Source organism: Euphorbia lathyris, chromosome 4 (genome assembly GCF_963576675.1).
Source record: "Euphorbia lathyris chromosome 4, ddEupLath1.1, whole genome shotgun sequence".
In the NCBI taxonomy this organism is placed as follows: Eukaryota; Viridiplantae; Streptophyta; class Magnoliopsida; order Malpighiales; family Euphorbiaceae; genus Euphorbia; species Euphorbia lathyris.
Window position 1 is genome coordinate 10103371 of NC_088913.1, and position 72089 is coordinate 10175459.

The 72089-nt window shown below is 35.2% G+C and overlaps 3 protein-coding genes, 1 long non-coding RNA gene, 5 other non-coding genes and 3 pseudogenes across 20 annotated transcripts; 1 reads left to right on the plus strand and 11 right to left on the minus strand.

Annotated features, from left to right (window-relative positions):
• Positions 1 to 2452: 2452 nt before the first annotated feature.
• Positions 2453 to 5948, minus strand: LOC136227313 (uncharacterized). Of its 11 annotated transcripts, XR_010687999.1 has the most exons (7): positions 5733 to 5948; positions 5288 to 5382; positions 5014 to 5098; positions 4146 to 4266; positions 3990 to 4057; positions 3437 to 3600; positions 2454 to 2766 (listed from the first exon to the last, which is right to left on the minus strand). XR_010687999.1 is itself a non-coding variant. In XM_066015957.1 (6 exons), exons 3-6 carry the CDS (start codon positions 5023 to 5025, stop codon positions 2716 to 2718), a joined length of 345 nt encoding a protein of 114 aa, XP_065872029.1. In that variant the 5' UTR covers positions 5026 to 5098; positions 5272 to 5382; positions 5733 to 5948; the 3' UTR covers positions 2453 to 2715. The 11 variants fall into 11 exon arrangements, 5 of the variants coding, with proteins under 5 accessions (XP_065872029.1, XP_065872027.1, XP_065872028.1 ...); XM_066015957.1 differs by lacking the exon at positions 3990 to 4057 and having other exon boundaries at positions 2453 to 2766; positions 3437 to 3597; positions 5272 to 5382; XR_010687998.1 differs by lacking the exon at positions 3990 to 4057 and having other exon boundaries at positions 2457 to 2766; positions 3437 to 3597.
• Positions 5949 to 13029: 7081 nt separating this feature from the next.
• Positions 13030 to 15753, minus strand: LOC136227815 (uncharacterized). 2 transcript variants are annotated; one of them, XR_010688252.1, is made up of 8 exons: positions 15543 to 15753; positions 15225 to 15325; positions 14737 to 14949; positions 14372 to 14473; positions 14127 to 14293; positions 13810 to 13866; positions 13533 to 13707; positions 13030 to 13239 (listed from the first exon to the last, which is right to left on the minus strand). It is a non-coding gene; the product is annotated as an uncharacterized lncRNA (long non-coding RNA). The 2 variants fall into 2 exon arrangements; XR_010688251.1 differs by lacking the exon at positions 14127 to 14293 and having other exon boundaries at positions 14343 to 14473.
• Positions 15754 to 22294: 6541 nt separating this feature from the next.
• Positions 22295 to 33868, minus strand: LOC136227841 (large ribosomal subunit protein eL38z/eL38y-like). The gene is made up of 2 exons (XM_066016608.1): positions 33840 to 33868; positions 22295 to 22501 (listed from the first exon to the last, which is right to left on the minus strand). The coding sequence occupies exons 1-2, from the start codon at positions 33840 to 33842 to the stop codon at positions 22295 to 22297; spliced, it is 210 nt and encodes a 69-aa protein (XP_065872680.1). The 5' UTR covers positions 33843 to 33868.
• On the minus strand, positions 22782 to 22852 carry LOC136228362 (small nucleolar RNA SNORD25; annotated as a pseudogene).
• Positions 23069 to 23210, minus strand: LOC136228373 (small nucleolar RNA snoR136). Its single transcript, XR_010688694.1, has one exon. It is a non-coding gene; the product is annotated as a small nucleolar RNA snoR136 (small nucleolar RNA).
• Positions 23290 to 23373, minus strand: LOC136228371 (small nucleolar RNA SNORD25). The gene has a single exon (XR_010688692.1). It is a non-coding gene; the product is annotated as a small nucleolar RNA SNORD25 (small nucleolar RNA).
• Positions 28503 to 28586, minus strand: LOC136228350 (small nucleolar RNA SNORD25). Its single transcript, XR_010688675.1, has one exon. It is a non-coding gene; the product is annotated as a small nucleolar RNA SNORD25 (small nucleolar RNA).
• On the minus strand, positions 28751 to 28890 carry LOC136228372 (small nucleolar RNA snoR136). The gene has a single exon (XR_010688693.1). It is a non-coding gene; the product is annotated as a small nucleolar RNA snoR136 (small nucleolar RNA).
• Positions 28958 to 29028, minus strand: LOC136228383 (small nucleolar RNA SNORD25; annotated as a pseudogene).
• Positions 29194 to 29332, minus strand: LOC136228374 (small nucleolar RNA snoR136). The gene has a single exon (XR_010688695.1). It is a non-coding gene; the product is annotated as a small nucleolar RNA snoR136 (small nucleolar RNA).
• Positions 29481 to 29550, minus strand: LOC136228385 (small nucleolar RNA SNORD25; annotated as a pseudogene).
• A 6382-nt stretch (positions 33869 to 40250) lies between the features above and the next one.
• On the plus strand, positions 40251 to 42409 carry LOC136226644 (large ribosomal subunit protein eL20y-like). The gene is made up of 4 exons (XM_066015252.1): positions 40251 to 40348; positions 40478 to 40593; positions 40695 to 40729; positions 41944 to 42409. The coding sequence occupies exons 2-4, from the start codon at positions 40566 to 40568 to the stop codon at positions 42283 to 42285; spliced, it is 405 nt and encodes a 134-aa protein (XP_065871324.1). The 5' UTR covers positions 40251 to 40348; positions 40478 to 40565; the 3' UTR covers positions 42286 to 42409.
• Positions 42410 to 72089: the final 29680 nt, after the last annotated feature.

A 72089-nucleotide genomic window follows, 5' to 3' on the forward strand; every position in this document is an offset into this window, starting at 1 on the left:
AACTTGAATAATTGGTTTTGGTGAGCTGAGGGTATTGATAAAAAAGTTTGAGACCGTCTGGCATTTTTGTAGGGTTTGTTTTGCGGAAGATTGACTCTCGTAACGTGGCTCTGATACCACTTTGTTAAAAATTGTAAAGAAACAAACAGTTTATAGAAATGAAATTTAGGTACTAATTAACACAAGTAAATCTATTTTCTCAATGGCACAACAAACACTATCAACTTCTTTTTATTTTTTGCACTCCAAATGACAATCTAAGTACAAACTCTATTTATAGAGTATCAAATTGAATTTTTGCCACAAAATATAATATAATTCTAGCCATAACGTGGCCTAAATGAGAACCCATTCTTCTTAGTCTACTTTGCTACACTTTTTCAATTACAATTAAATATGAATTTTGACTATCAACTTGTCTTCCATGTCAACAACATTATCTTCTTTTCTATCACAATCTAATCACTTCACCCACTAACTCTTGTCTCACCATTTATTCATACAACAACATAATCATTTAATAGCTATTTTTTTATTCAAAGAAACCATTGTTGATTCATATTGCCAAATTAATATTAAGGAAAATTAGTTTATTATTTCAACAGGTCTATCTCTCTGCATGTTTTTAAGGTATGAATGGTCCAGTCCATTCTACTGATCTATTGGTAATCATTTCAAGCATTTGAACATGTGATATTTTGTTTTGATGCAGAGGGGATGGTACCATAATGTAGTTTACTTGGGACAGGAATAAGATATTCCAATTCTGAGAATGACGTTCGCAACATTATATTTCCTCATCTTTTTTTTTTCTTGTGCTCTTCTTCTGCCTAACCTGTTTTCTTTTTTGTAATTATTTAGCTGCCCTCTTTCGAATGTTGAAGGCTTTAAAACAGGGAAGCTTCCTCTGTGTGCTCCATCTAAAGAATATGCTAATGTCTTGGTAAAAGGCCTGGTGGAAGGGGCAGCTCTCAGAAGATGAAGCCATTGCTTACATAAAAGAAGCTTCTACCAGACCGATATGATTGAATGGTATGAATGAATTGAATTGAATAAATGGACAGGTTCAAACAAAGTGCTTTTGCATTGTAAATGATTTCCTTGATCTAAGCCTACTCATTTTAGTTGATTTGTACTATATGGATCGGTATTTTGCTACAATATGATAGTGTTAGTTTTTTAGGTTCAAAGATGATGAGCGGGTGACAAAGGAGGATATAAAGAGAGCATTAGAGTAGTATGGTGGTGAGGAAGAGGTAATGTAATTCAAACCTTTGATGTCTTATTTTCTATTACAATTTGGCATTCTTATGCATTAGCTGATGTCTTATTTTCTATTAGTTGTTAACAGTGTCACTTGATCATAATGGTTCTTGCTTTCTACTTGTTATTACCTTTCTGAAATTTTACTTGATCATCATCTATTAATGTTTTTATGAGAACTATGAAAATATACTAACTTGTTTCTGTTATGAAAACTATGAACTAAAACAATTCATGATCCGTCCTGTTTTTAGCTGTTTTTAGATTGCATCACCATCCAAGAAGGGGATTTTTCAGTGAACAACATTGGTAATGAAACATCAAGTAATGAAGAACGCCCAGGAGCTCCAAAGCGCACACAATAAGAGCAACTACTACATTGGCAGAAGAACAGGAGGATGCTTGTAAGTAATAGGCAGTCATGCACCGAAGTTCTGTGTGCAGGGACAGTAGTGCTTTCTCAAGTGAACTTGCATCCATTAGTTCATGTGCATGTTAACTTCTAACTGAGTTTTATTTTTTGAGTTGCATCATCTTTTTGTTGATAATTTACAGGACATCTAACAATAATAAATTGCATCAAGGTGTTCAGTGAACAAAAATCACCATGCACTTTATATTGAAAATGGGAATAGTTTGCCCCAATTTGAATGTATTTTCGATAACTGATCACGGCTAATGGTTTTTTTTTCTCCCAGTTAAAACAGAGAAGCACTACAAGAAAACAGCGAGTTAGCAACCGAATTTTCGGTTGCTAATTCGGTCGCTAATATCGTTTAGCAACCGGAATGTACCATTTAGCAACCGGAATGTACCATTTAGCAACCGAATAATTTCGGTCGCTAAGTAGCCTGTTGGTAAAATCACCAACCTGTTATTTTCGTTATCGGTTGCTCATTTAGCAACCGAATAGTCGGTTGCAAACATCGGTTGTAAATTCTGCGACCTGTTTTAGCAACCGAATCTGGTTGCTAACTGGCAAAGAAGCACCATGCACCACCTTCGTTTACCAACGAATTCCAACAGAATTTTCGTCGGTAAAGTTTTGGATACTTTCTCCCATCAAATTTCCATACGGACTGCACTAATATATTTCGTCTGTAATTAATGAAAAATTATTTTATTTTATTTTATAATTACAATCATAATTGCAAGTAAACTTCTTAATAAATTCAATTAATAGCATTCATGAAACTAGAACTTCTATTTCAAAAAAAAAAAAAAGAAACTAGAACTTCATGTTCTCAAGTGTTGTTCTTAGCTCAATAATTACAATACTAACACCTAAATTAGATGCACCAACAGAACATGAAGATGACAATGATCTTGAATTTTTAGGAGATCGGTCATGATAATACTCGGAAGCAGCTGAACCAGTCCAAAAAAATCCCCGTCCTTATTAAGCCATATAGCCTGGTAGAACGCTCTTCACTAATCAATGGACTCAACAATTTACTCAATAGTCTGTTCAATTTTAACTTCGGTAAGATGTTTATAAGTTTCCTACAATATACAGAACCAATTGAAATCAGAAGCATGTTGCATCTCAAATAATACAATATACAGAACCAATTGAAATCAGAAGCATGTTGCATCTCAAATAAAACAAGTTGGTATCAAGCATTTAGTTTGAAAATTAAATAGCACAAAGGCAAGAGGCAGAACATGTGTTAATTTACCATTTGCTGCAAAACAAAACAAGCAGAATGTTGCTGAAAAAATGTAGTTGAGAAATAGTCAAATAGTTATGTATCTAATTTCTTGACTGTGCATAAATAAAACAGAAACGACAGAAACGATCAACTGATAGCATAAAGTAAAACACCACCAATAGCCAACTAATAAAAGAAAATAAATACCAACAGCCAACTAGCAAAACACCAGCAGCCAACTAGCAGAGAGCATTTAGTGTGAATGATTGTATGCCATTTTTTATGCCAACAAACACCAGCAGCCAAGTAGCATGATGCATTTTATTTATGCCAGCAGCCAAGAATCAGAATCACAGTCACCTAAATATCAGGACAAAGATCAATTAACCCAATTATACACCCTAAAACATCTAAATAAGGCACAACTACGAGTTTAATATGTAACATTGGTCAAAATTCAGAAAATATAACAAAAATAATAGGATATTACCAGGAAAAAAATCAAAGGATAGAAAGGTTACCACTTGAGAAATTTTAATTGAATCTTTAGCCTCTAAAGCAGAAAATTCAACAGTGCAGTGACACCGACCAAAAGCCTCTTCATAACACCTTAACCGATTTGAATAGACCAGCCAATTGCTTTTTACTGGACTTTGCTTTTCTTCTTCCTGGACTCCTAAACCTTCTAAAAAACATAGAAAAAAACTGCCATGAGTAGTTGCCGGATTAAAGGGAACCACCATGAAAGAACACTGCAAGATAACAATCATGCCAAAAGTTCAAGGACCAAAATTTAACAATCAAATGTACCAGAATTAAGTAGATAACAAGGAAGCATAGCATATGAAATTATTTATTGTTTAATCTCCGAAAACATATGTTACAAGTTGAAGAAAGCATTGACGATTCATTTGAACAATCTTGGATTTTTTCCTCTATTCTTTTAAAAATACACGGAAGCAATAAATCTGAAAAAATCTGTATTTTAAGAGGTTGGTGCTAATGAAATCGGATTTAGATTCTCTCTAATTTGCAATGGTATTAATAATCCCAAAAGACTATGTAGAACCATACATTATCAAAATCCTGGAAATCCTTGCTAGAATATTTGTAATTTCATTTCAAGACAAACCGAACAACCCCTGTGCCAAGAAATCATCTTGAGCCTAAACATTTCACCTTCTTCATTCGAAATAAAGATTGAGTTTGCATAAAGTTTTCTAGTTTTACTTTTTACAAACCGACAGTCTGCGCCACCATTATTCAGGCAGGATCCAGTTTTGGGCTGCGTGAATTTATTAACGAGGTGCGGGATATCTTGTTGGAGAATTCCACAACCAGATTCATTTACCTGTAAGAAACAAACATGAAAGGCAGCCTATTTAAGGATGCAATTCGCTTTATCAAGTTAACAACATATATTTTGCAGAAAAGAAAATTCAATAACCATACTGCATCCATATAATGTACTTAGCAACATTATCATGATTGATATCATATAGATTCTTCAAGAATAGCAGCATGTGAAAGTGCAATTGCAGCCTAAAGGAATATTCAAAAGGGTTTCAGAATATATCATTTTCAAATGTAATTAGTCAAGTTTTCACAATATAATGGCATACATGTCTTGTACGTAGGTGAAGATATCATATTTTAAACTCAAGTTCAAATGACAACTTTATAAAAGGTTTCCTGAACATCTCTTAAAAAACACATTCCTCGATTGATATCATATTCTCAACACACTAACTATGAATCCTTTTAATCTATTAGTACCATCAGCAAATGTTAGTACCTCGATTTATATACCTCGATTTGAACATGTTAGACAAATGTTATTAACTGAACTCTTGCAACAAATCAATTTATCTCAACATACCATCTCCAAATCCAAAACAAGGAATCATGTTATCCTCATCGAATGCAGCTAGAGTTTTCCCAATAATCGATATGGCTTGTTCATATGGATTCAAAACATCTTCAATATCATGCAAACTCGTCTATGAAATGACTAAGCACATGTACATAGAACCAGATTAAAAAGATATTCCAAAATGTCCCATAAAAAGAACTTGAAACAAAAAAAGTGAAGTTCAACCTGTCCACTCATTACTCTTTGTGAAATCAGTACCAACAAGAAGATTTGAAGACTCTAAGCCAGCACGTGCAAAAGCCTCTGTCGCCTACAAAGAAGCAAATGGTTAAGATTACACAAAATAATTCCAAACTAATCATCAATATAATATTAATGAATGTGCAAGACCAATAAGCAAAGATAAAGATCTCTTTTAATAAAACACAAATTTGAACATATACTTGGTCTAAAGATTTGTAATTATCAGCAATTCTTATGTACCTTCTATCAAGCTTACTTTTATCACTTCTACAATCGTGGTGTGACTCAAATGAAGTTGAATTGGAAGGAGCAGAGGAAGTCGACCTCCAACTTGCCAATTATGTTTCTTCCCTGAGAGAAATTCAAATGGTTTAGAGAATGAAAAAGTACCAATGCAAGAGGAGACAAACTAAACTTCCTTCCTACCGGTACAAATCAACCATAAAGCATAACCTTCTCAGTACCAAAATATTTCAAAATTCAAAGTGTGCATAAATCAATTCCCTAAAACGAGAATATAAATAACCAGAATGTCAAACGCTAACATAAACAATTTCTGGGTCTGTAATTTAACTTGGAGAGGGAGATAGCATACCCTAATTTCTTGCAATTTCCTCTTTTTTCTCTCCTTATTCACAGCCACGAATTGAAAAACTAGAGTTAATTGAAGCAATAAAACCAAATTGGAGAAGCATATTTACCAAGAAACTCCAGCAACATAAAAAACTTTCCGCCTACTCCAAGATGCTTGGTTAGCGTTAATTGGCCGCAAAGAAAAGAGAAGGATTCGATCGAAGGTGTGAGAGGAGAGGGATTAGTTCGTAGATGACGAGAACATGGAAGAGAGGAGAGGGGGACTAGGTCGGAGAACATGGAAGAGAGGAGAGGAGAGGCGGCTTAGGTCGAGGTCGAAGAGAAGAAATTAGGTTTTTCCTTTTTTTTATGTCGTTTTATATTTTTGTTTTCTTTTTTTATTTTCTTTTTAATTTCATCTTTCTTTTGCTTTTTAATTTTTTCCTTTGCAACAGGCAATACAATCGCTAATAAAAATGCAGGTCGGTAATGTGGGGGCCAATATTTCCGAATCTATTTTGCAACAGGGAAAAACAATTAGCGACCGAACCAGTCGCAATTTAGCAACCGATTCTAATCCGGTTGCTAAATTCAGTTGCTAACTGGCTTTTTTCTTGTAGTGAAGGCCTCTCTATGCTATGAAAAATTCTCAAGACAATGCTCCTCCTGTCAGAGATTTTATCGGAGCTCTTAAGGAAACATTTTGTATTGACAGATTTACTTTCTAGTGAACTAGTTTTGATAATTGTTGTAGCCGTTAAATCAATTTGACAATTTTGGATTATATTGTATGAGAAATGGATATAGACTCCATTACATTGTATGAAAGTATGTTCTTAATCTTATGGATAAAAAGTTTAGTTGATTTGATTCATTAAAAATATTTTGTAATTATATATTTTATTATAAAAAGTATTGAAATATTGATATAAAATAAAAATATTTAAAAAAATGGTCCAAATGAGGTTTAAAAGTCTCTACCTGTAAAACCGTCGGTAAAATGTCTCAAAACCGTCATAAAAAATTCGAAATTGTCGCAAAACCGCCACAACCAAACCGTTCCTATATAGAAACTTTACCCCGACGCCTCATAAAAACCGTCGCTAGAGTAGCAACGCCTGTTGTAGCAGCGGTTCTGCGACGGTGTTTGAAACCGTCACTAAAGTCTATAGCGACAGAAAAAACCGTCGCTATAGAAGCTAAATTCCGTCGGTAAAGACTATTTTTTTGTAGTGCCAGTGTAATGAAAGATGAAAACTGGAACACGAGTCCATTGATTCTGCCAACGTTTTGATAGAATTCCAGTCTGTAAGGAAAGGATATGGTGAATTAGACAATCTGGCAAATCACTGATTCGATCTTTGATTATCTTCCTCCACCTTCACACTTTTGGTTCCCATTTTGTGACTCCGAAGACTTAACTATACATATACTGCTTTGGAAGAAGATGGAAAGAGGCCATATAATATTAATACGATGTATGTGTCTCTTTGAGACCCCTTGAAATTTGAAAATTCTTTGAGTTTAGGCATTAATTGTGCCTCTTCGAGCTCTGTGTAGTTCCTAATAATTATGCATTAGGTATTAATTGTATTACTATTTCTATGTTGTTTTATTTATGGCAGCATGCTACGTTTCTTCTTTCAAAAGGCTAACCATTCTTTTTTTTAATTAATCAATCAGGGACAAATCCTTTGTGATTATATAGCAAGTTAAAACGGTAAAACATTTGACACAAACGGCCCCAGAAGAATATTTTTGCAGTTTTGGAATAAAACACTAAAATTCGATATGTGTAATTTACTTGAATTCAAGCTATTAGCAATGGACTTAGCATTTGTTTCAAACTCCACCTTTTGGACATTCAAACTCATCCAGAGGAGACTAGTGCGAAGAGCAAGAACTTCAACATACTTAGGTTTAAGAACTTCAAACTCGACCTTTTGCACATTTGAACTCATCAAGAGGAGACTAATGCAATATTGAAAATTTCCAAATTCGTCACGAACCACTTCCGTAATGCCACGGACATTCGCTTCAAGAAGATAGCGCCATCAATACAATTCAATTGAGAAATCTTTTCCTTATTTACCTTTCCTATAAATTTCAATATTTATAGTTTTTTTTGGTAGACAAAGGAAAGACAAAAAAACAAAAAAAATTAACCCGGAATTAGCCTGGGAAAGCTAACCCCAACGCGATCATCAGAAAGCAAGGAAAGAAGGAAGTCCGGGGGCGACGAGAAAGTAGAAATATTTATAGTATTTTATTGACATCAATAGTATTAATTTTGGTGTAATTAAGTGTATGATCAGGTGGTAGAAAATAAATTGTTTAAAGTGGTGAGGGCGAAATATGGTGAAAATCCGAATTTGGTCATATCAGAAAATACTAGTAAACAATATTTATTTATTAAAACATATTTTAACTTTTACATATATTTTAGGGTAAATAATTATAGGGTCCCTGTGTTTTTACCTAATACATTAGTTAGTCCCTTTGTTTTTACAAATAATTATATAGTCTCTCAGTTTTTATTTTCGTCAACTCCTTAGTCCGTATGTTTGAGTCAATGGTCAAACTATACTAAAAAAAATTAAAATGTCAAAATTACCCTTTAATCTATGTTTTAATAATAAACATATTATATTTTTCCTATTTTATGTTTTTTCTCTTTTTTCTACATAATCATAATCTCTCCTATATTAAGTAATTAATTTAGAGTAAATAATTATAAGGTCCCTCTGTTTTTACCTAATACACTAGTCATTTTCTATGTTATTACAAATAATTATATAGTCCTTCAGTTTTCATTTTCGTCAACTCCTTAGTCCTTATGTTTGAGTCAATGGTCAAACTGTACTAAAAAAATTTAAAATGCCAAAATTACCCTTTAATCTATGTTTTAATAATAAATATATTATATTTTTCCTATTTTATGTTTTTTCTCTTTTTTCTACATAATCATAATCTCTCCTATATTAAGTTCTATATAATTATAGAACTTTAATTTAGTAACGTAAACTTTATTGATTAAAAAAGTAAATGAAAAATATTTCAAAAATTATTAAAATAGAAGTAAAACTATACAAAATTATAAAAAGTAATCTTTATTTATCTCTAATAAATTTTATGAATCAAAAAATAGAATCTGATTTTTTTAAGTCATCAAAAAGTTCATAATAATATTAATGTTAGTATTAAAATAATATTAAAAAATAAAAATTTAAGAGAATAAATAATATATATATTTTTTTTGATTAGTATACACAAGTATATATCATATTTCAAAAACATCATTAAAACTATTTAGATTAAATTTGACACTAAAAGATAAGTTTTTTATGTATATAACTAGAGAGAATTTTGTACTTTCATCTAAAAAACAAATGGAATGACTAAAGAGTTGATTAAAACAAAACTTAAGGACCTTATAATAATATGGACTTACTGTTGAGAAAAAAGGGACTAAAATTATAATTTTGTCAATGATCAAATTATAAATTAAGCACAAAGAAAAAGAAGATCTTCAACTTATTATTACTCTCTCAAAAATTCACAAACACATTACAAAAATAGACTCAATTTATAGAGTCACCAATTATTAATACATAATAAATCACACTACCCATAATTTGACTATCCATACATTTTGACTACCCATACTTTCTACCCATACATTTTTATTATCCATACTTTGCATAATATCATAATATAGCCTACAATTATTTATTCAAAGTGATGCATTCACATGATGCTTTTTTTTTTATGAATTAAAATTTAAGTTTAATATTTGAACATGCCCCCTTAAACTTAATTTTTCGTGACTCCCAATTGAGCTCTCAGTTGACTGAACACTTCGTTCTTTAACGCTTTCGTGAAGATATCTGCAATCTGATCATGTGTTTTCACGTACTTCAGTACCACCTCCTCTTGTTCAATGCATTCCCGAATAAAATGGTACCTTGTGTCAATGTGTTTACTCCGATCATGAAACACTGGATTTTTTGCTAATGTTAGTGCAAACTTGTTACTGATAAAAATCTCTATTGGATAATTTTGACTCATTTGAAAATCTTTTAGCAATTTCCTGAGCCAAATTGCATGACAGACACAAGAGGTTGCAACAACATATTCAGCTTCACAGGTTGACAACGTCACAATTGCCTGCTTCTTCGAACTCCATGTAAATGCAGTATCACCCAGAAAAAATACAAAACTAGTTGTACTTTTTCGATCATCCTTGTCACCGGCCTAATCACTATCACAGTATCCAACTAATTTGAAATCGTCAGTTTTTAAATAAAGTAATCTCAAATTAGTTGTACCATTCACGTAACGGATAATTCTTTTTGTTGCGTTCTAATGTGACACTGTTGGGGCTTCCATGTATCGACTTACTAAGCTGACTGCATAGAGAATATTCGGTCTCGTACATGTCAAATATCTGAGACTTCCAACCAAGCTTCGGAATAATGTCGGGTTGACTTTATCTCCCACTACAAAAAAATGGCTTTTACTAATGGGAAAAAGCGTTATTAAAAGACCAAATACCCTTAATAAAAGCTTTTAATAAGTGGAAAAGCCCCTTATGAACCCCTTGTTAAACGTTGCCTTGCTATTTGTTTTTAATAACGGAATTGAATCCCCTCATATTAAACTTACAATAATGGAAAATATACCGTTATTAAAAAATACTTATAATAATTAAATCTCTGCTTATTAAAACTAATTATAATAATATAAAAACACTTATTAAAACTAGTTTAGATAATTAAAAACTCCCTTATTACAAACTAATTATAATGATTAAAAACTCATTAAAATATAGTATTAATAATAAACAAATTTCTTATCAAAACACACTTATAACAATTAAAAAAATATCATATTAAATGAGAATTACAATAACAAATATTGCTCTTATTAAAATATTTATAATAACTAAAATTAACCATAAAAACCTACATATATATAATAAAGATTGAAAGATTCAATATTCAATACAATATTCAATAGTTATAATATAGATCCAAAATTTGTTTGTAACTTTCATCCCTCTGTCTTGAACCAAAAACTTGATCTCTAATTTTAATTTGTCGAAGAAGTTGCTCAGTCAAGTTGTAAAATGTTGTCGCATCAAGTAGCCTACAAAAAAAATAACAGCAAAATTCCATTATTAGTTCATCACATCAATAAAACTTACATTAATTATCCAATTTGGAAACACAACTGGAACCGAGAACTGGATACAGAACTGGTACCTTTCTGAAAACAAAACTGGCAGTTCTGGAAACAAGAACTGGTATAGAGAAGTGCCAGTTCTGTTTCCAGAATTGGATAGTTCTTATTTCAGACAGTTCTGCTTCCAGTTCTGTAAAACTGCTCAGCAACAGAAGAATAAAGATATGTTTTCAGCAAAAAAAATAAAAAACTGAATGAAAACTATAACTTGTATCAACAAGGTGCACATATAAACAGTGTTTTTTGAGCTATGACTCTAAAGCCACAATTTTCATCAACTAAAAAATATTCGGTAAAGCTATTGTTTTAGACATTAAGAACTCTTAGTAGCAGGTTAAAATTTTGTTTTATTTAACTATGAGAGCCTTTGGATCTCAGTGGCATTAGATTTTTGGGGACTTTAGATATAGGATAAGAAATAATTATACATGTGATCACAAATATGTTGTGGATTGACAAGTTAATCCACTACTGCATACATGTCAAATATAAGGAATAGATAATTAATCACTACAGCCTGGACATGTTTTCCACCATTTTGACTTGGCTAAAATTTGTTATAGAATCAATATATTATAGCAACTAATATGAAATGAGTGTAAACACATTACATTTTAAAAACAATTATCACTATGAAGACCAAGTTAAAAAAAAATTCAGACTTATCATTTCAGGAAAATTTGGTTAGCAAATTACTCAAAAACAGAACATGAATATCTCAGATTATGCATAAGAATGAATATCGAGCCTGCACAAGCTTCGTTTTGTTTGCTCCGTAGCAAAAAAATGAGCTCCGTACATAAACCAAATAAAAAAATGACCTGCAACCAGAGAAAATAGAAGAGTCGGTCGACGCAGCATTAGCACAGAATATCTATTTCCAGCAAAGCTAATGAAGAATCCAGGCAGAACTTCCTAAACTTTGGAGCTTCTGCTAAACGCTTGACAACAGAATCAAACCATGGCCTAGAGGATGCCTCCGTATCCTGAATATGACTGGAGAAAACAAGGATGGGGTTACCCCTTTTCCATTCCTACACACCCCTAATTAGTAATGCAAAGATGAGGACAACGCAGAATTGAACACATGTTATCTAATCAATTCTAACAAATAATAAGGTAGTAATATATTTGTTCCGGAACATTAATGAAATGATCGTGAAACCTCAGATAAGCAGATGATGCTCATATTACAACTATCACATAATAGTATCAAATATCTTTATTCAGAATTCCACGTCAGAGAAGAAAATACTAGAAAATGACAGATTTAGAATACAACCATTTTAGTTGTATTTTAGGTTCTATTGAGACTATCTATTCATTCCAACATGTTATTATACAGTGGTAGTCCCAATTCCGATATTTATGTGAATGGGTGAATAATAATTAAAAATCATGTTAGCCTCAAGTGCAAGCTCAAGAGAGTATTTATGACTTGGAGGATGGAGAGGGATTCGAACCCACAATATTCCTATCAATACTTCGGTGTCAGACTATTTCAACTGGTCAGACATCCATATTCGCACAAGCAATCACAATTGATAGTACAATCACTACAAGAAAATCAGCAGTTAGGGACTGAAAATTCAGTCGCAATTCAGTCCCTAAATGCTGTTACTGACCGAATTTCATGAGTTACTGACTGAATACGTTCGGTCAGTAACTAGCTGGTTGGTAAGGTATTAATGACTATTTTTCCTATTTCATCGTTAACTTGGTGACCAATATTAAGCGGTCGTAAACGTGCGTCGCTAAGTTACTGACTACATATTCAGTCGTAAACCCATAAAATATGGTCGCTAACTGTGTTTCAGAACTATTTCCAATCCTTGGGTTACCGACGGAATTTATAACGAAATAATCCGTCAGTAAACTGAACATTTTTTTCTTAATTAAATTTAATACTTTTCACAAAAATATAAAAATTAAATTTGGATTGAAGAGAGTTCCTTAAGTAAACAAAATAACTAAAATATAAATGCATAATACTAACTACTAGAATATTTAAATCTACAAAACATGTTAGAGAATTCTAGAATGCATAGTAGTAAGCATAGATAAACAACTCAATTCAATTGATCCACTGCATAGAAAAAGACATGTAACAATTGAAACCTTTCGTTCAATAATCTGCCAAATCTAGGACATGGCACAAAACTAGTCCAAACTCATCTGTCAAATTGGTATTACCTCATAATAACATTAAAAAGGATCTGAAACAAGTAAAATAACATATAAGACCCAATCATACATTGATGATCCTTTCATCAGATATTCTCTTATACCTGAAACAGAACAACTAACAATGAACTAACCCACAAAGGGACCCTTTGAAGAAGCCCAGCAACCTGAACCATAATTTGCTGCCAAACCCACATGCCCATTGACCTGATATAAAAAAAAAATACTACTACATTTCAAAAAGAAAAAAAATATATCTTATAGTTTGTCTATGACTAGTACGAGACTATCACTATTACTATAACTGCGATTAGCAATAATGCAATCAGACTATAAATTCAGACTTTTTATATCAGAGGCTATTGCAAGTGCTGAAATGGACGCGTAATATCAACATAAATTTTAAAGTGAGAACAAAAAATATATACAAAGACAATCAAACTGATTAAAAAAAAACGGATGGCATTTTGTAGATATCAAACTAGAGAATTGCAACATACCTTTACAGCATGTTTAAAATTCAACCAAAAGACATTAGGGCCATATAGAAGTCATGCTCAGCAGCATCTGATAGAATATGTTGTGTTGATATATCAGTGTCTCCTTTTATTTCGATAGAAACAATCTGTTTCTCTTATTCTTCTATAAAGCAGGGTTTCCCAATAATCTGTGGACCTGCAAATTAATACGAATTTTAGGACCAAAGAGAAGAAAGTGCTGAGAATTGGTGAACATCTAAACAATTGAAGGGGGGAAATCTAGTAGAACAATTATTACCTAAACATGCAATTAGTCCAGGTCTCCATCATGTCCCCAATATTAACCATGAAGGACCTGCAAGTTTCAAGTTCCAGATATAAGAATGCCTTGAATCATATAGCAAGACTCTTACCCAATTGCAAACATTGACCTAACCAAACTGAGCTAGGGAAAACAAATGCCAAAAAGGAAAGGTATTTACCCTTAACCAAACCACCCACATTTTAAGCATGCACAATTAAAATTCATTTTACCACATGCCATATGTTTCAGTTTCAAGTTTTATAAATAGCAGAAGTCTAATTTATTGTATACATCAATGATATTCAGCTTACCTTGCAACTGCAACTCCAGATGCTCTTTATCCAAAATATGTTTACGCATTCGGTTCTAAACTAACTGGATTATTTTCAGGAATTGCAAGTTGAACACCTTCAATTACAAGCTAGTGAACTACAATTGACATACTAAGAGGAGATTTTGGTAAAGGTTCCTCAATCACCTACAAACATCAAATGCAAGAGCAAATCAAAAAAATTAATATCACTCACAATTTAACACAGCTCCCGCATTTTCTTACATCTTTAAACTCGATATTTTTATCGTCATTGTTATAAAGATCCTTATGCCTTGCCGCTCTCTTGAACCGCAGAGGATCTCCCAAGGCGAAACACTACACTGGCTGCAACAAGAAAGGAAAATAAATAAATAAATAATCCACAAAGCAGCCCCCCACCCCACCCAACCAAAATTCAAATAAATTCCAAGACCTCAATCTCAGTGGTGCAGTGGTGCAGATAGGGAAGATGTCATATTGTCATGGACACACATGATTTGCAAGAAGCATTAAATGTCTATCAGATGGGAGAAAGAAAAACAAGCTGAAATCACTCAGACATTCAAAATCACAGTCTAAAAGAGTTTAATAAGGTAAACAAAACTTACAGTGATGATATTAAGATGCCTTAACCCAAAAAGCAGAGCGGCCTGTGAAGTGACTGATTTTCAAGCATAGAAGCCAAGTCCTCATCTTCTTCGGGCTGGCTGAAGACCTTAACTACATCTCTTTGCTTATATACTCCACTAATGTAAATTTGTTACCAATAAACAATTGAGACATATTTGCACTCCATTCTCTATCTCCCTCTTCTTTCATTGCTGACATAAACAAATGAGACCAATAAACAAATGATACCAAATACTTTGACCAAGACAATGCTCTCCTACATTGTCCAAGAGAGAGCTTCTCCGTGGTTTGCCATTGATGGCGTATTGCTTAAACCAGTGAAGGTTCTTCATGGGTTTCAACCAACTCTAACAAAATCATCAAACATTTTGATGTCTCTCACCTCTAAAACCCAATAAAAGCTACACTTGAAAGTTATACAAGGAGGGAAAAAATGAAAAAATTGTACCGATTGAAACTTTTTTACCTCTAGTATAGAGCAGATCTGGAGATTGATTCCAGAAAGATGCTTCAAGTGCTACTTGAGAAGTCTTTCCGAATCATACTCTCTACTCTTCTATCGGGCCACTTGAATTCAATTCAAGATATGTAACAACCAATATCATAGAAAGGACTAAAAAATGACCAAAAATTAAAGAAGAAGAGAGAAAGCAAATATCAGAAACGAAAAAGGCCCAAATAATAAGAATATACTACTTAATCTGCAAACTGTGAACCCTAAATGTTAACCAAACACTAAATGTTAACCAGATCTAAAACTCAAAATAAGAAGAGAGAATAATACCTTGCTCGAAGTGACAGAGTCAAAGTATATTGGTGTAGATGCTTCGCGAATCGCGATCTGTCGAGGAAGTCGGTCATTTCTTCTTGCTGGCCACCGACCCCTTAAGCCTCACCCGTTCTTTGATCACCAAGATGCAACCTGAAAACCTAACTGATCTCTTGTCCTGCTCTCCGTCATTTCAGCAGGCAGTCTCCGGCGGCTGCAGCTGCAACCTCCACAAGCCATAAGCAAGCTTACTCTCTCTAGAGAAATAGGGTTAGATAGATGAAGAGTCAAAGGAGTAGGAATAAAAGAGGGGATCGGGGTTTTAATTTTTTAATGGTTAAAATTAATAGTAAATAGTTTGTAGTTTTCTTTTTTATTTTTAATTAAATATATTTAGGGACTCAATTTGTTGTCTTTAGTGATTGACTTTAGTAGGTAGAGTGGGTATTAAAATTGGGCCCGTGTGTTTTTAGGATTACTGACCAATAATATGGTTAACTACCAACTTTAGTCTTAAGTTAAAGACTAATTTTCATTTAGTCTTTAAAATCAGTCATTAACTACTGATTTTTTTGTAGTGAATGATTTTTTTAAATGATTTCAGCTCAAATAATATGTGAACTGTCTAGACTTATAACATAAACAAGAAGAGAAAAGAGTAGGTGAATTCTAAGAAACAATGTAGTTCTGTCCTAGAATGACATGTAATTCAAATGTACAGTTCTCCCTTTTCTTCACTCCAAAATCTTCTCTAATGAGCTCAAAGGCTGTATATGAACCAGTTAACATTCATGGTGGCAGAATCACAATTTGCCTTAAATAGTACTTAAACCGATTGATGCAGAGTTAAACAGTAAGTGAAATCATTTTAAGAGACAAAAACATTCAGCTTCGGATAAGAATATTATCAAGTTGAAGATAACAGAACTTACAATGAATTGGGCTTGATTATCTTAAACCAGTCATTATCGTAATTTAAATAGCAAGTTCCTTGTGTTTAAATGTAATAACTCATAGTAGTAGTTGCAAAGGCATTTGCCTCTTCAACTGGCAGGTAAAAACACTGATAAGAAACTCTTCTGGTGCCAACCCAAATAATTTCTGGAACGTTGAGTTCTCATGAGGTGAGTGTAGAAACTACAAAATAAAGAAACCCGCAAAATAAAGACCTCATCATTCCATTGGGGGATTGCTAGTTTGGAGCTTAACAGAGCTTGTTCTTGTTTTACCATTACAAGTGAACACTATATAGGGTTCTGAAAGCCCCGTTGAGCCCAAGGATGCTAAATCGGTCCCCTAAATTAATGCTACAGGGAGAGTCCATCCACTGCCTTGGGTATTCATGTCCAAGAAAATTAGATAATGCTGTAGCAATACAAAAATTTCAAGATCTACAGGATAGTAGCTTATTAAAAACCATATACAAGCAGATAATATGTTTACCACCTTCTAAACTAGCTTGTACAAAGGGTGACACCATGTTATACACACGCTATAATTGAACGACCAAAACTGCACAAGAAAGAAATTCTCCAAAACTGTATGGCAAGTCAAGTCCATTAAATTCCAAGCCTGACTTTGCTCGGTTGAGATAATAGGATATGGAGCAGGACATATGATACTATTAAAATAGTGGAAACAAATATGAAGTTGCAAAAACAATTAGACGTGTGTTCAGCTTTCAATGTTGTCACCACATCTTCCTTCGTTAGTGAATCTGTAGAATCCAGTACCTTAAAACTCTTAGGCAATAAGCTGGCAAACTGATCTAAACTCTCTTTTAGACCCTGCCTTACTCTTTATAACCAAGTAATTAGAACAACACAGCAAGTGTTTAATTGAAAATATTGCAAAGGGTATGGAAATGTAAAATTTTCCACTGATAATTAATAGATTATACAATGCTGCTAACTTTAGTTCTAGTCCATCACAAATCAAGATGAACAGTTCGAGACACATCTATGAAATTTAAAGAAAATTCATTTGCTGTCGCTTATGTTTAACTAACAAGGCTTATTTGGCTATGGTTCTTGAAGCCACACAAGGAGTAACTAATAATCGGATAAGGCAGGATAAAGCATAACTTGATGGAGTTGTTCTTAAGTTAGGTTTGATAAAACTGAACCATCAAGCAAAACATAAAGACATCTCTGGCTTTTACCATGAATTAGCACATGGATAAGGTCAATAACTAAAGAACCAGTAAAGGATACCAAGAGCTCTCGACAGTCCGCCTCCAACAGTGCTCCAAAAGAACCAGTAGGCTTCTTTCTAGCCTGGGCAGTTGCTCGGAAAACCTGTTCAGTAATGAAAAATGTTTCGGAATATGACACTCCAAGAAGAATAAAAAATCTACAAGGGAGCAATAACCAACCATGGCTGAAGGATAAAGTCATTTCTATTTTGTAGAGAGACATCCAGACTTACTTTGAAGAAATTTGAAACGTAACTATCAGAAGACACAATTTTCACCAAAACCCTAAGAGTGAAAGACAGCCCAGAACAGCCAAAAAATTATGAGAGATGAAATGAGATATTGCAGGACGTAGCCCTAACTCCATGTTCAGACGAGCAAGCGGAGGTTAATTAGGGATTGAGGGTGGCAGGGGCAGTTGAATTAGGGATTGAGAGCAGAGAGCGGCTTATTCAGGAAACCATTTCAATGCGTGTATTTCTAATTTTGGTCTGAAATTTCGGTCTGAAATTTTGGGGGAAAGCCAAATTTGAGGAGGGAACTCTTGGCTGTAAAAACAAAAATCTTTAATAAGAGATTTATTGGTTAATAGTTAAGTTTTATTTGTTATCAAATTTTTTTAATAATGGGTTTATTTGTTAATATTTATTTATAATTTAATTATTTGTTTATAATATAATTATTAAAAATTTATTTTTCTATCAAAACTCTTAATAAGTGATTTATTTCTTACTATTTTAATTATTAAGGGATTTAATGTTATTAAGGAAATAAAAATAAAAAATATTTTATTGTTGAGTGAATTAATAAGCGGAAATTTTAGTAAAATTTAATAAAAATTTATTTTGCTTATTAATAATATAATGATAGAATTTATCCTTATTATATAGATGGATAGTATATTTTTAATAAGTGTATTTCAGCCCCTTATTAAATTTTGCTTATTAATGGTCATTTTTCTTGTAGTGTCCACCTTCATCTTTTGTCAACTTGATTCCACATTCGACTGGCGTGCTGACGGAATTGCAATTTTCCATCTTGAACTTCTTTAAGATCTCCTTTGCAAAACCACTTTGAGAAATAAAAATTTTGTCGTCATTCTGCTTCACTTCAATGCCAAGATAATATGACATTAGACCAATGTCAGTCATCTCGAACTCACGAGTCATAGTCTGCTTGAACTCCTCAAACATCTTAGGATTGTTGCCTGAAAAAATGAGATCATCCACATACAAACAAACAAGTAACATATCTCCATTTTTCACTTTTGCATACAGTGCATATTCATGTGGGCATTTGACAAAACCATTTTCTTGAAAATATTTGTCAATACGACTGTCCCAGGCTCGTGGTGCTTGCTTGAGACCATAAAGTGTCTTTTTTAATTTTAGCACTTTATTTTCTTGACCTTTTACAACATACCCAGGTGGTTGCTGGATATAAATTTCCTCTTCCAAATATCCGTTGAGAAATGCAGATTTCACGTCCATTTGATGAATTCTCCACCCGTTTTGAGCAGCTAGAGAAATTACCAGTCTGATACTCTCCATTTTGGCAATAGGAGCAAAAACTTCATTATAGTCAATTCCGGGTTGTTGACTGAACCCTTTCGCCACCAATCTTGCTTTATGTCGGACAATTTCACCGTTTGCATCTTTCTTTGCTTTGAACACCCATTTAATTCCAATGGGTTTTTGACCTGCCGGAAGTGATGTCAGCTCCCATGGAGATCTGATAACAGGGTATCCTTGTCCCTTATAGTATTTCTTATGCCAATTCGGAACCCACATTAGTGGATGTTGATATGTGTTATCCAAGAATGATAATGTTATCAAAGACATGTGAAATAAGAATCAAGCTTGGATTTTTACTTGGGTGAATATAATATACAGTGATTTTAATTAGACGAATTACCATGTCAACCTTAATTAATATATATTACATGTGTTATAAGAGCAAGTGCACCCTAAAGAGTTGAGCTCTAACTAATAATAAAACTTAAAAAGCAATAGAGTTGAGCTCTAACTAATAATAAAACTTAAAAAGCAATTAAGAGACAAAGATAAAATGTCGAAAGATGCTTCTTATGAGATGAATATTAGGCTCAAAGGGGATAACTATAGGGGTAACACATTGTAGGTTAACCAAATTTTAAGTACAATGTTACTCCCGATAAGACTTTCATCATCTCATGTTTAAACTTATTGCATGCGGTTTTAATCCAGTATTTGATGCAAACTTATGTCTAGAAAGCAAGTAAAAACACTCAAATGTAAAAAAAAAAAAAAAAAAATTAAATGTTTGCTCTTAAGGATAAAATAAGCTCATAAGACATTGGGTTTCCATTGTGGTCCAAGTTCTCCAAAAGTTTAAATTTGGTTTAAATGATAACCTATGAACTAAAGAGTTAATAATAAGCTAAACGATCAAAATAGACTAGATGCAATCCTAGGACTTAAGTTTACAAATTACAAAACTTAGGTCTAGACTTAAACAAACTAAACAAGTTAAATACAAGTTCGAGCTAAGTCTTCCAAGAAACAAATAACAAAGCTTAGATTCGAGGGAAGGCACGATTTTAGACACAAAACACCTAAATTGGGTATACAACTACTCAACAAAAGCTGAAAACAAAAGCATGCAAAAAAAAAACTAACAATTGTGAGAAAAATAACTGGAGGAGTTTATCCCACTTCTCTGCACTTAAAACACGTAATAATTCCAACATTGCATATAAAAAGAGTAAAAACGAAGTATAGAAAAGATAAGATGGAGAAAACTCTATCATTGACCAATGGAGGTCAGTGGCGGAGCCAGGACCTATAGGTCGGGGGGCTAGACCGTTGACACAAAAAAAATTAAATGCTACTTCAACATATTTATAAAAATATAAAAGACAAATTATATCATAAAAATGAGAGTAAAAAGTATTTGTGTATCTATAGTAAGAAAATTAATACGTTTTTCCTAAATAAAATAAAAACAAATAAACGAAACTAATTCCCAACATAGTAAATAAATCATAATTTAAATTAAAGTAACATAGAAATATTAAATTATTACTCTAAATTTGAAATCCCTAAATTGATTAGAAATCCTTAAATTAGAAATTCTAAATTAAACCTTAAATTAGAAATCCCAAAATTAATTGTAATTACTAAAAAATTTCTAAACAAACAACATATTAATAGTCCTCTAAATTAGAAATCTCACAAAGAAACTCACAATTTAACAATCTCTAATTTAGAAATCATGAAACTAAACCTACAAATAAAATAAAGAATCAAAAATAAAAAACTTATTTGAAGTTGAAAGTTGAGTGAGGTAGAAATTAGTTGATCAATTTGGAAATTATCCCTAAATTAATTTATTAGTTGAGTGAGGTAGAAATTAATGGACCAATTTGGAAAATATCCATCCCTCTCAATATTTTGTTATTTGCTTTCTCCCTTTCCATCTTTTTTTTAACCCTAAACAGCCCAAAACGACCGTTTTAGGCTGTTTAGGGTTAAAAAAGATAGATGAGAATGGCGAAAATACCCTTCCCATCTAAAAAGAAGAAAACACATTTGTGTCTTCTTCTTCGGCGGTCATGATTAGAGGGGCTCCAGCCATAGCGGAACCAGGGTTTAAAACCCCTATGTACGGGGTTTCCGTTGGGGCGGGAGGATCCGTCCCTAATGGAGGTGGCAGTCGCGGCCAATAAAATATTGCTCTCGAAAACAAAGCTCTACGAAGTATTTTAAGTTGGAGAAATAATGATCCACATAGCACTGGAAATTATTCATGGATTAGACAATTTATTGAGAGTCAAGGGTTATTGCTGTCATCTCCCCTGTGGGCCATGTAATCTCTTTACCAGCATTGAATCATCACCTGCTTACATGTCGTTCCTAAGGGCCCTCAGTGGTCTTTTTTTATCGGCACTTGGTCATTGAAGCATACAAGGCTAGGAGACCAATCAATCTTTTGAATTAAGTTGATACACTCCTAATGTATTAAACCTTTTTGAAAAGAGGGTATAAATTTAGCACCAATAAGTTGGCGTCTGGAAACTAAAAGCTATTCCCAGAACTATTTGGAGAACACCCACCAAAATCTTTTCTTGTTCTCATCCCTCAAAATTTTTAATTATAAAAATAAATAAATATAATAGTTCAACATTTTAAACAAATAAAAATATAGATATTATTTTAATACTAAAATATGCTCTTCAATTACGAAGCATTGCTCTTACAATGGAGGAAACAAGGTAACTGATGAAATAAAAATATTTTGCCAATTTTCACTTCCAAACTCACATAGAATTAGATAGATGTAACCATTTTATATTTGCTATAAACGTCTAAAGACAAAATGAAAAGGAATAATAAACAATGTGGGTAAAGAATTCTCTTCAATCATTCAATCATTCAACATAACAAGCTTCATAATTTCCATTAATAAACTACAGACAACCAAGTATGAAATTCCAAGTGACAACCCAAGTATATAACTCAGAATCTTAATCGAGACAAAAATGAAATCGATGTTGATCTCTTACAAACTAACCAACCTCGCATCATTCGTGCACTCACAGATCATGAACAGTTAAACCTGGAGGGAGAGATTGTTTCAATTTATCTGCCTTCTCAGAGTCGAATACGCAAAGGGTGTATAGGTACTTGGAGCAGCGGACTTTGAATTTGACAACATCTTTGCTCCTCTTGATCTTCACAGAGCGTGCATCTTTCCTTCTTGCAGTGAGAAGGAAATCCTTGATCTCATGAATTTGCTTGGGCTGTAAAAAAGCCAATGCCAGAGTAAAAAGGTCAAACCAAACTCACTCAGTTCCTGATATGTTCTTAAAAGTTGCATTTAAATGTGTACATCAAAGTTCGCAAGGGGAAAATATTGTGCAAATGCAGCTCACAAAAGATATGTCCTATAGTTGAAAACTCATACAGACTAGCTCAGTTTCAGATATGTTCTTAAAAGTTGCGCTAAATTGGGTAAAGCAAAGTCTGGAAGCGGAAAATATTGCAAAACTGCAGCTAAAAAAAGATGTACTAAGAAGTTTTTAGAACTCAGTCCCTTAGATGTTCTAAAAAGTTGCGATCATTACAGGTCTGTAGGACTCATCACAGTTCTGTCAATATTTTACCTAAATTTGAAAAGAAAATGAAAAATAAATGCAATTTCCCTGATGGAGAAGGGGAAAAAAGGAGAAAATTTTAAAAACTTAAAAGTGATGACCTGTTCTGATCTAACATGTAATTCTTTGTTAAAGCATGACCTTAACTCCTGCAAATCACATTGCAGGATATGTAGAATTCTTAATTAAAAACATTTGTAGCCATGGGCAAGAGAATGTAGTTTCCCGACGTCCAAATGCAACAGAAAATTCAACCTTGGATAACGAGGGAAACAAAAAAAATTTAGGCTTCCATACAGCTGCATTAACTAATTGAACTTAGTGTAAAGCTGTAATCTCAAAATATAGACTGCAACGAAAGCCACAACACAACAGTTTGCCAAAACGACATCAAAGCATAAAGGCAAAAAAAAAAAAAATTGTGACTATGTAGAAAAAACTCAGTCCCTTAGATGTTTTTATACTTGCAATCATTTTTTGCAAATCATTACAAGTCTGTAGGACTCATCACAGTTCCATCAACAAATCATGCTAAGAGATTGTACTATTTCAAAGAAAAAAATAAGAAATATAGTTGCTTCAGCAATGATGCCCCCAACTCAACAATGAGATGAGGAAGATATAAGAAGAACAACACAACCACTATTGCTTCAAGGGAACGAGTCAAGAGGGAATCGAAGTCCACACAAACTAGATAGTGGAGCACTTTCCATACTATATATTGTTGTAGATTTTGGTAAAATGGCTCTTTAGCCTTTGTTTGTCTTTTGTGACTTTAAGTATCCCACATGAAAAACTTTTGAGATAGTTGAAGAGTTTATATTGGGTTGGGCTTGAGGAGTTATTAAATTGTGTTTAGTGGGTTTTACAAAATAAACAGCACGCGCGCGACGCCTGCCCGACCGGACTGGGCCCGATTTTTATTTGGCCATTAAATATTTTAAACCTTTTTGACTATTTCTTAACAAGTTAAAATCCTATCTCCACTATCCCTGATTTTACTCAACCCATTACGTTTTTCTCTCCTAAAAAGTTGTCCACTACAACGTGCTGGAAAAAGAAAATATGTTGTTGGTAAAGGAACAGTCTTACTCAAATTAACTTCTGGAAAAAGTTTATCATTGAATAATGTTCTGTATGTGCCTTCACTTCGTAGGAATCTTATTTCTGGTAGTTTATTAAATAAGGCTGGTTTAAAAATTACTTTTGAGACTGATAAGGTGATTCTTACTAAAAATGGGACCTTTGTAGGGAAAGGGTATCTAGGTGATGGGCTTTTTATCATGAACATTGTTGATGTTAACTCTGTTGGAATTAATGCAAGTTCTTCTGGTTCTGCTTATTTATGTGAGTCTTTGGACGTTTGGCATGGTAGATTAGGACATGTGAATTATGCTTCTATTAAAAGGTTGAAAAATATGCATGTTATTGATATCGTGAATTCTGAGCATGAAAGAAAATGTTCTATTTGTGTAGAAGCTAAATTTGCCAAAAATCCTTTTCCATCTGTTACTAAGAGAAGTATTGAATTGCTTGAATTAATTCATTCTGATCTAGCTGACTTTAAGAATTCCATAAGTAGGGGTGGTAAAAGATGGTATATGACCTTTGTTGATGACTTTTCGAGATACACCAAAGTATATCTTTTAAGATCAAAAGATGAGGCTGAAAGTATGTTTCTAAAATATAAAATGGAAGTAGAAAATCAGCTAGATAGAAAAATAAAAAGGCTTAGATCTGATAGAGGTGGAGAATACGGAACTAATTTCCTTAAAACATTTTGTGAGGAAAATGACATTATACATGAAACTAGTGCGCCATATACACCACAACAAAACGGTATAGCGGAAAGGAAAAATAGAACGCTTAAGGAAATAATGAATGTCATGTTAATTAGTTCTGGTATGCCTGATAATATGTGGGGGGAAGCTGTTTTGTCTGCATGCTACATTTTAAATAGAGTTCCTCATAAAAAATTAGACAAAACTCCCTATGAGCTTTGGAAGGGGTATTCGCCTAATTTAAATTTCTTGAGGGTTTGGGGTTGTCTTGCCAAAGTTGCTTTTCCATCTTTTAGAAAACCCAACATATGGCCAAAAACCTTTGATTGTGTTTTTATTGGATATGCTTCTAATAGTGCTGCCTTTAGATTCATGGCACTAAATGACTATAGCATATGTGAATCTAGAGATGCAGAATTCTTCGAAAATGATTTTCCTTTAAAGAAGAATATTGTGAGTGATGATGTTGGTCCCTCTAATACTGTATCTGCTAGTGATTCTCTTGCTTCTAGTTCTTTGGAAAAACATGATGAATGTGAACATGAACCTAGAAGAAGTAAAAGAAGGAAAATAGCTAATAGTTTTGGACCCGACTTTGTTTCCTCTTTTCTGCTAGAAAATTCAGATAGAATAGATGATGTTTTTATGTCTGCCTATCTAATAGAAGAAGATCCTACGACATATAAGGAGGCCATAACCTCTGTAGATGCTAATTTTTGGAAAGAGGCAATAAAAAATGAATTAGACTCTATTATGGTCAATCACACTTGGGATCTAGTCTCCTTGCCTAAAGGGTCCAAAACTATAAAACTTAAATGGATCTTCAAAAGGAAAAGAAGACCTGATGGATCAATTGAAAAGTTCAAAGCTAGATTAGTTGCCGTAGGCTATAGTCAAAAAGAAAGGAATTGACTATTTTGATACTTATTCTCCTGTTACTAAAATTTCTACTATTAGAATCTTAATTGCAATTGCAGCAATACATAATTTGGTGGTACATCAGATGGATGTAAAAACAGCTTTTCTAAATGGTGATTTAGAAGAAGAAATCTATGTTCAACAGCCTGAGGGAAATGTTGTACCCGGTCAGGAAGATAAGGTATGCAAACTGAGGAAGTCATTGTACGCCCTAAAACAGGCACCCAAACAATGGTATGAAAAGTTTAACTCCACTTTACTTTCTGATGGGTACGTAGTTAATGGATCAGATACATGCGTTTATTCTAAATCATTTGGATCAAATTATGTGATTGTATGTCTTTATGTGGATGATATGCTTATCTTAGGCACTAATTTAGAAGCAGTGAATAACACCAAAGCCTTCTTATCAAAGCCTTCTTATCATCAAAATTTGACATGAAAGACATGAGAAAAGCTGATGTAATTCTTGGTGTCAAAATTACAAAAACTGAAAATGGTTTTTCTTTAGGACAATCACATTATGTTGAGAAGTTATTGAAAAAGTTTGATAGCTTTGATGTAGTGCCAACTAGAACACCCTATGATCCTAGCATATGTCTTACTAAAAATAAAGGAAATAGTGTTTCACAAGAAGAATATGTTAAGATTATTGGGAGTGTTATGTTCTTAATGACTCATACTAGACCTGACATTGCATATGCTGTAAATAGATTGAGTAGATATACTCACAATCCAAATGATGAACATTGGAATGCACTTCGCCGTTTACTTAAATACTTGAGAGGTACCATGAACTTTAATTTGCATTTTAATAAATTTCCTGCTGTTTTAGAGGGATATAGTGATGCAAACTGGTCATCCAAAAATGATTTGGTGTGTTCCACTAATGGTTATGTTTTCGTTTTGGGTGGTGGTGCCGTCTCTTGGAGATCATGCAAACAAACCTGTATTGCACGCTCAACCATGGAATCAGAATTTATAGCACTAGAACTAGCTAGTCAAGAAGCAGATTGGTTGAGAAGTTTATTGGCAGATGTCCCATTGTGGGGGAGATCTAATGCACCTATCTCACTTCATTGTGATTCACAGGCAGCCATGGGTACTGCAAAAAACAGTGTCTACAACGAAAAGAAAAGACACATTCGCATTAGACATAGTGCATTAAGACAACTCTTGAAACATGGGGTAATTGCCTTAGATTTTGTGAGATCAGAGAAGAATCTAGCTGATCCGTTCACTAAAGGGTTACCTAGAAGAATGATTCTAGAAACGTCGAGGGGAATGGGCCTAAAGCCCACTGATTAAAGAAAATATGGTGGATACCATACGTGGTCAAACGAAACCATACTATCTTTTTATAAACTATATTTTACCCATTCCTATGACTTGTGATAGTGTGTGTATATTCCATAGCCCGTGGTGTGGTGGTTCATTTATATGAACTTGATGGATGCTCCTTTTGAGGTTGAGTTATGAGAAACTCTTAATGGTCTCTTATAGAGATCACCTACATGTGTGTGAAGGTGGGTCGCCTTCTATGAAAGACATTGGGCTGTCTTTCTAGAGCACTCATGAGATCCAAGGTGTGCGCATGACCATTAAAAGCGCTAGTGTTTTTATCGCGGAGCAGTAAAATTTCGTTTAAAGGTTTTCTTTACGTGTTGTGAGGGTCTCAGTTAGAGTTGTAGAAGTTCAAGAGCAATTCACTTCTAAAACTATAACACGTTGCCTCACATCACTATGTATCAATTCAATCGAAAGATATTGATGCTTAAGTTTTTAAAATCTGTAACTTATTGCCCAGAAAAGATTTATTATTGTTTTTAAAACTGTTTTGCTATAAAGCCATTTGTGGGGGATTGTTGGAGATTTTGATAAAATGGCTCTTTAGCCTTTGTTTGTCTTTTGTGACTTTAAGTATCCCACATGGGAAACTTTTGAGATAGTTGAAGAGTTTATATTGGGTTGGGCTTGAGGAGTTATTAAATTGTGTTTAGTGGGTTTTACAAAATAAACCACACGCGCGCGCGCGCTCGCTCGTTCGCGCGACGCCCGCCCGACTGGACTGGGCCCGATTTTTATTTGGCCATTAAATATTTTAAACCTTTTTTACTATTTCTTAACAAGTTAAAATCATATCTCCACTATCCCTGATTTTACTCAACCCATTACGTTTTTCTCTCCTAAAACGTTGTCCACTACAACGTTCATTACGCTTTCTTCTCTGGGCAATTAATTATTTTACTGTTCCAAAGCTTCGCCCTAGAGTGCACTAGTGCGTCGCTCGCTGTGTAAACCTTGGTTGACGATCGGACTTCCAGATTGCACCAGAGTCTGCCGTAATCGTTTTCAACGCAGTGGTTCTGTCCACGACACAGCTTTTTCATTCCGATAAGTTATTTGGATTCCCTCTTTTGTACTTACAATTACTATATATAACTAAAGGTCCATAGAATCAATATATGGTGTAAAACATTTTGCAGCCTCTATTATAGGTAAATTGAACAGATTTTGGGAATTCAAGGTTTCTAAACATGTAAATCGATAGACAAAGCTATGTACAACAGAATTACACTAAGATTCATACTAAGTATTCAACAATGCAATAAAAAAGTGCTTTATTTCCGGTATTCAAGATCAAATGGCATAAATTAAACACTACACTGAGGCATAATGAATATTATCTTTCAGATCTCACTCTCCTTCAAAACGGAATAAATCGAAGCAATGCCAGAACAATAAGCAGCATGTTGAGAAATATATCAATTTTTAGGTACTGCTTTACAAGTTAAACATAAAAAATTTAAATCAAACCAAAAGCTGATTATACATAAGGATAGAATTAGACTGACATGCAATATTTATAGTTGACTCAAATTGTTCAAAACCAAAAGTAAGAACAGCAAAATTGAAGCTCATAAAAGAATATGTACTCAAAAGGTGTTTAGAACTCAGTCCCTTAGATGTTCTTGAAAATTGCGATCATCACCGCCAATCATTACAGGTCTGTAGAACTCATCACTGTTCTGTCAATATTTTAAAATAGGAAGAATTTTTTAAAATAGCCTAAAAAGGGATCACCTCATCCAACATGTAATTCTTTATAAAAGCATAACCTTAACTCCTGCAAGTCACTTTTAGTGATATGTGGAAATTCTTCAATAAGAATTTTTTTTTGTAGCCATGAGCAAGAGAATGTAGTTTCCCGACGTCCAAATGCAATAGAAAATTCAACCTTGGATAGCGAGGGAAACAAATGTTTTTGGCTTCCATACAGCAGCATTAACTAAACAAACTTAGTGTAAAGCTGTAATCTCAGAATAAAGATTGCAATTTAAGCCTTTATAGTTCGCCAAAAGACATCAAATCATAAAGAAAACAAAAATCGAGACTATGTATAAGAAACTTAGTCCCTTAGATGTTCTTAGACTTGCAAATCATTACAGGTCTGTAGGACTCATCACTGTTCTGTCAATATTTTAAAATAGGAAGAATTTTTTAAAATAGCCTAAAAAGGGATCACCTCATCCAACATGTAATTCTTTATAAAAGCATAACCTTAACTCCTGCAAGTCACTTTTAGTGATATGTGGAAATTCTTCAATAAGAAATTTTTTTTTGTAGCCATGAGCAAGAGAATGTATTTTCCCGACGTCCAAATGCAACAGAAAATTCAACCTTGGATAGAGGGAAACAAATGTTTTTGGCTTCCATACAGCATCATTAACTAAATAAACTTAGTGTAAAGATGTAATCTCAGAATAAAGATTGCTGTCGGAGATTAATATAAGATATATGATTGGGCCTTAGCTATCAGCTCGAGCTTTTAGTTCAATCGGTTCCTTGACAATTGCAATGTAAGCCTTTACAGTTCGCCAAAAGACATCAAATCATAAAGAAAACAAAAATCGAGACTATGTATAAGAAACTTAGTCCCTTAGATGTTCTTAAACTTGCGGTCATTACAGGTCTGTAGGACCCATCACTGTTCCATCTAAAAAGTGATGACATTTACTTTTTTTTTTTAAAAGAAAAAAAAAAGTGAAAGAAATATAGTTGCTCTAGCAATGGTGATCCCAACTCAACAATGAGATGAGGAAGATACACTACAAAAAAAAGAGCTATCACAACGCACAAAATCCGTTGGTGATTGTCTAATTTGCGTCGGTAATCGTGATCACCGACGGAAGACCGGCGGATATTGATGTGTCGGCGTTGACCTCGTAGGTAACCAGCTGCGACAATTTTTCACCGACACAATTTTCAGTCGGTGTTTTGTGTCGGTCACTCCGATAACATCACCGACACAATATGTGTCGGTGATCTTATATTTTTTAATATTAATTTAAATAATCTACCGACAGATATTGGTCAGAAATTGGATCGGAAATTGTAAATTATATTCAAAATAATTTTTATATTTTCTTTTTAATCTATTTATTTGGATTGAATGGAACTCATATATATATTGCAAAATATATAAAAACTATAAGAATTTGATACTAATCAAAAGATGTTCTAAGCTTACTATATGGACTCAAACTAAGCAAGATTATCACACAGCCATGGACATGATACAAATTTCTATGCCAGAAACGGAAAATTATCTTATAAAAGACAACATGTTATTCTATAAACATTCTCCATAATAGCCATCACTTCAATAATTCTATCTTAGTCCTAAAATTGCATGAAACTTACGGTTACGAAATGAAGATCAATAAGCTGATGAGCAGCGGTACAAGTAATCTTATCACAGTATTTTCATAATTTCATATTCTCTATGAAAAAATACATATTCATATTGACAGAATGTATATTGAGAGTTACATATTAGAAAATCATAAAACAAACTAACACCCATCAAGCTAAAAGAGTTTTCAATTATATTAAAGTTAGAAACCCATTGCATTACAAGCATAGGATTTCTTACATCAATTATCACTATACAAAGAGAGAAAGGGAGTTCAATAACTTAAGGTAAATAAGTATATTTCAATAGATTCAAAATGTACCAATTATCACGAAAACGCAGCTCCTCACTGCAATGCCACATAGACAACTGCAATGAAAGGTCAAGATAGTGAATTAGCATAATGAAATAATGAGACATACATATAGCTGTGATAAGCAAGCTATATAAATGGTGAACCAATTAAAATGCATGATAGAAAATTTAGTACCTCGAACATCAGATCCTCAATTTGGGAATAGTACAGGTTAGCTGCCACCATTTTAGCCAATAAGCAAACATCCCTTGTCACCTCAGGAGTTACCCTTGGATTACCTGCATTTCATATTGAGAATTTGTATGAGAGAGAACTTTAAGGTGACATATAAATGTGCAGGTGACATATACCTCCCACTATAAAGCCTCATGAATCTCCTGCTTATTAATGTCTTTGGCATACAACTGTGCCAAACAATTCCGAATCCTGAACAATAAAAAGGAAAGAAAGGAGTAAGAAAGTTAGAATGTTTTAAGATCTTTTCAATGAAAAGTTCTATGAAAATGATTAGCCCTTTGCTCAGACTTGCAAACCATGATATTTTTATGAAAATGTGGAACTTCCATCAGACTTACACACCACAGCAGTAACAGAATTTTCCCAAAGAGACCTATAATTGAAAACTTTAAAGAAAACAAAACAAAAACAAAAAAGCCATAAGGATTGGATTTAAAACCTTGCAAGCTTCTGAAGCAAAGATCCACGGACTGATTGAGTAGGATGAGCAGTCAAGATAAGATCTACTGTCTGATTCTTCAGTGCATCAGAAACTTCTTCAGGAGATTTTTTCATGTCAACAACAAGTCACTTGAGGGTTTCTTCAAAGTCTGATTCAGTTCTTGCATTGCTCTCATCCTGAAAATCTCCCTTTTTCAACTTGTTTCGTCCCATGTACTATTTCTCAAACAGGAAAACAAGAACACTTATGTTACTTGACTAATTAAATTAATGAAAACTGTAAGAAACTCAAGGAAAAAAGGACATGAATCTGTTATGATATGAGAAGCAAACAATAAGAAATCCAAGGAAAAAAGGACATGAATTTATTTCACAAATACAAAAGTTATTCACAATTTCACAACCAATTTATTTATAAAGGGAAACTCACAGTAAATTGAGCATTAACCCCACCTTGGCTCCACAATTGAGGAAATGCAATTAGAAAGGACTTGTTTCAACTCATTGAATTCCAATTATTGCATTGAGGAAACACGAAGTACTTTATCATCATCCTCCGTACCAAAATTAAAACCTGCAAACGAACACCAGTGAAGTAGAATAATCAAAAAGTGGGAGTCCAAATCACTAAATAGAAGCAAAGATGAGAAGTGATAAGATCGATGGTCCACTCCAAATCACCAAATAAAACTTGTCTATATATCCATTGTGGCTAACCATTTTCAGAACTGCAATCTGCTTCATTATTCTCTCTGTTTCTTTCCATTTTCATGCTTTTCCTTAAAAAACAAAAATTGTTCCAACTATACGTAGTTAATGCGATCATCTTCTTATATTTTGCATATATTTTCAAATAAATTGTAGTCAAACGCTTAAAAATTCAGTTTCTTACGAAATAATATGTAAATAATTAATTTTTCTAATTAATCTTTGAAAAGCTCACCAGTTACCTTTCAAATGAAACTTTATTAATCCAACTAGATGCAAATGGGTATGATATACACTAATTTCCCAACAATATCAATATCATCAAAAACATGTATTTAATCAAATAAAGGCCAGCAGACTATAATCTGTCTTCCTAATAAGTTAAGACTATGAAGAAATTTAAGGTTTTTATACCTCCAAATGTCTACAACTAAAGATGGATAAAACAAATTGCTTAGTAGGAAAAAAGAAGCAAGCTTCGTGAAATTCAGCTTCTTAGAACAAAACACGAAGAGAAATATGAGATGGATACTTGGAGAAGAGAGTAGATGGAACGCATGCGAGCAGATCTGAAAGAACGAGAACAACGATGCTAATTAGAGAAAGAACAGTCGCAGCAGCCGGTGAAAGGAAGAACAGGAGCATCAGCACCGGATGTTGGTAGCAACCAGCGCCGTCTTGGTGGAGGCAAGGAAGAAAAACGATTTCGAGAGGAGAGAGGGCGGGGTTCCAATTTTTGATTTGGAAGCACGGGAGAAAATTAGGGCTTTTGGTTCCAAAAGAGAAAAACATTGTATATTAGTAATTTGTTTTTTAATTTTTATTTTATGATATTATATTGGTTCTAATTCATTTTTTTAATATTATATTCACATACAATTTTTTACGATTTTTGTTAGGTTAACATTTTTTTTGATAGTTTATTGATTTTATATTCGCATACAATTTTTGACAATTTTAATATTATATTCACCTACACATTTTTTGGTAGGTCCACAAGTAAGTTTTGTTGGTGTCATCACCGACACTTATAATTACCTACAATAAATGTAGGTCATAAGGGCCAAAATAATCCCATTAATAATCACCTACACATTCTAGGAATCCGTAGGTGAGAGTGTAGGTGATTGCCGACACAGAGTTTTCGTCGGTGTTCCGTCTGTATTACCGACACAAATTTTCCATCGGTCCATTCCGTCGGTGATAGCGTTTTTTCTTGTAGTGATATACTAAGAACAACACAAACACTATTGCTTCAAGGGAACGAGCCAAGAGGGAATTAGAATCCACAATGACTAGATAGTGAAGCATTTGACAGCCTATATATATATAACTAAAGGTCCATATAATCAATATACAGTGTAAAACATTTTAACAGAATCAATTCAGTTATTATATTTTAATGAAATCTCCCAAGAGTAACTCTAAAAATAAAGAGAAGACACATTTCAAAGCATACATATTAGATTTCGAGGGTCAGAAGACCAATTGAAGGTTTCTAACCCTAAACAACTGGCCTAATCGATAGACAATGTTTAGTATAAAAGAATTAAACTAAGATCATTATGTATTAATAGGTAGTTTTCAACAATGCTACAAAATCCAGTGATTCATTTACTATTTTCAAAATCAAGTAGCATAAAACAAACACATGATAAATATTCATGTCAGATCTCACATTGTCCTCCAAAACGTAATAAATCAGTAAATACTTGTAGACTTTTGGTTGGATCTGATATGAAATCCATCTTGGTCTCAAACTCGGTATTCAAGGAATGAGAACAAAAACAAGTACCAGATAAAATAAAAACATAGTACTGCAGAATCATATAAACGAAATGACATTACAAATCTAAAAGACGAGAATAAAAAATACTGCTAGATTACCATTTTGAATGAAGCTCTGCGATGGCTCTGGTTTCAGCACAAGTGACCAGCCCCAAAACCCTAGCTTAGGTTTCTCAACATATATATAAGCCAGTTTTTCTGAATTTTGATTTTTTTTTTTATTAATGGAGTTTAAGAAATAATGAAGAAAAAACGATTATTAAAATAAAAATATGAGTATTCTTCCACAAATAAAATAAAAATACGAGTATCTTTTTTTTTCTGAGAAATTAATATGAGTATTTTTCAAAATCGTTTACACCCACATTTGTTTTTTTGAAAAAAAAAAGTTTCATTAAACAAATCAACGTATAAGAAATTTTAAAATAAAATCTGGAGGGGCAGTATCACACTCTACTAGTTCTAGCAAAGAATGAGAAGACCTAGCTAAAACATGAATCACTCTATTCGCAGAACGACCTATAAATCTGACAGAAATATCATTGATACTAGAAATAAGACTTTTATAATCATCTGTAATTGAACCATAAAAAGAACGAAAGTATGTTTAATAAATATACTCCACCACTTTGAATTGGTATTTTTATTATTATTATTATTATTATTATTATTATTATTATTATCATTTTTTTTTTGGTAGAAAAGGAAAAGAAAAACGAACAACAACAAACTACCCAGGAATTAGCCTAGGGAAGCTAACCCCAATCATATCTTCTAAGAGAAGAGGAGAGATGAAACTAGGGGAAACAGGAAGGGTAGTAACGCCTAACGTCCCTTCATGGCCCGCCGCCGCCAAGCGATCAGCAACACGATTCTGCTCTCTAAAAATGTGTCTGAACTCTACGAACTCAAAGGAGGAGCAAAGCCTTTTAATAGCTTTGATGAGGTTGCGACTGTTAAGACCCATAGAATGATTCTCAGAAATCATTTTGATTGCTTCCAAATTATCAGACTCCACAGAGAGCCTCTTAACACCCAGCCTTTTAGCAAGATTGATTCCAGTAAGAATAGCCCAGGGCTCCGCAGAAAAGGAAGAACCCAACCCTAAATTCTGGGAGAACCCTGAAAGCCAGGCGCCCCCTGCATCTCTAAGCACACCTCCAGCCGCAATCTTACCGTTACTGAGGCAGGAACCATCAGTATTCAGCTTCACAACCCCCTCTCTTGGCCTGCTCCATCCCACGAGATAGACATCATAACACTGAGAGGCTCTGGCAAGGGACTCTCCTTTGAAACTATCGATAATAGAGAAAAGTTTTTTCGAGAAGAAATCAGCTAAGTTTGTCATAAAAACAGTTTTATCTCCAAAAATCTCCTCGTTTCTCCATTTCCAAACTTGGTGACAAATAATAGCAAAGAAAATGTCACCATGCTCCATGTATGGAAGCAACTTTCCTCTAACACCATCAGAGAACCAGTCGACCTCAGAATGTGCCATGAAGGAAGAGAAAATATGGTGTGGGAGAATTTTCCTTCAAACCTCTTTACTATTAGAGCAATCTCTAAGAGCATGGCACAAAGTCTCAACATGGCCTCTGCATCTACTGCAACCTCTTTACTATTATTATCATTTAGTTGTTTTTTCATGAGTTTTTTTTGTTTATTAAAATAAATAAAAATTATAATATTTGTAATCTAAACTATAAAATATAGATACATTATTCAACAAAAATAACTATATATTATTAAAAATAATACAAAGCATGATATTGGACTATTTGTTTCAGTTGGTAGCTAATAGTTATTGTTGTTACAGTTATACCTGTTCGAACCTACCAAGCTTTTATGTAAAATTGCTTAGTTCAAGTCCAGCCCAACCCACTATTAATTTAGACGGGTTCGGATCGGATTAGGTTTGGACTTAAAAATCATATCTCAAATTCAACCCATCTAAAATATATATAATTTTTAATTATAAAAAATAAAATTTATACTTAAAATTAAATATTTAATATATAAATCTATTAATTAATATTAACTTATTCGAACCGTGTTTCAAAAAAAAAAACTTATTCGAACCGGGCCTGTTCGTGCTATTTTTATTAATTCCAAACCTAAAAAATAGTCAGGCTTTAGCAGGTCTGGACCGGACCTAAGATCAATTTTCATTGCCCAAACCCGACCCAAATGACATGGGTCTGGACAGGCCGGGCAGGTATCCGACCTGTGGAAAGGTCTTGGAGTTTTTTTTTTTATAAGAGACAGAAGAGAAAAAAAAGAACAGAAATAACAGTTAGCCTGGAATTAGCCTCGGAAAGCTAATACCAGCCAAATCATCCTGCAAAACAGACACCGTACTAGAAGGAAAAGAACCTAGGACCGTAAATCCTGGAACACTCGACCGGGCCATAGAGGCAAGTCTATCGGCCACACGATTCTGCTCACGAAACACATGTTGAAAGCGAAATGTTATCAAAACTCAGACTTAACTGATTAATTATTAGTGGTTGGTAAAATTGTGATTAGTTGTTGTTGTTAGTATATAAAATGTATAAGGTAAATATTTTAGAGAGAAGTACAAAAATAAACATTGTGGTTACACCTGTTTTCGAACAACACTCATGTAGTTTAAAAGTTTGCAAAATGATACCTTGTACTTCATTCCGTTAGCAAACACATACCAAATTGATTAACGGTATTAAAGTTCAAAAGGAAAAGAGTTAATTTGGTCATTATATTTAATTATTTTATAAATTAACCCCCTTATTATCTAATTATCACAAATAAACCTCAAAATAAAAATTAAAAATCAAATATACCATCTTCTCCATCTCTTTAATTTCTTATTTTTGCACTTCTTTCCATCTCTCTTCTCTCTCCTCTTTGCTAATTTCTCACTCTAAAATCAATTGAATTTCAGGTATTTGCTTTCTCTCTTTTTTATAACTTAATTATAACTAAATTTATTATTTATCTCTCTTTTTTTAATTAACTTAATTATAACTGCTGGAAATACACTTTGGATGTACATTTCAAGATCTGTGACATTTGTTATGAAAATACCTCCAGTAATTTTTTTTTTTGATGAAAGGCTGGGACGAGTTCAGGCTTGCATTCCGACATCCCAACTATGTTGGCACCCCCTAGGCCAAGCCAAAACAAACCCAAATATTATTAAAAAAATGAAAGAATAGTACAAGAAGGAGTCAAAGAATGCGTAAATGTGAAACGTTACATAAATCGTCAAAAACTCAAGCCTGACAGAAGTTAGGAGCGGAGGGCCACCAAAAAAGAGCTGAGGCCGTGACCCCAAAAAGAGCCAATGCGTCCGCTGGTCTGTTGCCCTCGCGGTAGATGTGAGTTAGGATGAGTTCCATCTGAGAACATAAGTGTAGACATTACAACCATTGCTATCTTATAGTCCAAGGGACAGACTTTGATCGATTTTTGAGTAATTTTAGCACTTCTCAGATTATCAAATTGATCGTCTAAGGAAGCACTGTTGTCTTGGCAGACGACAATCTTTGAACCAACCTTGGCCAGTTGTTTAAAATCGAGAAATGTGTCCATGAAGAGAATTGGGGATTGATTGGAGGTAATTTCTTGATCAATTGCAGCGATTATATTGGAGGTAACAACACCTTCATCCCATAGTGCTTTATACATAGTAATATGAGCCTTTGGAGCTACTCCACTTGCAGTTCCGGGAGCATAGCCGAAAAACGACGTAGTTTCAATGAAATTCCCCACCGCGGTACTCAGGGCCGTCTCCAGCATTTTGGAGGCCCTAGGCGTATTGTACATTTTTTTTCATATCTAAATCTAATACTATTTTAAAAATAATAAATATTAAATAGTAAAATCAATAAATTATTAACTACAATTCAAGTCATATAATAATTACATAAAACTAAAAAATTATTTTTTTTCTTGCTTTTGTACATGTAAAATCGAGTTTTTTTTATATATTTAAAATCAAGTTCTTATCACCAGTCATGCGAGAAGCAAGCAGACGATAAAGTATTAATTTCTGGAAATTAATCTTGGACGGCTGAACTCGAACCTAATCGCAAGATTGTGTAGAAAGAAAGAGAAGAATATATCTTCGAGAATAAAAACTGGTTGAGTCGTGTATTTATTATGAATTACAGGCTTAAATCACTATTTGGACATCGATTGATCCAAAGAATCTTGTCATTTGGCGTTTGATCTATCCAAAATTTTATCATTTGGCCACTGAACTATCCCAATCGGTGAAATTTCAATCCAATTTAGATGGAAACTTAATAGAATTATTGACATATGATGATATTTTGATAACTAGACTTGATAAATTTTAGTTTAGAGATTTGTTTTCTTGTTTTAATCTCATTACTTATTTGGGTAAATCAACTTTAAACCGTACGACATGTCAAGCCCATATGTCAAAATATCACCACATATCATAAGGAAACAATTTTATCAAGACTTCATTAAAATTATGTAGAATTTCATCAATTTGAATAGTTTATGGTCCAAATGTGACCAAATAATAAATTAGTGGCCAAATGTTAAAATTTTAAATAAATCAGAGTCTAAATAACATTTTATACCAAATTACTAATTGTAATTTATAAGTGCATTTCGTCTTGTAATTAAAAAAAAAAATTTAAAAATCACAACAATAACAAAATAATAGTTTATATATTGTTTCCAAATATGAAAAAAAGTTCAGAAAAAATCAGGGTGTTGTCAAAAGAAAGAGAAAAAATAAGAGAAAAAATGAACCAATAAATGTTGATCCAAGGAATCATCAAAATTGGGTGAAATTTCATCGATTTAAATAGTTTATGGTCTAAATGTGATCAAATAATAAATTAGTGGCCAAATATTAAAATTTTAAATAACTCAGAGTCTAAATAACATTTTGCACCAAATTACAAATTGTAATTCATAAGTGAATTTCATTTTGTAATTTATAAAAAAAATTAAATATTTAAAAATAACTACAATAATAAAGTAATAATTTATATATTCGTGTTGTTAAAGAAAGAAAGAAAAAATAAGAGAAAATGTAAAAAAAAATGCTAATCCAAGGAATCAAACTCTCACCCCTTATAAACATCTCCACTATGTCTTTACCATTCAGCCTAACAGTATCTTTTGTTATATATGTAAATCTATATACCTTTTAACCATAATTTTTTTTAATAATTATCAAATTTTTAAAAAATTCCGGTCGGAGGCCCTAGGCGGCCTCCCCCTAGAGCCGACCTTGTTCACCTCCGCCTCTTCCGTCTTCACCACTGCCTGTTGAGTGAAAATATTGGTGTGATTCCACCTGGATATGAGCAGGTTAGAAAATATTTATTGCTCCTTGGCGTGGGAGGTTTTGGCAAAGACTACAAGGGAGAAATAATGGTGGAACGACCACCACCGTCGGCTACATACCAATATTCATAAATTGTAAAAAAAATCCAAAAACAGAAACATAAAATAGATTATAATATTTTGATTAAACTTGAAATTAAGATTGAAAATCAAAGGAGAGGGCGCTGGTTCGACAGTTCAGCCGTTCGTCCGATCATTAGATCGTCGTGGCTCCGTCGTTCATCTTCTCCGTCTTTGGTTCTGCCATTTGTCTGGTCGGTATTCGTTGTGGCTCCACCTCCGTCTTCATCGTCGCGGCTCGTCCGCCGTCGTTCATCTGTTGTAGCCGCTCCGACCTGCGTTGAGATCTGGAATCTAAGTCGATCGATGGTGATGATTTGGATCTAGTGAGGTGGACATGGGATGTAAAGTGCTCTGTTTTATATTTTGATTAGATTGATTTTTTTTAGGATTTCTGATCTGTTATGAGGGGTTTTTCATTTGAGGCGATTTGAACCCTGACCACCGCCTTCTCATGGCTCCGCCTAATTCCACCGCCGGAAGAGAGAGATAGGGGAGAGAATTTAGGAGAGAGAAAAGATGAAATTAATATAAAAGAAAAATAAAAAATAAAATAAAATATAATTAAGCATAAATTAGTAATTTAGTATTAAGTGGGATCCACTTTTATTTGTTAGGAGGTTAAAAGTGATGAGGTGGCGCGTTGACCATACGTTGACTTGTCAAAATTACCGGCTGTACACTTTAGTAAGAGTTCACTAAAAGGTTGTACAGTTTGACAAAATTTTGATTGTATACCAAAATGTGATTATGAATAAATGTTGTAAACCACATATATAATTTATCCATATAAAGTTTAATGTAAACTTCAGTAGCATTTATGTTACTTTCGTGACACCGTGAAATTTTGCAAATTTCAATAGATAAAATGAGGGTGTTATGGATAGTTCGGTAGTGAATAATATAATATAATGTAGTGGGGTTTAAATAGATATATAAACCTAAATAGGCCACTCACTTGGCTAGTTTTGTTAAAAAAAAAACCCAAACAAACTCCCAAACAATTCATTTACTCTGAAAAAAATAAAAACTCCTAAACAATTAATTTACTACTATTCATTTACTAATATATAAGAAGAAAACCCTACTCTTATACGTCCTCCATAGCGAGAGTGAGAGGTCGCCGTCATCGCATATCTTCCCAGTTGCTTCTCTTCTCTCCGAAAATGGGTTTCAGGGTAAGATTTAAAGTATAGCCTGGCGGTTGATCCAATAGCCTTATCATTAAAGTATAGTGTGGCCGTTGATTTAGGGTTCATTAGGAATGAAATAATCTTTGGGTTTATGGATTTCTTTTCTGGATGCAGTTTCACCAGTACCAGGTTGTTGGAAGAGGTTTGCCCACTGACGCTGACGAGCACCCCAAAATCTACCGGATGAAGCTGTGGGCCACTAATGAGGTTCGAGCAAAGTCCAAGTTCTGGTAAGCCTTTTTTTTATTATTTATTTATTTCAATTTAGGAACTGAATTGGGTGTTGTATTTCGGAGGCATTTGCTAATTGATCGTTCTTTTCTTTAAACAGGTATTTCCTACGGCCAAGTTCTTGCTATCAATGAGGTATAAGTCATGAGAATCAATTTTCTAGGGGAACAATTGATGATCTGATAGATTTTTTTTTTTTTATGACAGAATCCTTCTAGCGTTTTTTTTTTTTCTGTACATATTATCATTTTTGGTTTGCTGTGATGTACCTGCTCTTTGATATTTAGCCGCCTAACTTTTTTGTAATGCAGATGCGTGTTCGTACTATCATTTAGAAATTTTGTTGTGCAACCATAACTATTTGCTGAAGTTGTATGCTTGTTTTGAGATTCAAATTGAATCATGTGTTATTTTTATCTAACCTTTTATTGTTAATGGCACATTTCATGCATAAGCTGTATTAATCATGTAATTAATTGATTTTGTTTGCGTAGCCTTTCTAGATATGTAATCAAACTATTAAATTGCTTCACAATCTGGTCAGTCACTTGACTCGTTCCCTTGAAGCAACATTTCTTGTGTTGTTTTCTTTTTGATATTTCTCCCTGTGCTATTCTACAGAGATTTGGGAGAACAAGTGAGCAACTACACTTCCATATACAATTTATTTTTTAACCTTTTCTTTTATTGTATTTGCAAGTATGTTGTTAACTTTTTATATTTGTTTTAACAAAATGTAAATTTTTTTACTGTTGCATAACAAATGTTTTTCAACCAAAACTATTTTCTGAAGTTGTATGCTTGTGCTTGTTTTGAGAGTCATATTGAACTAGTCCCTGAAGCTTCACTATCTGGTCAATGTGGATATTTTTCATTCCCATTTGACTCGTTCCCTAGAAGCAATAGCACTTGTGTTGTTTTCTTTACCATATGTTTCCTTGGTGAGTTTCTGTTGCTTTAGGAGAACACTGGGACAACTACATTTCCTTCAATATTAATCCATATATTGTTTGCAATTAGAACTATTTATGCCGAGCATACCCTGTGGCAATTGCTTGAGAAACACAGCTTTTTTTAATAATTCTATTCTCCTGTTGATTTTGTGCTTTTGAAAATGTATTATGGTTTGTGGTCTTCAATATTTCAATAAAGCATATTATGATCTATTTGGATCTGGATACCTAAATATTCAAGACTGCTTGAAAGATGTTGCATTGTTTAGTTGAGTGTCTTGGCTTGTTGGATAAATATGTCTATAGTTTTTGCTTACTGAGTGAGTGGTGAATTGAACTTGTCATTACTGTGGATTTTATTTTGATAGTGTAAATCTGTATGAAAATGGTTTGCAGATTTATGAGAAAAACCCAACTAAGATCAAGAACTATGGGATTTGGCTAAGATACCAGAGTCGCACTGGGTATCACAATATGTACAAGGAGTACAGAGATACCACACTGAATGGAGCTGTGGAAGATATGTACACTGAGATGGCATCTCGTCATAGAGTGCGGTTTCCTTGTATCCAGATCATCAAGACTGCTACTATTCCAGCTAAGCTGTGCAAAAGGGAGAGCACCAAGCAGTTCCATAATTCGAAGATTAAGTTTCCCTTAGTCTTCAAGAAGGTTAGGCCACCAACTAGGAAGTTGAAGACAACATACAAAGCTTCCAGGCCCAATCTATTTGTCTAACCCGAAGAGAGTTTTGTTTGTAGGTTTTCTTTATGGGATAATTTGCTCAGATTTGACATTTTTGTTTCCCGATCTTAAATTGTCTGTACACAGTTTCTTTCTTTTGCCAGTCTTTATTTCTTTCCCCAATCCACATCAATTTTCTTTATTTTCTTTTTCTTTAATTGGAAAATGCATTTTTTATCAAAAAAAAAAAAAAAAAAAAAAAATTGGAAAATGCATTTGCTTTTGGATTATGAGTGACAGATCCATGATTCACTGATGTGAGGTGCTTATGGTGGTATTTTGTAATTTATGAATGTTAAATTGATATTTTTTTAGATTTTTTTACTTAAAAAAAAACCCTGTATACAATTGTTATAAAAAAATTTAACCCCTGTATACTCCCCTGCACCTCATTTCTTTCCCTTCCTATAAAGGGAGGGGGAAGAATATACTTTCTTTGAATGTTAAATTGATATTTTTTTAGATTTTTTTACTTTAAAAAAAACCCCTGTATACAATTGTTATAAAAAAAATTAACCCCTGTATACTCCCCTGCACCTCATTTCTTTCCCTTCCTATAAAGGGAGGGGGAAGAATATACTTTCTTCAAATAGTCATAATGATTCGTGAAAGAAAGAAGCTTTTAAATTTGTATGATGATAAATTTTTCGTAATATGGATTGTTTTAACTGAATTGTTAAAAAACAATCATATATTTTTATTTTATAAAACTAGTATTGATTAAAATTGTTAAGGTAACGATTTAACACTTTATCCCTTATGTTACTAAGACTATATATGCAATCATATAAAAGTTGTAACTAATTAAGAACATAATTAACTTGTTAATGACATTGAAGTTGTTTCTAGCAGACATACAAATTTTCTACGTTCCTTCATCAAATTAAGATGATGGTAACCGCCCACCAAATCTTTTATTTTCTTATTAAATACAATTTAAGGGTAATGATTATTATGACTTTTGTAATGATCCTTTATTAAGGGCAGATGGTTTGGTTAATTCATCCATTAGGATTCTTTTTATTTATTTAACCTAATAGACTATTGAATTTTAAGACATTAAACCCTAAACTAATTCAAGTATATCGATTAACCGTATCAATGATTAACTGTAATTTTCAGTGAGGTTTTTTGACTAATGGGTTTAACCGTTATCTTAAGGATTGGCAATAATTGCTCAATGTACACTATTTTGAATATCAAACAAATTAATTCATGTTAAAGTTGACATTGAAATATAACTTAATTAGATAAATATTCATACTATAATTAATACCTAAACATAATCATACATGTAATAAAGCACATTATTTAATAAGTAAAGTAAAAATTTAATATATATATAATAAAAACAGTTCGGTTAACCGAAACCATCAGTTTTTTAAAATAAAAAACCTAAACATAAACCATTAACCGTCATAATCAATATATACAAACCTGAACTGTATCCATTAGTTCGCTTAATCGATTTTTCGATTTCCAATTCGGATAACGGTTTGATCGAATTTTTTACCACCCATATCCTTTATATATATATATATATATATATATATATATATATATATATATATATATATATATATCAATTTGACTAAGTCAGGAATAATTTTCAGTTCAAATGTCAGCGAGGTGGATCGGGGTGCCATTCGGGAGCTGTTAGGGGTATTTGCGCCTTTGGACATAGGACAATATCTGGGGCTACCTATTCGTATCAGGTAAGGATATTCTATTTAAATCTGTATCACAGACATTACCTACTTTCTGAATGAGCACGTTCTTACTTCCAAAACCAACCTGTGATAAGTTGTTGCAGATGATGAACTATTTTTGGTGGGGTTCGAAGGAGAACGGAGATAAAAAAAATTCATTGGTGTAGCTAGGAGAAACTTAGTACTCCTAAGAATTGTGGAGGATTGGGATTTTGTAGTTCAGGTGATTTCAATTTGGCACTCATTACGTTGGTTAGCAAATTTTTCAAAGCTAAATATTATATAAATGGTTCTTTCCTATCTTCCAAATTGGGCACTAGTTACAGTTTTGTTTGGAGGAGCGTATGGAGCTCAATTGAGGAAGCGAGGATAATGTTTCAGTGTGGAGGGATTCATGGTTATCAAATGAAAAAGAGTGATTTATTAAATTAGTTGGTACTAATTTGAATACAGAGGCCAAAGTTGCAGATCTATTTATTCCAGAGACACGTATTTGGGATTTGCAAAGCTGGCTACATGGTTCCAACCCGGGGAAGTGGAGATTATATCCTAGATGGTTGTTCTAATGACAGACCAAAGTGACTCCATCTTATGACACTTTACGAAGGATGGACTATATTCTGCCAAATCGGGTTATCAGTTGCTTGAGATTGCACGGAGGGATCGATCTGGTTAGGGAAGGATAGACTCTAGGATCTGGACGTACCGCCAAAAATTAAATAGTTCACGTGGAAGTTTGATGCAAAGCTACTGCCTTTATGACCTCGATTAATTGCTCGACAGATTAAAATAACAAGTAATTGTTTACTATGTGATACCGACATAGAGCACGAGTGGCATTTGTTTGCAGGTTGTAGGTATGCGACTGGTTGTTGGCAGGGCCGTCTCCAGCATTTTGGAGGCCTTAGGCAAATTTTTTTTAACAAAATAGTAAAATGGGTATTATTAACTATAAACTATATTTTAGCCTTCATATAACAATCAAAATCAAATACTAATAACCTAAACTAAGAAATTATTATTATTCTCACTTTTGTATATGTAAAATCTCGAATTAAATCACTGTAATAAAGTTCAGCTAAAATTTTATTCTCAACAGACAATATGACCAAATCATTCAACCTCTTTTATGAGATAGTTGATCAGAGATACTTTTTTATTAACTTCAGCTTAGAATTGTTTTTTCGGTATTAGGTACTATAACTGGTATAGTAATATAATACTGTAAGAAATAAGTATTAAGAAAAGCAAGATGCAAATTCTTGATGTAAGCACTTCAATTGGTTTGGTTAAGTTATCTGGTAATGATTTTTCTCAATAATTGCAATTCTGAAAATAAGTCAATGCTCATTTCCATCTTTCAAAAAATAAGTGTAGTGTTTCATTCTTTCATCCTCCATAGCTTTCAAATTGCTTAAATCTTGTAGTTAGTGAAGAAAGAGCATTACCAATTATATTTAAAAAATAATTGACTCGAATGCGTTTGTTAGGGGAGCAGATTAAATTTTTTTCAAGTTTCACAATGAATAAAATTTAAGGTTAAGGTTTATGTTAAGGTTTTTTCAAGTTTTATAATGAAATTATTAATTTAAGTTACACACCTTAAAATGATTTATACAGTGGAACGAAGAGAGTAGTAGATTTTTTTTTATTAGTCTAGCATTTTATTAAAATTTAATTAACCTTTTTTAAAAAATTAGTTAACCTTAGTACCGTAAGTTTACTCTTAAATAGCTGTATTTACAATTTAATTAGTAAAATTCAATAGATAGTTTACTTACTTACTAGTGCAGTACACAATTACTATTTTTTTTTTGTCTTTTTAATCCACCGGTTAGTTTTGGAGTAAAATAAGAGTAAATTAATAAATGTTGGCATGTTGTTGGAGGTATAAATAAAAAAAAAATGAAAGAGACAAGATAATGATATTGGATTCCGTGAAAATGGGTGAATATGTGAGGTAAGGTTTCTGCACTAAATAAATGCTCATGTTTTTAAATTTTAATTAAAAAAAAAATAATATACATACATACATTGAAACATAGTATATATTTGAGGCCTCACAATTTTGTGAGGCCCTAGGCCGGCGCCTAGGGGAACTCCCCCTAGAGCCGGCCCTGGCAGTACTCGACGTGTGTGTCCCGTGTCCGTCGGTGTCCCGCGTGGAATTCATTGATATTGTGATGTTCAGACGCTTAGCAATTAGTCCTCTGTTGAAATATCGAGCTCCGATCAGTTTCTTGTTACATACCAACGAATTGAATTGGTCAACATTCTCACATTCTCTTTTCTTCTTGTTTAGCAGGCAAGTTTTTATAGGATGAAATGTAGCCTGGAGAATTCTTCAGTGCCTCGAGTTCAGAAGGAGAGAGATGAGCGCTAAAGCCATTGATGACATGAGTATAAGTATAAAGAAGTTTAGAATTATATACTGCTTCAGTAGGAACTTTAGCCGTCGAAAAGGCCATAGACAAAAGGGAGAGGGAACACCTTGAAATTCAATTGATTTTAGAAAGAGAAATTAACAAAGAGGAAAGAGAAAATAGAGATGAAAAAAAGAACAAAAATAAGAAATTAAAGACATGGAAAAGATGATGTGTTTGATTTTTAATTTTTATTTTGGAGTTTATTTCTGATAGCTAGATAATAAGGGTGGTTAATTTATAAAATAAATAAATATAAGGACCAAATTAACTCTTTTCCCTTTGACTTTTAACACCGTAATTTTGTATGTGTTTTCTAACGGAATGAAGTATGTGGTACCATTTTGTAAACTTTTAAACCACATGTGTGTTGTTCGAAAACAGGTGTAACCACACAGTATTTTTGTACTTTTCCCAATATTTTTTTTTTGATAGTAAAGCTTCATCATTTCAATAGATAACAAAGTACAAGTACATCATGAAAAGAGTAAGGAAAAAAACCTTACACAAGTACACGCTAATGCCTAATACAATGTTCATAGAGGCAATAAAAACACTACAAAGAGCAAATATAACTATAAAAGGTACAACTAAAACAATAAAACAACAAAACCCATACTTCTCAGGAATCCAACTCCGCATGAAGACAACTGCAAACCAATCGTCATCATTTAATCCCTTCCGGCTACTCGGATCTGAGTCCGTTTTACTGGTGCAACCCCGTAGATCTGTAAATCTATGAATAAAATAATACGTTTCCGCTCTTGCTAAACCCGAAAAGAGCGTAAACGACAGAGATATAGCTAACAGGTGCGAATCAGACGGAGAAAATCCAATGAAAAGGTATGTATTCAACTAAGACAAAAGGAAAACACTGGAAAAAAACTAGAGAATCAGAAATAAATCCATAGATGGGAGGAGGAAGAAGAAAGACAAGCTTCCTCCTCCCTCCTCCAACTAGATCTGGCTTCTTTGTTCAAGCCTAAAATTTCAACCGTCACGTCTGGAAGAGAAAAGAGTAGAGAACAGAGAAGAAGGAAGGAAGCAGGAGGGAGGAGAGGGGGGGAGAAGGTAGGCGGCAAGGCAAAATGAGGGTGCCTAGAGAGAAGCCAGACCTTCTTTCTCTTCCCAATATTTTATTAGTTCCTATATTTTTACCTAACACATTATTTGGTCCTCATATATTAATAATAGAGAAAATTACAAAACTGGACCAAATTGGAGGCTCATTTACATATTTAAACTAAATACAAAACACATTACATATCTAGACTTTTTCATTTAGGAATTACCCATAAATACTCTTCATATATATATAACAATTTAGACGATTTTCTACCTTCTTTTTCCTTTGCATATCTGCGAACTCAATTTTCTTGTGCTTTTCAACATCCGTGAACTCCATTTTTCTTCTTCCTCCTCATTTTTTCTAGTTTATTCTCTTCGATTTCAATGGCAAAAAGCGACAATAAGGTATGTATCTACTGCATTTATTCTTTCTCGACTTGGTTTTAGGGTTCTCACTTATTGTTTTTCGATTTTTGCATCTAAGTGTTAGGGTTTAGTTTTTTTGTTGTGTTTTTTCATTAGTTTATAGCTATATTTTGCGAAATGACACCTAGAAATAGTTCAAAATGGTAGTGAATAGTTCATTTTGCACAAAAAACGAGTTCGCGGATATGAATTAATTTTGTGTTTTTCGCAAAATATGAAGCCAAATCTGCACAGAGTACGAAAAACCACGAAGCTAATTCATATATGCAAATTATGTTTTCCCTTCGTAGATTCTCAAACCGTGAAGTTATGAGTGATTTTGCGAATTTGCAGTTTCTCTCTTACTTCGCGGTTTGAGAATCTGTGAAAGGAAATTACACTTAATTTTATTCGCATTTTTAGAAACCGCGAAGCAAACAAGGGAACCACGGAGCCTTTTTATTTCATTACTAGTTTCTGGCCCGTGCGATGCACGGATTCATCTTAACATATAAATATGAACAAAAATAGTAGCTAATAGTTATAATTAATGATATGTATATAAATTAAATATTATTATTTTATTTTCACATTTACTTTAAATAATCTTTTTATAGATAAATATAATAATATAATTAATTAGGGAATGCGGAACAGTGATCTGGATCCTCGTCGGGAAGGTCTGGCTTCTTCGGGGGTCGTCTCTGCGCGGGGAACAGTCCCTGCGGAAGCTCCGACGGTCAAGACAGTTAGTAGCTCAAGAGTGTATTCTAATCAAATGAGAGTGAGGTAGAAAATAGTTACCCGATCCCCTTTCCTTCCTTCATTGGTATATTTATAGTGAATTGTCCTGGGCCTGTGGGCCTTCTGTTACGCTGGTCAGGCCCCGTTGGGTCTCTTGGGCCTAAGTGATATTCCGAATCAGGTAGTCCCCCCCGGCTAGATTAGCCGAGTATTGCATGCGAGAAGACGAGAATTTCAGCGGATCATGCTCTTCTCTACGAGTGGTTGACAGCTGTATGAAAGGTGCCCGATTTCCTCATAGAGACCCTTTAGATCGCTGCATACGCTTTTGGGTTTTAGCGCGCAATTGAATTCCCCTTCACTAAATGCTTCTGCACGCGCCGTAAAAAGACATTGAATGTCGTGCGTTGCCGGCGCCTCCATTTTTTGTTTGATATAAAATGTGGGGGGAGGCTCCATTTCTGTCTTATTTCGTCAAATTTTTCTTCTCCTTGTGCAATTTGACCATCTCCTTTTCCCTGTGGAGCCGCTGTTTTCTGTCGATCTTTCCATCGGTGTTCTGTTGTTTGCTCGCGCTTGCTGGGCACCGGGCATATTGATTTACGGCGTTTTGGTGAAGATTCTCTACGACACTTGTCGTAACCTTTGCGAGGTCAGTTGTACCTCTTATTTCTCCTGTCTTTAGTTCTTTTGTTTAGTTTTTGCTGGGGAGGGGGAGTATGTCAGAGGGTTCTTCACGGGGAGCCCTAAGAAGACTGCCGCCAGTGACGCCGGGTGATTTTACGCTTCGCGAACGCGGATCGTAAAACAAAAAAGGCGGGCGAAGACGGGGGAGGAGAGTGTTGTTGTTGTGAGAAAGAAAAATAAAATCATAGAGCGTGCGCCACCTAGTGTCGAGCGGCCGGTAGGAGGAGTTGTTGCCGGCGTTCTTGAGGTAGCGGTTGTAGTACCGGAGGGTTTGATTACCGAAGAGCGTCCACTGGCCTCGATTTACGAGGAAATGTGCCAGAGGGTATAGACGCGTTCCGCGGGGGTCACTAGTGTTGATGGTAGGCGGTTTGAGGGAGTAGAGCGGCCAAAAAGACCGGAATCTTTTTCGGTGGACGACGCGCACAGTATCATTGTCTCCGCGGATTTAGCTGCTATCTCCGCGGTGTATCGACTTGGGAAGCCATATGAGCTAGTTGCGCTTGGAGAAGAAATCCGTGCTCATCATGCGGGTGGTGCGAACGAGCTCGTGGTTTACGATGAGCATTTGGAATCGGGGATGCGGTTGCCCCTGCTTCCTTTTTTTATGGAGGTTTTAAAGGAGTATGACATGTGCCCTGGTCAGATCCATCCGAATGGATGGAGGATGATGGTGGCATTCTACTCGTTATGTCGATCAGCTAGATACCGGGCAACTGGGTTGGTATTCCGTGAGTTCTTTCGGCCAAACAAGGGACCCCGATCGCAACACGTGACCTTCTCGCATCAAAAGTTTAAAGTGATTTGCGGGTTGAAGGACAAGGTTCATGAATATAGGCATCGTTACTTCTTGGTGCGAAAGCTTTACGGCGACTTCCCTTTTCGAGTAGTGTGGAATGAGGAGCCCATGGATTCCATTCGTTGGCTGAAACCGCGAGAAAAGTTGCCTTTTGAGGAGCAGCTCGTGAAACATTTAAAGGGGCTTCCGACAGATAAAGATCGTAAGCAAGATGTGGATGAGCTTGTGCGTCACTTCCTGGCCGCCGGGTACTATATCTGGAACCAATGGCGAATGGCTCAGCTATCCGGCTGGACGGCAGCGGACTTTGAAAAGTGGAAACGTGGGTACAACTTCAAAGCCGTAGAGTTGGCGGAACTAGAGGTGATCTCCGTGAACGTCGCTGTTGTAGGTGAGGGGTCGGGGTTGTAGGTTTCGTTTATTTCGTCCTGTGTGTTGTTGTTACTATATATTTTATGCGTGGTTTAAATTTTCCGCTCTTTCTTGCTTTGCAAGTCCAGGAGATCCCCGTGTCAGCATGGATTTCGATCCGAATGAGTTCGGTGTCGGCCTCGACACTGCCGAGGAAGCATTTACTGTTGCCTCCGGATCCCTGGCGTTGTTTTCTTCGCTTGAAGATGCGAACCAAGTGGTTCAGAGCATGGGGGGCATGCTGGCGACGCATGAGGACATTGACGCTACTGGTGACATACCGCAAGGGATGCCCGTGGTAGAGAAGGAGGCAAAGGAAACTGCGGAGGTGATGGCTGTCGAAGAGGAAAAGGTCGAAAATCAGATTCAGGGGCCCCTTACCCGAAAACGTAAGAAGGACAAGGGTAAGGTCGTTGCTGGGATGGAAGGCAAAAAGATACGTGCTGGTGATGATACCGTCGGGGCAAACGACGGCTCTAAACGAGCGTGTACTGACAGTGGGTCCGAGCTTGGAGCGGCGATGATGGATCGGGTAGGTGATCACCCGGAGATGATGAAAAGAATGGATGTCAAGATTGCTAAGTTTCGGGAATACGTTATGGGCTTATCGGTTCACTCCGATATGACGACGTCTGACCTTGCGCGGGCGATGGCTCGCATCGCTAAGGTGCCCGGAGAAGATGCCCGAATGGACGGTGTGACCAAGATGAATCTTGGTGTGGAGACTCTATCGGCGCTTGGTGTGGTAAGCTCTCTTGACCTTCTCGCTTAGGTTTGCTTCTAACAACCGTGTCCTGAGTTGTGCAATTTTTATGCAGGACATTCAAAATGCTAACACTGTCTTCGACATGTGTGTGAATGATGAGAATCTGTTTCGTGATATGGAGCAAGGTCTGCGAAATGCGGTGAAAGAGCTGGAAACGACGACTGGGAAGCTAGCTACCGCTGGAGAGTTGTTGGAACGCCGTGAGGGCGAGATTTCCGTGCTGACCGAGCAGCTGAAAGTGGAGACGGGAGGCCGAGTGGAGCTGGCGAAGAAATTGGAAAATGATGCGGAGGAGCTTCGCTCTTACAAAGTTATGTTCAAGTTTGCCACCCTATGGACCCGCCGAGTGAAGGAGAAGTTCAACGAGAGAGCCAAGCAAGCCGACGCGCTGTCCGATGAGAACGAGAGACTTAAGCGAGAGCTAGAGGTGGCTCAGAAAGAGGCTAGCGCTAGGAGAAGCTGATCAAAATGGATCGAATGATGCTCATTGCTGCTGCTCACTCTGCCGGGTATGAGGTTCCTCCGGAGGTCATATTTTCTCCGAATGTGTACGATAAGGCGGCCCAGGCGAAAGCCGTAGAGTTCTGCGGTCGTTTTAAGAAGAAATAAATATAACTGAAGATATCATGTGTTTTTGTTTTCTGATTTCAAAGATGTAATAATTTGGCTATACGGTTGGTATCTTTTGGGATCTTTTGGCAGTTTACTTTGATCATCATTTTGCACCTTGATTTGATTTGAGCCTTCATGATGTGTTTGTCATGTCTTGTCCATTCTTGCTATAAATAGGAGTCGGTTTTTGTTTGTGTTTCTCGTTCGTGTGGCGTTCTTGCTTCGAGTGCTCGTATTCTTAGTCGTTTGTTTACTCCTGTTTTCGTGTGATGTCGCTTCGGGATGTTGTGGATTCCGCTAAGGTGCTTGAGGTGCAGAAGGCCATTTCGGCGATGCCTCATCCTTATGTGTACTGCCCCCCGAAGGATCATCATGAGCTGGATAGGAAAGTGCGATATGCTTCCCCTATGTGGATGAACCGGGGTTTTTCGCGGAGAAGCCGAAACGGGGAGAGTGAGAGTTTCGCGCCTTATACTGGATCTGCGACGGATTCGTGCGATGTAGTTGTCAGCGCCTTGTCTTCTACTGAGAAGAAAGTTTGGTCGCAGGACGGGATTGGGTTTCTGAATCCCGACGAGTCGATGGTGCCCGTGACGAATCCGCATCCTGCCTGGGTAAGGAGGCTTCTAACCGACGAGCTTGATAGAGTTATGAATCGGTAACAACATGGGGTTGTTTATGCGATTTAACGGGCGTTTCGAGATGATTGAGAAGCCTGGAGAATAACGTTTTGAGTTATTCAGTGCGAGGACCGTGTCGGGTAGCTCGCTTCTTGCTTAATCGGTAACAACATGGGGTTGTTTATGCGATTTAACGGGCGTTTCGAGATGATCGAGAAGCCTGGAGAATAACGTTTTGAGTTATTGACGCGGCCTCAGCGGTTCTCACGATGAGGTCGATCTTAGGGATACGTGTACCCCGTCGTTATCAAGTAATAAATCTGGAAAGTCCAGGTATCGAATCCACAGGACTTATTTACCACAAGTATCGAGCTACTTGGTCTCAGGTGTTATCTAGGCTTTGGGGGTTTTGAGTTTGGTTTGTTTAAGCTAATCTACTCCTAGGTTGAATTACGCTACTCTTAGCTAAGTTATACTAATTCTAACTAAGTTATTCTACGCCTAATTAAGTTAAACTACTCCTAATTAAGTTATACTACTCCTAGGTGATCTTTCACTAATGCAATTACCCGAAGGAACATGGTATGAATGATAATAATGAAGTTAGGTCATTAGGTCTATTGATTAAAAACCTAATCTAAGTCACTTGTATTCAAGGCGATTAACCCTACTTACCCTCCTGAAGTTCGTAGTGCGTGATTCCTTTGTAAGGCCGAAACTAGGTCTAAGACTCGGCAATTTGGGCTTAATCAACTAAGAGGTCGTCAATCTCCTAGGCTCTGACTAGGTCAGATTCAGCTCACAATATGTGCCTACTAGATTTTGGGGCTTTTGAATGAGTTAAACCAATTGAATAAAGCGTAAGACAAAGATTAAACAAATAATCATAGAACAAAATAAGATTTAAAATATTATTAAAGGCGAAGAACAATGTCACAGGATACAATTAGCCTAGGATTCATACACTGTATCAAAGAGTACAAACAAGGAAAGATAAAAGGAGATACGAAAATCCCTTTCAGGGAACCTGTCTACTCTGCAGCCGGCTTCCTAGGTCTTAAGGACGGACCTTGAATAATCCTCGGTGGAGATGCGGAGCTTCGGAGCTTCTTCAATGGAGGTTGGAGAAGATGGAAGAGGTGGAGAGGATTTCTCAAGGGGGAAAGGCTAAAGTAAATTACAATAATGAAATATATCTAATTTACAATGGAAAAGTTCTATTTATAGTTGTAGCTCGGGCCCTCTTTTTGACCTATTTCGCGTCCTTATGCAGGTGGGAAGTCGTGGGATCGGTCGTGGCGTCATGGGCTCAAAACTGATATTTTTGACCAATTCCCACAGGTCAGCTCGCCGAGGAGGGCGCGCTGCTCGGCGAGCAAGCCCTGCGCGGCCAGCTCGCGGCCAGCTGGCCCCCAACTTGCCTGAGCAGGCCCCTGGAGGCCTACTCGGCGAGCTGGCCTATAAAGGCAAGCTCGCCCGAGCTAGCCTAAAGTCCAGCTCGTCGCAAGCTGGCATGGCCAGCTTGTTGGAAATTAGGCTAAGGTATAGCAGCGGAAATATAAAAATTTTAACCTATTTCCATATAACCATAGGATCCGTTAATCGTTATTTCATATAAAGAGGGATAAGAAGAATTACCTCTTGATGATCAATCTACCATTGTTAATGAAGTGCCCACAACTCTTCTCCGAGTTCCCAAACACGAAATAAAACACGGGAGGATTAATTTAGAATCAACCGTTGAATAGCACCCAAAGTAGATTGCCTCTAACTAATCAACACAAGATCAAGGATAAAAGAAATAGATGAAATCAATTGATCAAAGGAAGCCGTAGAGAAATCTCGTCCTCGAACTAGGGGTGTCGAATTTTCTCTCTCTTGTGCTAAGGTGGATTTCGAAAATCTCAGTAGGGGATTAGCATGTAGGATTCGAAAATCTCAAGGGGGAGGGGTATTTATAATCTCTTGTATCTAATCCCTAGTTAGATAGAATTAGGTTACTGAATAGGAATTCAATTCGGAATAGAATTCCTAATTATTATCTCACTATATATCTAATATATTAAGGATAATAATGATAACCTTATTGGATAATAATAGGAGTATAATAATCTAATTAAAACTCCTAACTTATTTATCTCTTAATTAATTTAATTCATAATCCTAATCTAATTAGGATTTAACAAAATCAAATTAATTATTCATGTATCTAGCTACATGAATTTCGACCCCCTTGGTCTATGGGCCTTATTGGGCTCAATTGGGCTTCCATCAATTAATTAACATCTATCTCTCTTTTAGGTTCCAAGTCTTATGTGTGACCCATTAGGTTCTTATTGCTTCTAGCCGTATGCAACGTTATTAAATTAATTTTCAAAGAATTATATTTAATCTTTGCATAACGGAATGATGTACAGAGTATGTGATTAGCAAGTCCGTAATCATTCCCCCAGAGCTATAAAAAGACATGTTGATTCTGTCGTTAACCTTTCCGTATTAGTTACAGTATAATTCGATCCTTTATCAACTACATCCTTGAACTGAATCTTATGACTATGGGTGATGTCAAGTCACATATAGCGAGACGTTCGTTTTACTTGTACAGGCCGAGTCAACTCAAAAAGATAGGTTAAGTGAAATATGTATTTCAAGTCTTAAGCTATCACCTTGCAAGGATTTAGAGTCGAGTCTTCCACAAGCGATCCATGGATGTATCTCCCATTTATCGGGAGTGATAAATGCTAAATCCAATATATAACGATCCCGCAATCACTTCCTGTGATACCCAACGTCTACTATTCACACCTTAGAGTCATCTCTGTTAAGGATCGTGTTACACCAGAGTCAAAGCGTGACATTCTGTAATCCAGGATACCAATTAATATTCCTTTGAGTCTGAGGATTAGTTATACCTATTAATACCAATGAGATGAACAGATGACAAGGATGAATCTACCCATCCTGTTATCTCAAATCGGATCCCCAATCCTAATGAACAATTTTTCACCGGATCTATGTAACTGTCAGATATCTGTATATATGAAGCTTGTGAGATCAGCTTTCTGCCGGACAGAAGACATTGTTACATACAAGTCTCAACAGTGATAGATCAATCCTAAACATATCACTTGACTTGGGGTGGTTTTAAGTTTATTAGTTTATTATAAAGTTTTGTCTCACTTCATGCTTGTATGAACACTTTATAATCACTTTAAATAAACTTACAGATTTCCTTTTATTAGACTTTATTTAGTGCTTAAAAGGGATTGCCTTTATATAGTTATAAAACATATATCTCATTAAAACAAATGATATAAAGAACAATTCATTTACATTAAGTTTGTATCCTAGAACAATTGTCTATAGGACACTAAACCCGAACATACTCCCACTTGGACTAAATCCAATTGTTTCTAAACTTATCCCAGTAGAAGTTAAATGACGATCATGTACTTTCTGGGTTAAAGGCTTTGTCAACGGATCTGCAACGTTGTCCTCTGTGGGTACTCTTTCTATTCTCACATCTCCTCTAGCCACAATCTCTCTAATGATGTGGTATCGCTTAAGGTAATGCTTGGACGCATTATGAGACCATGGTTCCTTTACTTGCGCAATGGCTCCATTGTTATCACAATACAGTGTAATGGGATTTACAATGTCAGGCACCACACCAAGTTCTGTAATGAACTTTCTTATCCAAACCGCTTCCTTTGCTGCTTCCGCAACTGCGATATACTCTGACTCGGTCGTAGAGAAAGCTACGCTTCCCTGCTTGGAACTCTTCCAACTGACCGCGCCCCCATTCAAGATAAGCAGGTATCCTGATTGGGATTTAAAATCATTCTCATCTGTGAGATGACTTGCGTCGGAAAATCCTTCTATTTTCAGATCACCTTCTCCGTACACTAGGAACATATCTTTAGTTCTTCTCAAGTACTTAAGAATGTTCTTGACGGCAATCCAATGCTCGTCTCCCGGATTCCCTTGGTAACGACTCGTTACAGATAACGCGAACGCTACGTCAGGTCTAGTGCATAGCATAGCATACATAATCGAACCGATTGCGCTGGTGTACGGGACTACAGCCATGCGTCTTTTTTCATCATCGGTTTTAGGACATTGATGATTGTTTAACTTTACTCCATGTAGCATGGGTAATTTACCTCGTTTCGATTCAAGCATGCTAAACCGATTTAGCACTTTTTCAATGTATGTAGCCTGTGAAAGACCAAGCAGTCTTCTCGATCTATCTCTGTAGATCTTTATACCAAGTATATAAGCTGCTTCACCAAGGTCTTTCATTGAGAAGTTACCAGATAACCATACTTTTACCGACTATAGTAGAGCAATGTCATTTCCCATTAATAATATATCGTCCACATATAGTATGAGAAATGCTATAGAGCTCCCACTTGCTTTCTTGTAAATGCAAGCTTCTTCGCAATTTTGTTCGAAACCAAATTGTTTTATGGTTTCGTCAAAACGCTTATTCCAGCTTCTTGATGCTTGCTTGAGTCCATAAATGGATCTCTGAAGTTTGCAAACTTTATTTGCATCCTTTGATATGAAACCTTCAGGCTGCATCATATATACATCCTCAAGTAGGTTTCCGTTTAGGAAAGCTTTTTTCAGATCCATTTGCCAAATCTCATAATCGAAATGAGCGGCAATTGCAAGCATGATTCTGATTGATTTGGACATAGCCACAGGAGAGAAAGTTTCGTCATAATCAATTCCTTGGTTCTGACGATATCCTTTCGCTACTAACCTAGCTTTGTAGGTGCTAACCTTTCCATCCATGTCTGTCTTCCTTTTGAAGATTCACCTGCACCCAATGGGTATTATCCCTTCGGGTGGATCAACCAAAGTCCACACTTGGTTAGTATACATGGAATCCATTTCAGAATCCATGGCCTCAAGCCATGCTTTAGAATCTGGACTAGTAAGAGCCTCTTCGTAGTTTTCGGGTTCGTCGTCTAACACGGGAACCTCATTATCATTTCCCAGTAGAAAACCATATCTAACTGGGAGTTCATGAACTCTTCGTGATCTATGAATAGGTGGCACTGGAGTCTCATCTAATGGGACTCCTTCGGGTACCTCAACCGCCTCTGTTGTTTCAGTCGGTGTTTCTTTCTTCTTGAACTTCGTCAAGTTCAATCATGCTTCCCTTTTGTGTTTCTTCGAGAAACTCTTTCTCTAAGAAGGTTGCGTGCTTGGATACGATTACTTTCTGATCATCTGGATGATAGAAGTAATATCCCATAGTTTCCTTAGGGTATCCAATGAAGGAACATTTATCAGATTTCGAATCTAGTTTGTCGGACGCAATGCGTTTGTCAAAGGCTGAACAACCCCATATTCTCGTAAATGAAAACACGGGTTTCCTACTAACGAACAATTCATATGGTGCGGAACTAGCGGATTTAGTTGGTACTCGATTTAGGGTGAAGAGGGCAGTTTCTAAGGCATAGCCCCAGAACGTCTTTGGAAGTAAGGTCATGCTCATCATGGATCGTACCATATCTAATAGGGTACGATTAGGGGTGAGCATCGGTTCGGTTCGGTTAGTAACCGAACCGAACTATCGGTTAACCGAACCGAAATTTGCTCTATTTTTATAATCGAACCGAACCGAATAAGTTTGGTAAACGAATTTGATTTAACCGAAAATTTTCGGTTCGGTTCGGTTACCGACCGAATAACCGAAAACTCAAAATATTTAATTTTTTTCGTATATTTTTATTTAATTAGTTTTCAAATAATATCTTTGTATAAAAGTTACAATTGAATAAATTAAAGACTAGTACACCAAAATATATATATACAAAGATAAAAGTGTATTTTTTAGGGTTGGACTTTTTATTTATATATATAAAAAGATAAAATTATATTTTTTATATTTATATATTAATTTCGGTTCGGTTATCGGTTACACCGATATTTTTTTCAATAACCGAACCGATAACCGAATACCAAATTAAACTAAAATTAAAACCGAACCGAACCAGAATGTTAAAATAACCGAACCAAACTAAGATATTCGCTCGGATACACCATTGTGTTGTGGTGTATAGGGAGGTGTCCATTGTGAGCATATCCCACATTCAGTTAGATAATTCAGAAAATCATCTGAAAGATATTCGCCACCTCGATCAGATCGAAGCATCTTTATTTTCTTTCCTAATTGATTTTCTACTTCATTCTTGAAGCATTTGAATTTCTCAAAAGCTTCTGACTTGTGCTTCATCAAGTAGATGTAACCATATCGGGTATGGTCATCTATGAAGCTTATGAAGAATCTGAATCCTCCTCTTGTTTAGACTGACATAGGACCACATACATCTGAATGAATGAGTCCTAGAGTGTCTGATACACGCTCACCTTTATTGCTAAAGGGTGTCTTTGTCATTTTACCTTTTAAACATGATTCACATGTTTCTAATGATTCGGGATCGATTGGATCTATAAGCCCATCTGAATGTAGCTTTAGCATGCGTCTCTTGTTTATATGGCCTAAACGACAATGCCACAAGTAAGTTGAATTATCTAGCTTATGTCTTTTGGTATCAATTGCAAAAACAGGAATTTTGCCATCTAACACATAAATCCCATTTTGTGATATTCCTGAAAAATAGAAGATCGAATCTCTATAAAAATCGCAACGTTTGTCTTTTATTGAAATATGAAAAGCCATCGTCAACAAGGCGGCTAATGGAAATAATATTTCTAGATATTCCTGGAATATCCTCAGGCTTCATCCGGTATCAAGTACCAAAAGATTCAGACTGTGAAATTTCAATATAAAACATACCAGATGTTGAAATCTCAGCTTCTTCCCCTTTTGAGGAAGGCTAGGTACACCAACAGTTTCTTTTCCAATGCCCGTCTTTACCACAGAAGTGGCACTCTCCTTTGGGCTTCTTCACTTCCTTTCCCTTAGCAATGTAGGGCACGGCTTTCTTACCTTTCTTGGGATAATTAGGATTGGGATAGCTCCCTTTCCTTTTCTTTGATCCCTCAATGACAAGAGCCGTTATGGCTTTGTCTTTCTTCATATTGGGCTCAACTGACTTGAGCATATATGCAAGCTCTTCAAGAGAGGTTTGCAAGTCATTCATCTGATAGTTCATAATGAACTGTGAATAACTTTCTGGGAGGGATTGAAGAATTAAGTCTATACTTAATTCGTTATCCATCGCAAATCCAATACTAGAAATTTTGGTAATGTAGCCAATCATCTTGACACAATGTGTCATGACAGATGTGCCCTCTTGCATCCTACTACGATATAGCAACTTGGATATCTCGTAGCGTTCGCACCTGGTTTGTTTCCCAAACAATTCCTTTAGGTGCATGATGATGGAATAGGCATCCATTTCCTCATGTTGCCTTTGTAATTCCGGTGTCATCGGTGCAAGTATGATGCATCCGGCATGATCATCATCAGCCTTGTGCTTCTGGTAAGCATCAATTTCCTCAATGGGAGCATCATCAATAGGGATAGGGGGTATCGTTGTATCAAGTACATACCCTATCTTATCGAACTTCAAAACAATTTTGAGGTTACAAAACCAATCGGTGAAGTTTGAACCATTCAATTTGTTACCGGTAAGAATGTTTTGCAGATTGGTTTTAGTCATGATTTTAAGAGTGCCTTTAATTAAACCTGAGAGTGAGAAAGAGTAAACGTATGTCATTCATTTGCTTAAAGTATATCAATCTAAAATTATAGGCCTTTTAGTTTATTTTAGATTGCTCCCACTATTTTGCCAAATTAATAGCCCTCCATATTAATTCGAAGAATTTCACAAATCCTTTAGTGAGCTAGGATCCTAACTCCTGAGATTTCGCCTTGAGTTTGCTCAACAAGCTAATCTCATTCGTTAGGTAGATTCATTTAATCAATCACATCTTTAATGTGATTCCTAGGTTATTGGGTTACTAACCACATTAGTAACTAATATGCTATTCACATTAATCCCAACCATCTTGCCCATTAGTTTATGACAACATGAGTTTGCTCATCCAATTATCATAATCTAATTTAAGTATTACCCCATATTCATGAAAAGTAATTTTCGATAATTCAGGTGTTACCGAAAGGACCCCGAGCTTGAGTTTGCTCAACAACCCAAAGGCCCTCAGCACTACCGGCTGAATTATAATATTATGGAGGGGCAACCGATTTTAATAACTTGTTTATTTACTTAACTTTTAATGAGGGATTTTATTTTAGGTCTCATAATCTAACTTAGTTTTGATTTTCTTTAGCATACATCAGACACATACATTCACATACATTGGCATTATGGACATATCATCTAAATTATTCCGTCGAGCCAGAGACGGAATAAAAGGTCAAACCTAAGGAAATACTAACTATTACATATTTCTCTTTAGGTCCTCCGTCTTCTCCATGGCGCCTTGAAATTGCATATTAATTTCTATACTACTAAAGAAAACTTCAATCGAATTGAAGGGAATCAAATGAGAGGAGAAATTACAATAGATAGTAGAAAGGCAAGACTCACAGACCCTATTTCAAAAATACCAAAAGACTAAAAGAGGGTCCAAATATGTCCATAACTCCAAACATGCATAGACTCAATTAAATAAATTTAATTGGTTGATTACATAACTGTCTTATGTAATATTTATGTTAATCACATTAACTTATCAAATTAACTTTCATCCAATTTTACTTCTAATAGTTTCGTATCTTTTATATTAATCTTTAGATTAATATAACTATACAAAACTTTAATTATGCACGTCCCAATTATTTTGATTTTAATTCATTTAACATTTTGATTTACAAATTGGTAAAACAAACTTTTAAACAAATTTTCATTCGATAATCAAAACAGAAAACTATCAAATTTCTGAAACATATATATTTAAATATAACAAAACGATTTTAAACAGCGGCCAGTCGCGCCGCGAGCCGCGACTCGGGCTGCTGTCGTATTTATTTATTTTTTTTATAAAACAATTTTAAATATATATATATATATATATATCAGTTCTAAAACGGTTTTAAAACGATTTTCACAAAATAGGAAAAACTACTATAGATTTCCGTTTTATCTTTAGAATTAATAAAACTGACTTTATCAATCTAACTATAAAACTAATAGATTTCGTTATCATGATTATCAACCAAAATAATTAGGAACATACGCATAATCTATTTTAATTAACAATTAATTAAAACTTATTTATCCTTAGAATTAATTAATCAAAACAATTTGTTAATTAATCCTAACTATAAATATTTATTCAATCCTATTGAAAAACTTCTAAATTTTCATATATGAAATAACGGATTTAACGATGGCTCTGATACCACTGTTGGAAATTAGGCTAAGGTATAGCAGCGGAAATATAAAAATTTTAACCTATAGGATCCGTTAATCGTTATTTCATATAAAGATGGATAAGAAGAATTACCTCTTGATGATCAATCTACCATTGTTGATGAAGTGCCCACAACTCTTCTCCGAGTTCCCAAACACGAAATAAAACACGGGATGATTAATTTAGAATCAACTGTTGAATAGCAACCAAAGTAGATTGCCTCTAACTAATCAACACAAGATCAAGGATAAAAGAAATAGATGAAATCAATTGATCAAAGGAAGCCGTAAAGAAATCTCATCCTCGAACTAGGGGTGTCGAATTTTCTCTCTCTTGTGCTAGGGTGGATTTCGAAAATCTCAGTAGGGGATTAGCATGTAGGATTCGAAAATCTCAAGGGGGAGGGGTATTTATAATCTCTTGTATCTAATCCCTAGTTAGATAGAATTAGGTTACTGAATAGGAATTCAATTCGGAATAGAATTCCTAATTATTATTTCACTATATATCTAATATATTAAGGATAATAATGATAACCTTATTGGATAATAATAGGAGTATAATAATCTAATTAAAACTCCTAACTTATTTATCTCTTAATTAATTTAATTCATAATCCTAATCTAATTAGGATTTAACAAAATCAAATTAATTATTCATGTATCTAGCTACATGAATTTCGACCCCCCTGGTCTATGGGCCTTATTAGGATCAATTGGGCTTCCATCAATTAATTAACATCTATCTCTCTTTTAGGTTCCAAATCTTATGTGTGACCCATTAGGTTCTTATTGCTTCTAGCCGTATGCAACGTTATTAAATTAATTTTCAAAGAATTATATTTAATCTTTGCATAACGGAATGATGTACAGAGTATGTGATTAGCAAGTCCGTAATCATTCCCCCAGAGCTATAAGAAGACAGGTTGATTCTGTCGTTAACCTTTCCGTATTAGTTACAGTATAATTCGATCCTTTATCAACTACATCCTTGAACTGAATCTTATGACTATGGGTGATGTCAAGTCACATATAGCGAGACGTTCGTTTTACTTGTACAGGCCAAGTCAACTCAAAAAGATAGGTTAAGTGAAATCTGTATTTCAAGTCTTAAGCTATCACATTGCAAGGATTTAGAGTCGAGTCTTCCACAAGCGATCCATGGATGTATCTCCCATTTATCGGGAGTGATAAATGTTCAATCCAATATATAACGATCCCGCAATCACTTCCTGTGATACCCAACGTCTATTGTTCACACCCCAGAGTAATCTCTGTTAAGGATCGTGTTACACCAGAGTCAAAGCGTCACATTCCGTAATCTAGAATACCAATTAATATTCCTTTGAGTCTGAGGATTAGTTATACCTATTAATACCAATGAGATGAACAGGTGACAAGGATGAATCTACCCATCCTGTTATCTCAAATCGGATCCCCAATCCTAATGAACAACTTTTCACCGGATCTATGTAACTGTCCAGATATCTGTATATATGAAGCTTGTGAGATCAGCTTTCTGTCGGACAGAAGACATTGTTACATACAAGTCTCAACAGTGATATATCAATCCTAAACATATCACTTGACTTGGGGTGGTTTTAAGTTTATTAGTTTATTATAAAGTTTTGTCTCACTTCATGCTTGTATGAACACTTTATAATCACTTTAAATAAACTTACGGATTTCCTTTTATTAGACTTTATTTAGTGCTTAAAAGGGATTGCCTTTATATAGTTATAAAACATATATCTCATTAAAACAAATGATATAAAGAACAATTCATTTACATTAAGTTTGTATCCTAGAAAAATTGTCTATAGGACACTAAACCCTAACGTAGTCCCACTTGGACTAAAGCCAATTGTTTCTAAAACTTATCCCAGTAGAAGTTAAATGACGATCATGTACTTTCTGGTTAAAGGATTTGTCAACGGATCTGCAACGTTGTCCTTTGTAGGTACTCTTTCTATTCTCACATCTCCTCTAGCCACAATCTCTCTTATGATGTGGTATCGCTTAAGGTAATGCTTGGATGCATTATAAGACCGTGGTTCCTTTGCTTGCGCAATGGCTCCATTGTTATCACAATACAGTGTAATGGGATTTACAATGTCAGGCACCACACCAAGTTCTGTAATGAACTTTCTAATCCAAACCGCTTCCTTTGTTGCTTCCGCAGTTGTGATATACTCTGACTCGGTCGTAAAGAAAGCTACGCTTCCCTGCTTGGAACTCTTCCAACTGACCGCGCCCCCATTCAAAATAAACAGGTATCCTGATTGGGATTTAAAATCATTCTCATCTGTGAGATGACTTGTGTCTGAAAATCCTTCTATTTTTAGATCACCTTCTCCATACACTAGGAACATATCTTTAGTTCTTCTTAAGTACTTAAGAATGTTCTTGACGGCAATCCAATGCTCGTCTCCCGGATTTCCTTGGTAACGACTCGTTATAGATAACGCGAACGCTACGTCAGGTCTAGTGCATAACATAGCATACATAGTCGAACCGATTGCGCTGGCGTACGGGACTACAGCCATGCGTCTTTTGTCATCATCGGTTTTAGGACATTGATGATTGTTTAACTTTACTCCATGTAGCATGGGTAAGTTACCTCGTTTCGATTCAAGCATGCTAAAGCGATTTAGCACCTTTTCAATGTATCTAGCCTGTGAAAGACCAAGCAGTCTTCTCGATCTATCTCTGTAGATCTTTATACCAAGTATATAAGCTGCTTCACCAAGGTCTTTCATTGAGAAGTTACCAGATAACCATACTTTTACCGACTGTAGTAGAGCAATGTCATTTCCCATTAATAATATATTGTCCACATATAGTATGAGAAATGCTATAGAGCTCCCACTTGCTTTCTTGTAAATGCAAGCTTCTTCGCAATTTTGTTCGAAACCAAATTGTTTTATGGTTTCGTCAAAACGCTTATTCCAGCTTCTTGATGCTTGCTTGAGTCCATAAATGGATCTCTGAAGTTTGCAAACTTTATTTGCATCCTTCGATATGAAACCTTCAGGCTGTATCATATATACATCCTCAAGCAGGTTTCCGTTTAGGAAAGCTGTTTTCACATCCATTTGCCAAATCTCATAATCGAAATGAGCGGAAATTGCAAGCATGATTCTGATTGATTTGGACATAGCCATAGGAGAGAAAGTTCATCATAATCAATTCCTTGCTTCTGACGATATCCTTTCGCTACTAACCTAGCTTTGTAGGTGCTAACCTTTCCATCCATGTCTGTCTTCTTTTTGAAGATCCACCTGCACCCAATGGGTATTATCCCTTCGGGTGGATCAACCAAAGTCCACACTTGGTTAGTATACATGGAATCCATTTCAGAATCCATGGCCTCAAGCCATGCTTTAGAATCTGGACTAGTAAGAGCCTCTTCGTAGTTTTCGGGTTCGTCGTCTAACACGGGAACCTCATTATCATCTCCCACTAGAAAACCATATCTAACTGGGAGTTCACGAACTCTTTGTGATCTACGAATAGGTGGCACTGGAGTCTCATCTAATGGGACTTCTTCGGGTACCTCAACCACCTCTGTTGTTTCAGTCGGTGTTTCTTCTTCTTGAACTTCGTCAAGTTCAATCATGCTTCCCTTTTGTGTTTCTTCAAGAAACTCTTTCTCTAAGAAGGTTGCGTGCTTGGATACTATTACTTTCTGATCATCTGGATGATAGAAGTAATATCCCATAGTTTCCTTAGGGTATCCAATGAAGAAACATTTATCAGATTTCAAATCTAGTTTGTCGGACGCAATGCGTTTGACAAATGCTGAACAACCCCATACTCTCATAAATGAAAACACGGGTTTCCTACCAACGAACAATTCATATGGTGTGGAACTAGCGGATTTAGTTGGTACTCGATTTAGGGTGAAGAGGGCAGTTTCTAAGGCATAGCCCTAGAACGTCTTTGGAAGTAAGGCCATGCTCATCATGGATCGTACCATATCTAGTAGGGTACAGTTTCTCATCTCGGATACACCATTGTGTTGTGGTGTATAGTGAGGTGTCCATTGTGAGCATATCCCACATTCAGTTAGATAATTCAGAAAATCATCTGAAAGATATTCGCCACCTCGATCAGATCGAAGCGTCTTTATTTTCTTTCCTAATTGATTTTCTACTTCATTCTTGAAGCATTTGAATTTCTCAAAAGCTTCTGATTTGTGCTTCATCAAGTAGATGTAACCATATCGGGTATGGTCATCTATGAAGCTTATGAAGAATCTGAATCCTCCTCTTGCTTGGACTGACATAGGACGACATACATCTAAATGAATGAGTCCTAGAGTGTCTGATACACGCTCACCTTTATTGCTAAAGGGTGTCTTTGTCATTTTACCTTCTAAACATGATTCGCATGTTTCCAATGATTCGGGATCGATTGGATCTATAAGCCCATCTGAATGTAGCTTTAGCATGCGTCTCTTGTTTATATGGCCTAAACGACAATGCCACAAGTAAGTTGAATCATCTAGCTTATGTCTTTTGGTATCAATTGCAAAAACAGGAATTTTGTCATCTAACACATAAATCCCATTTTGTGATATTCCTGAAAAATAAAAGATCGAATCTTTATAAAAATTGCAACTCTCGTCTTTTATTGAAATATGAAAACCGTCGTCAACAAGACGGCTAATAGAAATAATGTTGCGAGACATTTGTGGAACATACAAAAAATTCCTTAATTCTATTACAAGCCCAGAGGGCAAATTCAAAACATAATCTCCAATTGCGAGGGCGGCAACTCTTGCTCCATTTCCCACTCGCAAATTTATACTTCCTTTCTTTAGTTCCTTAGTCTGTTTTAGCTCCTGCATATTTGTACAAATATGAGATCCACATCCGGTATCAAGTACCCAAGATTCAGACTGTGAAACTGTATTTATTTCAATATAAAACATACCAGATGTTGAAGCACCGCCATTTCCCTTCTTGAGGGAGGCTAGGTACTCCTTGCAGTTCCTCTTCCAATGCCCGTCTTTACCACAGAAGTGGCACTCTCCTTTGGGCTTCTTCACTTCCTTTCCCTTAGTTTTGTTGGGCACGGCTTTCTTACCTTTCTTGGGATATTTAGGATTGGGAGAATTCCCTTTCCTCTTCTTTGATCCCTCAATGACAAGAGTCGGTATGGCTTTGTCTTTCTTCATATTGGGCTCAACTGACTTGAGCATGTTTGCAAGCTCTTCAAGAGAGGTTTGCAAGTCATTCATCTGATAGTTCATAATGAACTGTGAATAACTCTCTGGGAGGGATTGAAGAATTAAGTCTATGCTTAATTCGTTATCCATCGCAAATCCAATACTAGAAAGTTTGGTAATGTAGCCAATCATCTTGACACAATGTGTCATGACAGATGTGCCCTCTTACATCCTGCAACGATATAGCAACTTGGATATCTCGTAGCGTTCGCACCTGGTTTGTTTCCCAAACAATTCCTTTAGGTGCATGATGATGGAATAGGCATCCATTTCCTCATGTTGCCTTTGTAATTCCGGTGTCATCGATGCAAGTATGATGCATCCGGCATGATCATCATCAGCCTTGTGCTTCTGGTAAGCATCAATTTCCTCAATGGGAGCATCATCAACAGGGATAGGGGGTATCGTTGTATCAAGTACATACCCTATCTTATCGAACTTCAAAACAATTTTGAGGTTACGAAACCAGTCGGTGAAGTTTGAACCATTCAATTTGTTACCGGTAAGAATGTTTTGCAGATTGGTTTTAGTCATGATTTTAAGAGTGCCTTTAATTAAACCTGAGAGTGAGAAAGAGTAAACGTATGTCATTCATTTGCTTAAAGTATATCAATCTAAAATTATAGGCCTTTTAGTTTATTTTAGATTGCTCCCACTATTTTGCCAAATTAATAGCCCTCCATATTAATTCGAAGAATTTCACAAATCCTTTAGTGAGCTAGGATCCTAACTCCTGAGATTTCGCCTTGAGTTTGCTCAACAAGCTAGTCTCATTCGTTAGGTAGATTCATGTAATCAATCACATCTTTAATGTGATTCCTAGGTTATTGGGTTACTAACCACATTAGTAACTAATATGCTATTCACATTAATCCCAACCATCTTGCCCATTAGTTTATGACAACATGAGTTTGCTCATCCAATTATCATAATCTAATTTAAGTATTACCCCATATTCATGAAAAGTAATTTTCGATAATTCAGGTGTTACCGAAAGGACCCCGAGCTTGAGTTTGCTCAACAACCCAAAGGCCCTCAGCACTACCGGCTGAATTATAATATTATGGAGGGGCAACCGATTTTAATAACTTGTTTATTTACTTAACTTTTAATGAGGGATTTTATTTTAGGTCTCATAATCTAACTTAGTCTTGATTTTCTTTAGCATACATCAGACACATACATTCACATACATTGGCGTTATGGACATATCATCTAAATTATTCCGTCGAGCCAGAGACGGAATAAAAGGGCAAACCTAAGGAAATACTAACTATTACATATTTCTCTTTAGGTCCTCCGTCTTCTCCATGGCGCCTTGAAATTACATATTAATATCTATACTACTAAAGAAAACTTCAATTGAATTGAAGGGAATCAGATGAGAGGAGAAATTACAATAGATAGTAGAAAGGCAAGACTCACAGACCCTATTTCAAAAATACCAAAAGACTAAAAGAGGGTCCAAATATGTCCATAACTCCAAACATGCATAGACTCAATTAAATAAATTTAATTGGTTGATTACATAACTGTCTTATGTAATATTTATGTTAATCATATTAACTTATCAATTAACTTTCATCCAATTTTACTTCTAATAGTTTCGTATCTTTTATATTAATCTTTAGATTAATATAACTACACAAAACTTTAATTATGCAAGTCCCAATTATTTTGATTTTAATTCATTTAACATTTTGATTTACAAATTGGTAAAACAAGTTCTTATTGCATCTAGCCGTATGCAACGTTATTAAATAATTTTCAAAGAATTATATTTAATCTTTGCATAACGGAATGATGTATAGAGTATATGATTAGCAAGTCCGTAATCATTCCCCCAGAGCTATAATAAGACAGGTTGATTCTGTCGTTAACCTTTCTGTATTAGTTACAGTATAATTCGATCCTTTATCAACTACATCCTTGAACTGAATCTTATGACTATGGATGATGTCAAGTCACATATTGCGAGACGTTCGTTTTACTTGTACAGGCCGAGTCAACTCAAACAAATAGGTTAAGTGAAATCTGTATTTCAAGTCTTAAGCTATCACCTTGCAAGGATTTAGAGTCGAGTCTTCCACAAGCGATCCTTGGATGTATCTCCCATTTATCGGGAGTGATAAATGCTCAATCCAATATATAACGATCCCACAATCACTTCCTGTGATACCCAACGTCTACTGTTCACACCCCAGAGTCATCTCTGTTAAGGATCGTGTTACACCAGAGTCAAAGCGTCACATTCCGTAATCCAGAATACCAATTAATATTCCTTTGAGTATGAGGATTAGTTATACCTATTAATACCAATGAGATGAACATGTGACAAGGATGAATCTACCCATCCTGTTATCTCAAATCGGATCCCCAATCCTAATGAACTACTTTTCATCGGATCCATGTAACTGTCCAGATATCTATATATATGAAGCTTGTGAGATCAGCTTTCTGTCGGACAGAAGACATTGTTACATGCAAGTCTCAACAGTGATATATCAATCCTAAGCATATCACTTGACTTGGGGTGGTTTTAAGTTTATTAGTTTATTATAAAGTTTTGTCTCACTTCATGCTTGTATGAACACTTTATAATCACTTTAAATAAATTTATGGATTTCCTTTTATTAGACTTTATTTAGTGCTTAAAAGGGATTGCCTTTATATAGTTATAAAACATATATCTCATTAAAACAAATGATATAAAGAACAATTCATTTACATTAAGTTTGTATCCTAGAACAATTGTCTATAGGACACTAAACCCCAACAGTTTTGCCCTGCACGCTTCTGCACTGTCGCTCGATGTCCCATTATGTAATTTTCGCCCGAACTTATCCCTGCGCATGCACGAAAACTCCAAATAGCATTAGTCTCAAGGCTAAACTGACCCGCCAATCGCTCATTTTGAACAAACGCTCCGTTTGGTGCGACTTTTGGCGGATCAATTAGCTATAAAAGATAACGGAATTATAACATACATGCCATTTTGGCCTTATTTGCCTAAAATGGTCAGAAAACGAGCCTAAACAACGAAAAGTTAATAAAACATTTCCAATTCCTAACTAACTCACACAAAAGCATATAAATGCGAGAATTGCTCGCTTATTCATGAAATAACACTAAAAACCGTCCTAAAACCGTACCCAAAGATAGGGATTTTTTGACCCCTATCAAACCTCCTCGCACTTAAAACTTTACTTGTCCCCAAGTAAACTAAAAAACTAAACCCGCAATCACAAGCAAGCTAGAAAACCTCCCGGTTTGACTAGGTGCTTGACACAATTTCGAGCATCTGTAATTACATGCATTCAGAAATACTAAGTAGAGACACGATATCCAAAAGCCGCATTTCGATTATCATAGGTCATATGTTTTAAGAAAAGGACACATGTTCAATTAAACGAGCTTAAGTGGATAGCTAAGTAAAACACCTCACCATAGGTAGTTCACTCAATTCACACAATTTCGGTGGCTAAAGTGTTTACTCTTGGCTTATGTTCTTGCTTAGGATTACGTTGATTTTGCACGTTCATCCGAGTTCCTCTACTATGCTATAAGACTCCGATGATATCAAAAACAGCCTCGAATTAGGGTTGTAATGTGGTTAGAGGGTTAAAGGTACAACAAGGGTTAGGAGTTCTAGCGCTAGAAAAACAATGTTTAAAATGGCTTTAGCAAATTGTGAAGTGATTGAGCTTTTTATTTACATATATTTCTTTTTTTTTTTCTTTTTTTTTCTTTTTTTTTCTGTGAGACGTTCTAATTTTAGAACTGGGGAATAGAGTTCTCCCTCTTTTGTTCGTCTCTTTTTCTTTTCTTTTTCTCTTTTTCTCTTTTTTTTTTCTTTTTTGGATAGTAATGCTCATTCACTTCTTAGCCTTTTGGCTTGCTACTATAATGCCATAAACAAAGATAAAGCGCTAGAAGAAAACAAAGGCTCAATGTGAGCTTTGCAAAAACTCGGGTTAGGTAACAAACCAAGTGATGGTTTGTAAAAATTGGGTTAGAACAAAAGAAAAATCTACACACTACAAAAATACAGGCTCAAAAGGGCTTCCTAGAGTGGATGAAAAAGAGAAAATAAGGTAAAGAAAAGGGTTAATTCTAGTGAGGCTGATTCATCGTTTACCATCTCAAATCATTGCATGTAGGTTCAACTCAGTATTAGGTGCAAAATCTGTAATCTTTCCACAAGTCAAAGCATTCACACAAAAATGTCAAGAAAAAGAGCTTTTTGATGTTCGCTCTTGGGCTCAAATTCAACTCACAGTTCTTGGGTTTCAATTTTGTGCTTACTAGTTCTCCCCAAACTCAAGTTTAATATCACATGCCTTCAATTCTTAAGTTATCTACCTAAGTAATGATTTTAGCATTTCTTCAAAAGTAGGGTCTAAATGCAAACTTTAGCTCATGCTTTTACAGATACAAGGATTGTGTCCTACACCTAAACTAGTTGTCATGCAATCTTAGATTCGGTTCTCAGCCCTCAAGGACAAATAACGAAGTTTAGATTCGAAGGAGGTTCACGGTTTTAGGTCCTAAACATGCGAAAACATAAATAAAACCCGAAAACGCTAAACTAAACTAGACACGATGCAACAAAATTTTAAAAAATTATACAATTTTTGTAAGTTTGTCTACCCCTCCTCCTCACACTAAAAATGTGCAATAAGTTCCAACATTGCATCACAAACCATAAAGTACAAGTGCAAAAAGTTAGGGTGGAGAAGACAACTTACTGATCGGCCGGGGGGTATGGCCATGGCATGTTGTAGTGCTCACAGTAGTCCGCCGCTACATATTCAAGACCTGTGAGCCTCCGGTCCATGTTCTGCTCAAAGTTAGTGAACCGTTGGTCCATTTGTTGAACAGTATTAAAGGTCCGAAGGTTAAGGTCTCTCATTTCTGCCATCATTGTGTTGATGGTTTGGAATTGGGCCTCCGTCCCCAGCT

Coding starts and splice junctions, on each gene's coding strand:
- LOC136227313 (XM_066015954.1), bottom strand. CDS start 5,904: ATGTTCTCCGACCTAGTCCCCCTCTCCTCTCTTCCATGTTCTCGTCAT. Junction 5,383..5,732: donor TATGTTGCTGGAGTTTCTTG/GTAAATATGCTT, acceptor AATTTCTCTCAG/GGAAGAAACATAATTGGCAA. Junction 5,099..5,287: donor CGATTGTAGAAGTGATAAAA/GTAAGCTTGATA, acceptor GCTTCTTTGTAG/GCGACAGAGGCTTTTGCACG.
- LOC136226644 (XM_066015252.1), top strand. CDS start 40,566: ATGAGGTTCGAGCAAAGTCCAAGTTCTG. Junction 40,594..40,694: donor CGAGCAAAGTCCAAGTTCTG/GTAAGCCTTTTT, acceptor TTCTTTAAACAG/GTATTTCCTACGGCCAAGTT. Junction 40,730..41,943: donor AAGTTCTTGCTATCAATGAG/GTATAAGTCATG, acceptor AATGGTTTGCAG/ATTTATGAGAAAAACCCAAC.